General features: G+C 43.4%; 1 protein-coding gene across 2 annotated transcripts; it reads left to right on the forward strand.

Moving 5' to 3' along the window:
- The first annotated feature begins 913 nt into the window (after positions 1 to 913).
- Positions 914 to 51,943, forward strand: LOC136676698 (leucine-rich repeat-containing protein 4C-like). 2 transcript variants are annotated; one of them, XM_066653882.1, is made up of 2 exons: positions 914 to 970; positions 46,637 to 51,943. In XM_066653882.1, the coding sequence occupies exon 2, from the start codon at positions 46,691 to 46,693 to the stop codon at positions 48,584 to 48,586; it is 1,896 nt and encodes a 631-aa protein (XP_066509979.1). In that variant the 5' UTR covers positions 914 to 970; positions 46,637 to 46,690; the 3' UTR covers positions 48,587 to 51,943. The 2 variants fall into 2 exon arrangements, with proteins under 2 accessions (XP_066509979.1, XP_066509978.1); XM_066653881.1 differs by lacking the exon at positions 914 to 970 and adding an exon at positions 37,284 to 37,420.
- The last annotated feature ends 20,146 nt before the right edge of the window (positions 51,944 to 72,089 follow it).

A 72,089-nucleotide genomic window follows, 5' to 3' on the forward strand; every position in this document is an offset into this window, starting at 1 on the left:
TTGTCCAGGGTAGGGTCCTGGATGGCTCTAGGTCCAACATGACCCTGATCTGGATGAAGCTGCTACAGAATTTGAATGAATGAATGTTTCACTTATGAACCGAATGCAAATGTAAAAGGAAGAGGGCTTAAAAAGGTTACCACCAAAAATAAAAGTTTTTTTTTTTAACAAGAAACATAATTTTAAAAACATTTCAGAGATTTGAATCTCTGGAAAAGAACTGGAAGCACCCAAGTGTCGCACCTGCAGCCGATGAAATATTCCAGTATTAAAGGAGCAGGCTTGTTCTTGGACGGCGCACATAATTCTCCACATAAGCTGCAAAGTCTTGGACGAGAGGCTGAAAGCGGTGGTTGTCTTGGAGAGATATGGGCTGTGGAGCTGATTTGTAGTCTAGACTCAGCTCTGGTCTCCTCACGTGTGCGGGAGCGAGGGGGGATGTGGAGGGAGTGTGGGGGTTGGAGGATGTGGGACAGAGCACAATGCAATGCAGCACAATGTCATTTATCGGTGAGGAGGCAGCAATGGATGCTCCTTAGTGGTACATTCCTGGGCGAGCCAGAAGGCAGGAGCATGCCTCACCTCGTACAGCGAATCAGACTCTGGGAATACAGCGCTCTCTTTCTTTTTACCTATCCTTCTCTTCTCCTTTAAGCCCAGACTGGGAATACGTGAGGACGAGAGTGTGGCTCAGTGACAGGCGCTCTTGTTGTCTCCAGTTGTAAAGGCGAGTCACAAGAGGACTGCTCTTTTTTTGGGGGGAAGCATTGTTTGATTCTCTCTGCCATCTGCTATGCCTCCATTGCCTGGGGATACAGCTGATAAAAGGCAGACCGCTGCGGATGAAAGTTTCATGGGCTACTGTACCTGGATTGTTTTGAGAGAGACAGAGCGGGAGTGGGAGAGTGAGAGAGGGAGGGAGAAGGAGTGATACAGAAAGAAGTGTCCGGAGAATGATCCATGCCCTGAAGTAAGAATTTCAATGATTTATTGCACTCTATTTTAGTGGGTTGAAGGAGGCCTGCTGAGCAATTTTTTCGTTGTTGTTCTTGTATTATTATCTCTCCCCTTCAATGTAGGCAAGACTTTTCCAAGAGAAGTCACATTTATATTTCCAAAAGCATTGCATTTTTTCTTACTATGCTTCCGTCAAATGGCATCTCAGCTGCCAAGTGATGGAAGAACACCCATGAGGATTTACATCAAATTCATTTGCATGTAAATGATAATTAGTGCATGGGACTTTGGGAAGAGATTTGTATCTTCTCTTGTTCTTGTTTACTATCTTTAATCTTGGTTGCGTTGGTATAAAGGGATACAGACATTATCAGATCATCATTCGGATGCTTGAAATAATGGCTAATTGTGATTTAATGAAATAGTTCGTCTGGTTGAAATAATGAGGTCTGTCTAAGCCCCCCCAAAAATCCAATCTTCAGGGGCATTCACCTTCATCAGAATGACTCAATAGGGAATGAATGTCATAATCAAGCTAATCAACTCATCTACTTCACAATTCGGAGATGGTTAGTAATTAGAGTGGGCCACTAACAGGACCACCACTTGAAAATCTAACATCGGGGAGAGCAAAAATCAGAGAGCACAGATCTGAGAGAGATCTGCAGTGGGGCTTAATAAGAAAAATGTTGGCTTATGGAGAACAGATGGTGCACATTGGAGCTTAAGGATGTGCTTTCATTTACATATGTTCCCTTTGCTTTTATGAGCAGGACCTATAGACGGTGTGGTTAGTGCTAGGACCCCCACGGGGCCACCATAGAGCAGATAGGATTTGGGTGATGAATGATTATCTAGTGTGTGTTGTGCTGGTAGAAGTGGATCAGAGACAGCAGTGCTGCTGGAGTTTTAAACCACTCACGGTCACTGATGGAATGAGAATAGTCCACCAACCAAAAGTATCCAGCTAACTCCTGAATTAATTCAATTCCTGAGAGTGAATGGGCACAATTTCCAGTAGTAACAAACTCCAGTAGCACTGCTGTGTCTGATCCACTTGTCCTGCAGCAATACATCACTGTTGAGTCAGCATCTCTGCAGCGATAAGAATGACCCACCCAAATCATTCCTGCTCTGTGGTGGTCCTAAGCATTGGGGAACATGTGAAAAACCTGGATGGACATGCCCCCACTTGTCACTGAGCGTGGAGACCTACATCTTATAATTATCTTAATAGGTACTCGACATAGCCCCACCTTCCCCAATCATCGTGACATGGCTCTCCAACACAGTTGTAACCAAACCTGTTTTCCCTCTGTGATCTCTCCCTCTTCTAAACTAATAACAGCAAAAAATAACCAAGCAAGCAAAACAGCCAGCAGTCCATCTCTGCCAGTCTGTCGTTATTTATCTGTTTGTTTGTCTGTTCGTTAAACCAGACATTAATATTCAATGTTTCTGCAATCCCTGAAACATCCAACAGCAAAGTGAATAAGAGTGATGTATTCTAAAGCAACATAAAATCTGGAGAACAGTTTTCAAGGGTTTTCAACCAATTGTACACAGTGGGCTTTGAAAAGCACAACAATGGCAGCGGTAACGTTAAGTAATGTTTACTCATTGTGTATTCATGCGTTGTTTTCATTGTTGTCTGGGACTGAACACAACTCTCTGCATCAGTTCACACAGATCAGTAGGGTTTCTTCATTCCTGTTAGCACCATCTAGCTCCTGCTGGATTCTTTCATCAGCCACTGAGCCAATGAACATTTGAACCTCTTCAAAAGACGTTGTCGTCATTTTACGAGCTGCAGTTGTGAGTTGAAAAATAACAAATGGGATCTCTGCTGTAGCTTGGAGATTACACAGATGGCGAGTTTGTGCTGGTCGTCTGCATTGCGTCGCATAGGGTGACCACTTTCTCTGGCCAGTCAGTGCTCTACAAGGTATACACATCATGGTTTAGTCCCTACTCTGCTAGCTTGGAACTATGAGTGAGCAGGTAGTTAAAAATTACCCAGTCCCAGGTACCAGATTTGCCTAATAGAAACAGAAAAGAATAACTTGGAAGCCAGAAGTCACCACAGTGGTAGACTGAGGCACATTGGGATAACACTCCTTCTCTTTTCGAGGAATTGCCCAGGAATATTGTTGACCTTAGAGAGTCATTAAAGATTGAAAAGTCCATTGAAAGGTTCTCTTAATGTACTTATGCATTCTTCAATATGATATAATGACTCAGTGTGCTCAGAGTCAATGGATCCTTTGGGTATTTTTATTTTTAGGAGTGTATGTTTAGGTTTAGCCACAGTTTAGTTCCAAAAAAACAAAGCTAATTCCATCATCTTCAACAGGTTCTTCTTGATTTCATTACGCCTCTAGCCCTGTCTTGCCCACACTTCGGCTAATAGTGTGAACTGATATGCTAATGTGTATGTTGTGCCTCACACCTTTGAGCGAGTCTAGCATACAGAATAGCGTTCATTTTCACCTTCCATTGTTGTAATCTCACTCTGACCAAGGATGCTTAATATTTTCTTTCAAAGGGATGTTCAGGCTCGGTGCAAAGAAAGCCAATGTGTGAAGATAGTATAGACAAAGTAAATTCCATCTGTTTCTCCGGGTTCCTCTTGATTTCATTTGGCCTCTATCCCCCTCGTCCCCACGCTACATGGGAAAGGTCAGGGGGCTGGGCGGCTGTAATGAAAGCTGACAGATAAGACAAGGCAAAGAGAGATCTCAAGGGGCAGCCGAGGGACCGCGCCTCAGGAAGTGTCAAGCGTGATTGAGACCTGCCCAGATGCTGTCGGCCGTGCAACAAAACCAACAGAGAGGCCACAGTTTACCCTTCAGTTGTCTCTTCCTCATCACACACTTCGTCTTTCTTCAGAGGCCTCTAAATCCTTTAGAAGAAATTCATATCCTGCCACAATGCCATTGTGCACTCTGAGCAATCCAGCAGGGCCTTTGTCCTGCTATAGACCTCCAAAGTCACACTCTGCACAAAATAAACTCCAGACATTTACATTTATGGCTGTTGGCAGACCTGTCAAGACTTACTTCCGATAAAGAAGCAGGGTGCTAGACTTAATCTTATGGGTAGGTTCCTGCCTGAGAACTGTGGGGGAGAAGTAGAAACAAGCTAGAATGGTACAGTCCAGGGAGGGACCATGATACAAATTCAGTAACTACTGTCTGTAAATATGGAACCTCTGCTCATTAGGCACTCATTCGTTTGGAAGGCATGCTAACATTATTTCAGCTAACCCTATCTTTCTACTTTCTAGCAAGTGTTTACAGTACACAGTGAAACGAAATAGCGTTCCTCCAGGACCAAAGTGCTACATAAGACAATACATACATCCATTATCTGCAACCGCTTATCCAACCGCGGGGGGTCCAGAGCCTACCTGGAATCATCGGGCGCAAGGCGGGAATACACCCTGGAGGGGGCGCCAGTCCTTCACAGGGTAACACAGACATATTCACTCATACACATGGACACTTTCGAGTCACCAATCCACCTGCAACGTGTGTTTTTGGACTGTGGGAGGAAACCGGAGCACCCGGAGGAAACCCAGGCGGACACGGGGAGAACACACCAACTCCTCACAGACAGTCACCCGGAGCAGGAATCGAACCCACAACCTCCAGGCCCCTGTGTGACTGTGACACTACCTGCTGCGCCACCGTGCCGCCCTAAGACAATACAACATAACAATAACAATAACCTTAAACTGACATATATAAGTATGAACTAAAATGAAAACAGCAGCTTAATTTGCTTTAAAACTGACAGTTTTATTAAAACAAAGAGCTCGCTACGGAAATTCTTGGACGCAACCGTGACGTCACTGGTGGACAACAGCTGCGGTAAAACACCGTTATGACTGACTGTTATGACAGTATCTAGCTAAATAACCAACATTATTCATGACAATAGCCTAGCAATAAGCTAAACTCATATTTAGAGGTACCGTTATTCTTGTAAATGTGATCGAAGTCAAACTCGAATTCATCCAACACTATAAACCTCCGTAATGCAGCTACGTAGCCGAGTATAATCTGAGCCACCGAGTTTAGCGAGTCAAGCTAACGTTAACTAACACCAACTAAAACAGCCGAAGTGAGTGTCCTTACCCTGTTTACCTCTTGAACACCTTTCGTTGGTGTCCTTACATGCCCATATTGTTGGAAAAGCGCCAGAGAAATGAGCTACAGATAACGGAGTGAGCGGATGGTCCTTTCCAAAGTGCCTGTTTGATCTTTGATCTTTGGGCCATTTGTTCACAGATGTCCCACTGTACATTGAATGATTGCAGACAAAAACAACACACCTTTTCGTCATTTTGCATTAAATTAAGTGCAGCTTCTAGAGTTGTTGTCCACCATCTACGTCACAGACAAGACGCCTATTGGAGTTTCCCAACACTGTTTGGGGGGGGGGACCAACGGTCTTTTAAACCTTATTCCTTCAATTAGTAAGAAATAACATGTCTTCTGACTATCAATAAACACAAGTTAGGAACTCAAATTCCACTGTATTTATTTGTTTGACACTTTCATATCGCTGGTGCTTAGCCTTTAACTAGTGGCAAGTTCATTTTTTTCTCCAATTCTCCAAATCTTAATTTAAAATCATTAGAAGGTCTCCTACAAACTGTGAAGGGAATTCTATCCAACTTCATAGCATCTCCAAACTACGGCATTGATTATGCTGCGCATGTAGCACATATGCAAAAGTTTAAAGACATCAATTCAGCAAATTGAACTCCATGCACAGGCCCTCTGGGGCCTGCAGTCTGTTTCATCCACTATACCGTGAGGATATGTTTGGAGGAAGCTGCTCTGTATTTAATATTCCATACTGGTTTTGCTTTGAACGTTCTTTTGGTTTTTAATCAGGCTGCTAAATATTTGCAATGTTACGATAGAGCCGCAGCGCACCAGGTTTTTGGCAGCTTTTTTTTTCCCTCTAGCATTGAAGTTTATCCTGAACTTCTTCAGGATGATATGTTCTCCCTTAAAATGAATTATAGATGAGTTGTTTAGCTCTTTTGATTTACTTCATCCCTCTGTGCTAATCTGTTGGATGTGGGCACTGGTTTAATGTGTTTCACGGTCTTCGCCTGCTTAACCTCCTGTGTAAGAGAAATGTAATTTCATTGTGGTCCTCCACAAGTCTTTAATCTGTCTTCTAGACAAGTCAGCGAAACCTCTGAGGCCAAGAGTAACTTCCAGCTGAATGATTTCTAGTAGTGTTTACTACCGGTGCCAAGAAATAGCCACACGGTTCATGTTGGACCCAGTTTAATAAACCACTCTGAAGAACAATTAACTAAAGATGCAGAGATTCATGAAGTGTTCGTGAAACTTACGTAAGCAGCTGATGTAGACCTTTAAATGCTAGTTCCAGTATGTGCAATTTTTTATAAGGGTTGTTTTTGCTCTGGACCCCTCTGACGTCCACTTGTCTTACCGTTTCTTTAAGGTGACAGTGACTTTTTTTTCTGACATTAGGTTGTCATTCATCTTCGGAAATGATACGACACACACTTTAACTCAGTGTCTCACTGTGACAGAATGCTGATACTACAACATGGCTTCCCAGACTGACTTGAGCATTTTCTCTGGCCCTGAGGTACACCGAGTTTCAGTTTACCTTTTATACGGATAAAGTTGTGTCACATCTTCTCCAGTGTGTCACAGTGTTCAACACAAAGCCAGTTGGTCATCTGTTATAATATGCTGCATCATTCAGACACCTGCCTTACAATAAAGTGTTAACCATGCACCAAATTGACGTTTCAGAGTAGAGGAATCTTTCTCTATTTGGCACTGGTCATGCCCTTAGTACTCAGTGCATGGAGGGCAGAGTAATCCCCAAAACAATTGGCTGGATCAGTGACTGGCTTTAATGCAGGAGTGAAAGGCCACATAATGAGAAAATGATCTTAAACAGAAAAAGCATGAAGCAGGGGAGGAAAGAGAGGCTTCCTCTTCACTGAAAATCCTTCCGGTTCTTGCAAAGGGATGTAATTAATTCTAAGCGGTTCCACTTCAGCAGAAAATAAGTTCAGACAGGGACTGCGTTTAACTCAATCTGCCTCTAGTTTTTAAAAGTTTACGAAGGAGGCGTGGCTCATTCCTTAAATGTTATACGGAACTAGACGACAAGACTCTGTAGACCTTTCATTAATTCAGCTCCTTCAAGGTGCTTCGGTTGTGTTCACCTGTATAATCGCCAAAGACAAGTATGGCTAATGAAATGGGACACTGGAAAAGTCACGTATGAACATAAAAATATCCTTGTTCACCCCAGCATCAGGGTTTTATGGAACAATGGAGCTCAATCCTCAAGCTTTCTACTCCAGAACTAATCATCCAAGATCAGAACATGATTTCACTAAGGTTCCCATGGCTTACTGTTAGCAAATCCTCACAGGTATGTTGCAAAATCTAATCTAAACCATTCTCAGAAGAGTAGAAGCTACTTCAGCAGGTTCCACAAACTTTGCTGCGCTGAATGACTGGATAACTGTAGTGTTACAGCTGTCAATGTTTAGTCTCAGTGTTAAAACTCTGCTGAAACATGATGAAACATAATGGCAGCCAAGGCCCATCGGCCTTTCCAGAAGTCTGAGCATATGAAAGATATTTTTGACAAATCACAGCGTGTGCGCAGACGGCCGTACAACATAAACAAGGCGTGTCAGCTAGCTTACACCAGCCAACCAATGTATTTTGTGAGTAGCACATTAGGTTGAATGCGCACTGGTTCATTCAGCAAAAACTAGGCCATGCTGTTGAACAGCTGCAGTGGAAATATTTCCTGCAAAAAAAAAGAAAAGCTGACCATGCCTTTTCCACCGTTTCCTGAAGGAACTTTCTCCAGCAGGTTGAATTTGGATATGCAAGCGGTGAGAATGCAAAAGTAAATATAAGTTGCATAATTGGACATTCCCCTGCTGATGTAAACGAAGGGCTGAAGGAGCCAGGTGGCCTGGCTCATCAGAAACCACAGAGGATGATCGTTCAATAACAATCTACTCAGGGGATTCTGGTGCTTCTAAATATAGCCTAGTGGTAAAAGACTTGATCCTCACAGTTCAGGGTGTGCTGGAAGGCATTGTGCTCTCTGTGGGATCACCAGGCATTGAGGAGTTCAGTGGAAGCTACTCAGCCTTTGCTCTCTGCGTGGGCTTTATCATATGGATTTTTCTTCTTCTTGGGATTGGATGAACACTGAAGTATATGAGACCAAAAAAAACAAGAGCAGTGGGACAGCATTAATTATTGAATGTCAGTCTAAGTAGCTGTGGAGAAACAATCCGCTCAGCCTTATTGAAGTTCCCAGGAATTTCCTCCAAGGCCAGATGCTAGCTGCCGGCTCAGACCGGTGGACAAGGTGAAATGTGTTGTGACCGGTGGAGGTGGGCTGCGTATGGAGCTTTGTAACACCGCATTCTCACCAGTCACATTCAGAAAGGCCTGTTCCTCTGAGACCTGAGAGCTTCTGGAGATCAAGACTAGATTCACACATCACCACCACATCACAATCAACTCAGTCAGGCCCTCCAGAGACTCAGGGCTTTACGTATTGTCCATCCATCCATCAGGTGAGTCAGCCAGTCGCCAAGCCATTCATCCTGAAGGTCCAGTATTTTATTCGCTGCTCTCACTGCTGCTTTACTTTTGAAGCATAATTCATTTGAATCTTCATTCGTAGAAATATAAAATTCTTGCCAAAATATATCCCCAATGTTTGAAGATAAAAGTGTTATCAGTTTCATAACCATTACCCCTACCGATAATTACCTTCCAGCTTCAGAGCTTTTGTGCCTTCCTTCTGAATGGTCTGGTCCCCCTCCTGCTTGTGGTTGTAAGCCTATGATTTCTTTATTCTAGCTTTGCTGAGTTAGACGTAGATCTGGATCCAGTACACTTTCACTGTCCAACTCATTCCAACCAATTGTGCAATAGACCTGTCATCACTGTGTCATGTAACACACGTCACAAAACTGGCAACTTCACCAAAATACCTGGGACAAGCCAGCAAGCGCTGACAAGTGTGGCAGTTAAGTGGGTTTGGCAGCAGTGGCCTGCAATTGGACTTCCCCGTGTTGTTGTATAATGTGGAGGTGTACAATTTTTTATGTAGCTGAGCGATGGCGACGGCAGCTGAAAACAGCTCTCAGTTTTCCTTAAAATACAGAGTGTCAGATTTTCAAAGACGTCTAGACGTCTTGGAAAGTTCGGTCCTAGAAGTTGCATTTTCTGGTTTTTGACAATCCAAGAAATCCCATAATGCATTCAGGGATGTTGAGGGTTGGGTTTCTGTGACGGCCAGTTCATTGTCGTGAGATCTTTGGCTGATTCTTTGTTTGATTCATTCATTCATTATCTGTAAGCACTTATCCAGTTCAGGGTCGCGGTGGGTCCAGAGCCTACCTGGAATCATTGGGCGCGAGGTGGGAATACACCCTGGAGGGGGCGCCAGTTCTTCACAGGGCAACACACACACACACATTCACTCACACCTACGAACACTTTCGAGTCGCCAATCCACCTACCAACGTGTGTTTTTGGACTGTGGGAGGAAACCAGAGCTGCTTGATTTACAATTTTTTTTTTGTCTATTTCCTTTTTTCTCAGCAGTGGTTTCTTAACAATCTTGCATGAATGTATATTTATATGATTTATTATACTTCTCATTGGAAATGTAGTTTCTTATGCAGCCTGGGCCCACCCTGAATCAAACTGATATCAATATAATTGAATTTAACCTGATGCCTGATTTATTATGATTTTTTTGGGTGATTTCTGCTGCCCAGCTCCACCTAGCAACAGTACGTTTTGAGATCCATGTTGCAATCTGTTCAGCCGAGGAGAGAAAATTGCACTAATCTGAGTCAATGTGGGCTGCTTTACTCTGGGCTCACCATCAAAAACCTGAGAAAAGTCTGAGCAAATGATGTCAAGGGGAAATGAGGGGAAAAAACCTTTACAACTAGGCGTCTGATTCGAGACCAAAGGGAGTTGAAACCTACAGTCGGTTAATGTGGTCAAAGAGAAAAGCGTATAATGGAAGGCACCATGAGTCAGAGAGTATGTCCTCACCTGCTGTCCAGATACATCCGACTACGCGGCGGTCTCCGGCAGACAATGACAGAAAGGAGTTATGAGAGGTGAGTCTGAGGCACTGTTTGTACTTTTAAAGTGTTGGAGAGATGATTTGTAGTGACATAACAGGGTTATTCTGTTGTTCTGTAAACACTTCAGGTATGAGAGTGGCATCAGCACAGGGACGACTAAAGGAGACACGGCCAGAGAAATCAACTCACGAGAAATACATTCATTATCTATGAATCGGCCTGTGATTGGAATTGAATATAGGTAGATCCCCTCTGGATGTACTGCAGCCTGTGGCCAGTATATGATGCTTTTTCCTCTTGAAAGGGAAGGGGAGTGCTGACGAAAAGGATGAACAGGAGTCTTTGTAATGAAAGGGAGCAAAGAGCTGCTCTGTGAAGAAAGCACATCAGTGTGTGTCTTGTGTATCTCACCATTTCTGTGTTTTCTTCTGTTCTGTAGTGACTGGACAGGGGCTAGTTTTCTTGAGGCTGTAGCTAGAAATACTAATCACACAACACTGACACACACACACACACAAAATAAATACACTTTAAAAAACGAAGACTACAAGAAGAAGAATACAATTTGCAGGTAGGTGTCGCAGTCACACAGCTCCAGGGACCTGGAGGTTGTGGGTTCGATTTCCGCTCCGGGTGACTGTCTGTGAGGAGTGTGGTGTGTTCTCTCTGTGTCTGTGTGGGTTTCCTCCGGGTGACTGTCTGTGAGGAGTGTGGTGTGTTCTCCCTGTGTCTGCGTGGGTTTCCTCCGGGTGACTGTCTGTAGGTGTGACTGTGTGTGTTGCCCTGTGAAGGACTGGCGCCCCCTCCAGGGTGTATTCCTGCCTTGCACCCAATGATTGAAGGGAAACTCTGGCCTATGTAAAGATAATCAGTTTGGGCCCCACCACCCAATGTTCTTTTTTAGGGACGCTGTCAGTGACAGGCCATTAGAATTGTCTTAACTTTGCCCTTCATTTGGCGTCCCTCAGTGGACTGAACAAATAAATTTGTTATTAATTGCATTGTGTCTTTTGGGTGTGAGGTGTGAGAAAATATCTCTTTAGATTATTTATTCTGTTGTATGTATATTTCTCTGCTTCTCATGAAACTGAAAGCATGAAAAGAGAAGTGGAGGTTGCATAGGTGGGTAACAACGTAGTCTCAGCCACAGGTGCTCCACTACACTACACACAGTGTCTGATACTTTCAGTGAGTTTAGCTGGCCTCACTGTCAGGATTCTGCCAGCTGCATTCTGATTGGTTGCCTGTACCTTTGTGTATATGCTCTACCGTTTATGGTTTTGTACAGGCTCCAGAATCACCTACACTGCCTTTAACTGACATTCAAATTAAATAAATGAACGGTCTGTATCTCTTCCCCCGCCCCCCCCCCCCCCCCCACCCCCAATCTTTCCTCTCTCTTTCTTCAAACATTAGTCAAACCCCTCCACAGTAATAAGTAATGTTGTGCAGTAATAAAGTCTGCAGTGTTTTTGTGCTGAGAGAGAAATGAAATGTTGAATCTCGTGGTGATTCAGGCATTCACTTGCAGAATACTGAGTGAGTTGAGCCATGCCAGTAGGTGGCAATCCTACATCATTGTGCCCACTTTAGTCAGACATGGGCACACACACACACACACACACACACACTCACACACACAAACACACACACACCACCTGACATTATTATTAAATGTTGTCTTTTATGTATATTGTGGCATTCACAATAGTTCCCATCCATCATTAGAGAGAAGCAAAGGGGGTGGTGCCATTGCAAATGACTCCATAAAAGCCTTGCGTTCACCCCAATTAGTGAGACATTATTCTTGTTACTTGTCATCGCTGGAGTATTGTTGAATTGTCGGTAGTTTGTTTGTGTTTTGTGGAATCCACTTCCCTTGTACATCTCACCCTGCGGTGTCCCTCTCTGCTGTGTCTTTGTAAAGGCTGTATGTGCAGTTTGCTGTTATTTCAGTTACTCTGCAAGTTTATACATAACACATGAAGGCAAAAGCTTGCCATCCTCCCCCTGGTAAAATAAAAAGACGTGTTGATTTTACGAGGACACACCTCTGGACTTGGACACACAGTAAAAGAGGAAATACAAAAGCTGTGGAACATCTTATGCTTAATATAGTTTAGTGTTAACCACATTCTCATGTCCGTTCGCCCAGGGGGTGTCCAAACTTTTGCAAACGACTGTAAATCGCTGGCAGTTTAGCGCATGCGCAGTGGCCGAGAGAAGCTACTGAAAGCCAGGAGCTTGAGCAACTGCAGCAGATGTGAAGGAGGCTGAAGGAAAGCGGTGTTTCTCTGAGGACGGAGGCGATTCATACGCGTTTTAAAGATCGTTTTCAGGCCATTTTCTTTTATATTTCTATGGTTTACACAGAGCACTGCATAAGGCAGAGAGGGAGAGAGAGAGAGGGAGAGGGAGAGAGAGAGCGCTGCAGTTTGAATCAAAAACCACTGACTGACAGGAAATGATTGAGTGACTCTCAAGAGTTGGACGTCGTGGGCTTCATACGGACGGAAACGGCGCGGAAACGTGCGTAATTCCGTGCGTAAACCGGAGCGTCTTCTGTTGTAGCTTAATGAACGAGTCTGAGCCTGATTCCAGTCTGTTTAAATGGAGGAGGAGAGACACTGCAGTTCAGGCATGAGCTGAAGTGTGTGCCTCAGTCTGTGAGTGTGTGTGTGGAAGCAGCGCTGTGTAAACTCAGCACACACACACGCACACACACACACACGTTTGGGTTTGATCTGAGGATAGCGCTGAGCTCTAATTCACTGGGACCTTTCTAATAACTGCTGGATTTCTCCTTCTTCCCGTTGGAATACAGCAGCAGGGAGGCTGTTTAACCCCCGTGGGGTTTTTTTTCCCCTCTCTTTGCTCTCTTTCTTTTCTTTTCTCCATCCATCTCTCCCTCTGTTTTCTCCCTTTCCTCCCTCTCTCTCTGGCTGTGGATTGGAGGCTGCGTTGCGTTTTCAGGACCCCGCACACATTCTGCTGAAATTCTGCGCTTGGATGTTTTTGGGAAGAGTGAGATAAAAACGCAGAGTGCGCGTGTGCCCGCTCTCGGGATCGTGCGTGGATTTTACATGAACTTGAGGCTGCAGTGGACCCTCCATATTCCACAGCCATCGCTCTCCGCTCGCTTCAGAGGAAAGAAACAGAATGTGTAAGTAGCTGATCAGGATCAGGATCAGATCTTCCCCCACTTCATTACGACTTTCATGCAACAGTGTCCATGCAGCATCCATCTATCTATCTATCTATCTATCTATCTATCTATCTATCTATCTATCTATCTATCTATCTATCTATCAAGTGTGTGTGTGTGTGTGTGTGTGTGTGTGTGTGTGGAGCTGAGGTTTGGTTGCTGTTGCTCTGGTTGAATTGAGAGCCCCCCTCCCCCTCTGCTGCTCCACTTAACGTTACTTTTTGCTAGAATATGGCGTTGGGTCATTCATATTCTGTTCACATGTGGAGGCTTTCGCAAAGACGAGAGAGCGAGAGAGAGAGAGAGAGAGCCTATCGTCTCCGGCGTCTCCTCTCCACTGCCTCTAATAAAGCAGAGGATGTGAGAGGTGTCCAGAGAGCAGCTGGCATTGAGTTTGTTTCTCGCTGAAAGAACTGCACTGTGGGTCGCATCCCCGGACATGTTATCCCACCTCTTACACAGGGTTTTGGACTGTAACTCTGAGAAGCATAGCACAGGGTGGCAGCTCATACAGGGCCAAGCAGTGTGTCTTTAATATTTCACCTCCCAGAGCCCAAGGGAAAAGGTTATGGCTCAAACGTTGCTCTTTAACAGCTCAGGAGACAAAATCCTCTTACGATCCCTGAGGAGAAATGGCACCAGAGCAATAGGACACACGAGACACAGGAGAGAGTAAGGAGAAACAAGGGTTGAGTCCATAATGTGAAACTTGACCGATATCTCAATTAAAACTCAGACTGCAATTGAGCCGTCTTAAGAAAAGTGTCCTTTCATTTCCTTTCCTTTCCAGCTGAGTACGGTGTTGTCTGGGAGATTTTTTCTTTCCTGTATCCATATATGGGTGGTCCTTGAGTCAGGCCATAGCATCCGCTGCTTGGACACTGTGGCTGCGCTCAAGGATCTCCCATAGGAAAGTAAAAAAAAAAGCATCTTCTTCAAATCTCTGTTTTTTTCATCTGATCTCACTGTAGGAGAAACTACTGAGACCTGAAGGAGGTCTCTTTTCTGTTTTTTCTTTTCCCTTGGGAGGTCATTGAGCCTGGCCATAGTGTCAGCCACCTGGACACTATGCCCATTCTTGTCGACCCCCTGAAGAAAAGGCTAAATAAATAATAAATAAATAAATAAAATATGAGTTTCATGTTTGTCTTTCCATCTAAGAACCTATAGAGACAATAAGGCGATCTCTTTTGGATTCTTCTTCCTTATGGAATGTCCTTACATCCAGGTTGTGGTGTGAGTTCTAGCTGATATTTGCATTCCCCACACACACACACACACTGGTTCTACATTGGCAGTTAAGGAACATTACGTAATTTCAGTGGATGATTCATGGTGGTGGGCTGATGCTTCCCTAATTCTGTTTGGGCATGAACGCTTTGACATGTCTAATATTTTTTTTTCTTGAAAAAGGTCCTGAAAAGCTGCAGGTTAGACCACAGTAGCAGCTCAGGTGTTTTTCTAGGGACATGTTTAAGCCAATGCCTGGACTACAATGCACTCCCTCTGCAGGGATTCTGCTTTGAAAGTCCATCTGAGCCATGAACCTGGGCTAGAAAGCAGGTCTGGAACACACGGCTGTAGCGTCTCTCTTCAAACGAAGAGAATCAGCTGAGATAATTGCTTTAATTGGTTCTGTTCTATCTGTTCCAGCTCCTGAAGTGTTGCAGTAAATATAGATGTCATCGCCCCTGGTCTTGCAGAGGGATCTCTTACTAGCATGATCTGGAAGTGACAGAGCATTCGCAAACACTTCAACCAGCTAACACAAATGTTTACAGCTCATTCCAAGTGGCATTTTGTTTTATTCACTGGAGCTGGAAAATTGCGTATGTTTTTATTCACGTCATGGCTTTGGCCAGGTCTGGGGTCCAAGCAAAGAGATGCAGTTTATGGATAGATCCAAAACCCAAGGCTTCCTCTCAAACATCTGACATTTGAAAGATTAGCTTCATTTTTCCAGATCTCGGACAGAAATATCATCTCCTATTATACATTTTTAAAACTGAACACACTGCCAAACTCTTAATGGTTTTCATAGAAATTGCTTGACAGCTGCTCTATTTAGTTCAATGCATTCCACACCATAATCATCTTATCCAGCTTAAATGAATGGAGCAAATATCCCAGTTCCGATAAGGGAAAGTAAATCTGCAAAAAATTAAAAGCATAATCACATTTCCACAATACTGTTACCAACTCAGATCAGTTGTGTGCTCCTGGTAAGAAGCCGTGGGGATTCACGGTTTAAATTACAGCGGAGTGTAATATCGTAGAACAGATTGAGGTGTGGGGTCCAGATTCTCCCTCTCGGAGGAGTGTATCGCTGTGTACACTGGTCACAAAATGTTTCTGTGTGTGAAAGAACCCAATCCTGAGTTCATATTTGCTGTAAGACTTTCATCAACATGTTCATAGCTACACTGTGCTACTATGCTTGCTCCTCTTGCATACCCTTTGAAAGGAACTGAGCTAACAGGGGGCTTGTGTTCTTTGCTGCAGTCTCTAGTCTTGTGGGAAGAGTACACTGGAGGTTGCAGTGCGGCTTTCATTGCATTCAGCCATGAGAACATTAGTGAGCTGAGGTACTGAGGTTGGATGATTAGTTCTGGATCGCATTCACAGCTCCGCAGTCCAATGGTGGGGACGTTATACCCCTCTAGCCCATGCTTGGCATGGAGCATGGTGACCTTAAGCTTGTTTGACTTCTCCAAATCGCCCCAGTTCATGTCATGTTTTTCTATGGAGAGATGCACAACCGAATGTCTACATTGGGTGCACCTTAAATTAGCGGAATTCTGTGATTATAAGGGGTGCCCACGGATTTGAGGAGATAAAACGTACGTCATAAATGAAGTCTTTAAAGGATTACACCATCGGTAAATTTGCGACTGAGTTCTGGTCATGCGGAATGTGATTGCAATGATCTTCATTAGTCACAGTTTAATTAATGCAATCTCAACCATCCAAATATCATCATCTTGTTTGGATCTGGACAGAATTAAACAGTGCATGCTCATTCTACACTGACAACCTCGTTCAGTTCCATCGCCTCCTTAACCAACATGGAGCTGTCACTATGGACTGTATTGGTAATCATGGGATATAAAGATTACTCCACAATGGAATCAGTGGTTTCTGTAAATATTCATTCATTCATTCATTCATTATCTGTAACCCTTATCCAGTTCAGGGTCGCAGTGGGTCCAGAGCCTACCTGGAATCATTGGGCGCAAGGCGGGAATACACCCTGGAGGGGGCGCCAGTTCTTCACAGGGCAACACAGACACAAACAAACACATTCACTCACACATACGGACACTTTTTTGAGTCGCCAATCCACCTACCAACTTGTGTTTTTGTTCTGTAAATATATTATATAAAAAATAATAAACCATGCATATTATTTCAAAGATTTAAGGAAGCCTTTAAGGGTCGATGTCCTACATTTGTGTACTGTATCAAACATGCATCTCTAAGGTCTCATGAACCAAAAGCATTTGGTTGATCATGTGCTTTTAAGAGTGATACAGGTAAATGAGGTCTGTCCTGATTGAATACCCTGCAATGTACTGTTCATGGCTGAAACAATGCAGCGTGAACAGGTGGAGCAAATTGCTGTAGTCTGAATAGACAGATATATGTTTATCTGTTTGTGACGTCATAAAAACTGAATTGCAGCTTATTGGCATAAACACTTTGTGGACTTAAAATTCTGAAACGTTAATTGTCAGTTTACTGAAATCTTTCAAATATTTATAAAGCAATAACATTATTATAGAATTGAATTAGATGAAAAATAATAACATGTGAGGAGTTGGTGTGTTCTCCCCGTGTCTGCATGGGTTTCCTCCGGGTGCTCCGGTTTCCTCCCACAGTCCAAAAACACGTTGGTAGGTGGATTGGCGACTCAAAAATGTCCGTAGGTGTGAGTGTGTGAGTGAATGTGTGTGTTTGTCTGTGTTGCCCTGTGAAGGACTGGCGCCCCCTCCAGGGTGTATTCCCGCCTTGCGTCCAATGATTCCAGGTAGGCTCTGGACCCACCGTGACCCTGAACTGGATAAGCGCTTACAGATAATGAGTGAATGAATGAATGAATAATAACATGTTTATAGTGATATAAATATTAATAAACGAACATCTCTATCTCATTTTAAGACCAGTATTTACCATATGAATATCACTATGCAAATTGACAACTACCCACTGCCAATTCATTGAGAAGGTCAGGTTTATTTGATTGGGTTAGGTTTATTCAAGTTATTGTTATTCCATTCCAAAGCATCTCTATAAATAATACAATGGGCACATTAGGCTGGGTTAATTTACAGCAGGTCTTAAAGATTGCAGAAGCAGCATCACTGCTCTTTTCCAGAGGGTGATGACCTGAATTTAGCCTGCACTTGTGGGCTGCAGATTACAAAGCCTTACAGTCCATTTTTTGATTGATGGTGTATCCTCACAAGCCGCTCAGAGATACAAGGTTCAACGGGAAGTCTATGGACTCTGGGTTTACGGTGAGGATGTACACTAATGTGTTCAATGTGTTGGGTAAAAGAGGTAAAAAGAGAGAGAGGGGAATGCCAGATAGTGATTCTTTTTCCTACAGCGAAGCAAGGGCGTGTCTTGAAATGAGAGCATTTAGCCAATATTGCACCCATTAACCTCGCTAATCCCTGCCATTTAAATGAAAGTGGAGCAGCGAGACACTTGAGCTCAACCTGACGCTTTCCCAAACCTGGTTCTAATGTGGGTCAGGTAGGAGTTCATCTCTCACAGTGGAAAGACATTATAACGTTTAATAAGAGACTCCTGAGCTTGTATGTAACACCTTATTTGGGAATGCAAGAAGAGGTCAACGGCAACAAACCCGTGAATTTAATTTCCTGCTAGAATCTGCCAGCAGAGATGCATTCAGACGCCATGTTCCTCTGCTCAGCGACAGGTTGAGCCCAAAGACTGAGACAGAAAAGCCCAGGCAGCAGTGATCCAACCTTCTGCCGATTGTCCAGCCACGATCCCCTTTCATTTCATTAAAAAAAAAAAAAAAAAAAAAAAAAAAAAGGCATGGTCTTTTATTAATCTTGTACTTTCCATATCCCTCCCTCCACCAGAATATAAAGCAACAACAGCACGCTGCCTGAATCTTAAGCAGCACAAGATGCCCATGTCCCTCGTTTTTTAAAAATGTTAGAGTAGACCATTGCTGTGGAATCACACCGGTGTCCAGGGATTGTCTGACATGGTCATGCTTATGTCAGCCATTGTGAAGGATAATGAAACACTTCATGCTGGACTCTAGTGGTTATTGATCAGCGTGTGTTTGAGACAATGTGAAATCCCAACCACAGTGATTTTTACAGCATTGATGTGCAGCTATATCCCTGCTGAGTCTGTCATGAGCATCTAGGGGTGGGTTATAGAAATGCAGAAATATAAATTCGGTACTTGAAGACATTTTCTCAATACACATTATCATCAGATGTGTTACTGTTTTGAAGCAGTGCAATGCATTTCAGAATAAATGATTGTAAACACAGTACTGGTAAAATAAGAATGCTTTTAAACAGTGTCTAAAATACAGTTATTAAATTGGATGTATTTAAATGGTATATTTCTGTATTATTCTGGATTATTCAGTATGGATAATCTATACAAGGGCGGCACGGTGGTGCAGCAGGTAGGTGTCGCAGTCACACAGCTCCAGGGTCCTGGAGGTTGTGGATTCGATTCCCGCTCCGGGTGACTGTCTGTGAGGAGTTGGTGTGTTCTCTCTGTGTCTGCGTGGGTTTCCTCCGGGTGACTGTCTGTGAGGAGTTGGTGTGTTCTCTCTGTGTCTGCGTGGGTTTTCTCCGGGTGACTGTCTGTGAGGAGTTGGTGTGTTCTCTCTGTGTCTGCGTGGGTTTCCTCCGGATGACTGTCTGTGAGGAGTGTGGTGTGTTCTCTCTGTGTCTGCGTGGGTTTCCTCCGGGTGCTCTGATTTCTTCCCACAGTCCAAAACACACGTTGGTAGGTGGATTGGTGGCTCAAAAGAGTCCATAGGTGTGAGTGAATGTGGGTGTGTGTGTGTTGCCCTGTGAAGGACTGGCGCCCCCTCCAGGGTGTATTCCCGCCTTTGCTCCCAATGATTCCAGGTAGGCTCTGCACCCACCGCGACCCAGAACTGGATAAGGTTTACAAATAATGAATGAATGAATGCATGAATGAATAATCTATACAGAATAATTTATATTGTATGTATAGATTATCCATGCCTGTCCTTGAATGTAATTTGGATGTGCTACATGTGCCAACTGACTGCATGGTTTTGTAAATGTCTATAAAAAGTGCAGTAATCAATCAGTGGCAGCAACTAATCATACTAATATAAAGCAGACGGCTAGGCATCTGTATCCTCCTTGTAGCCATACTTAGTTTTAATTTAGAAACAGCGATATAGCCATTATACAATTGATTCCCTTCATATATATATATAGACAGTTACGTATATAGAAAGGGAATTACCAATGCTCAGTAACCTGTTTCAGTATTTCAGCTTTATTGTGCAAGTTCATTCATCCAGCCGTTTTAAAAAAGAGCCTTGAATGACAAAAGCCTTCTTTAAAAATATCTCTCCAGAACCATCTGCACATAAAAGGGTCTGTTTTTAGCCAAAATGTGTCACGCTAATAGCTGATATTTGCAGGGATGTTTTATCAAGGGAACGCAGTAGGATGACACATGAGACGGTGCGTTGGTTTGGGCTTGTCTCTGATGCTCAGCCCACCGTCAACTCTGATATACTGCCCGCCACCATTCAGTCACAATTGCACAGGCCCTCCCCTGTGCATCTGCTTTATTTAAGCGTGCTTTATGTCTGTGTGATGCGCATGCTTAACAAGGCCTCTAGTGGCAAGTTGGTGAAGATGTTAATTCTCAAATTACCAGAAGCTGTTGCTGGAGCGTGTGGCCTCTGTGGCTGTGTTTACACTCTCTCTCTGTTTCTCTCTCTCTCTTTCTTTCTATCTCTCTCGTTAATATGATGGTGCCTAATTTTACTAATGACGCTCGCTAGTAATTAACTAATAAAGCCAAAGGACATGTCCAACTTGTCTGTTTTGCAGATAGCAATTTAGCAATGGCATCGCTCCATATCTTGATGTCCCCTCAAATGCCGGTTTCTCCTTCTTTACATCATATGCTTGTATTCCACTGCATCTCTCCTAGGGTTAATTAGAGGGATTGATGCTGTAAACCCCTCCCAATGCTTATTTCTTAATGAAATTTCATGGCGGCTATCACCTCGTGTAAAAGGTATTAGCAAATGGTGACCTGCGCAGATCGAGCATTGACTTTGAGCTTTGGCAGAATGGGACGGATCCCAAGCTCTAGCAGATGAGCATGAGCCTGTGCAGGCTGCAGGAGTTTAAGTCCCGCAGCAGATGTCTGATGCCATGCGTGGATGCTCTGGAAAACCCTGTCTGAGGGGCATATGGTGCACTGGAGGCGGTCCAAAGCGATTTCACAGACAAGCCCAGGCACGCAGGCTCACGCAGGTGAAAGTTCGTCTGTTTAAAAGGCTGCAGAATCCAGGCAGATGCCCTTCAAGCAAACGTGTCATTTCAGCAACAAATGGACATTGGCTATCCTGCCCCCAGAGGCCTCTCTAACTGTATCTGTGGTTTCGGAAAGCATTGCCCTTGAGATTTAAATCAAAGCTGCGGCCTCTCTCATCTGCTTCTTCTGAGATTCTAGCCTGTCTGCTGATTGTTAATTTAGAAAGCTTCAATCACCGCCACATTCGCTAATGACACAAACAGTGTAAATTGTGATATTCGTCACGATTAGTCAGCGCACAGTGGTTCATGTCTAAGCTAAAAATGGTGGATATAATTTTGCCACAATGATGCCTTGTATTTGTCATCACCAGAGCTGTGTGCACTGAACAAATTTGGGTTGCTCATTATTTTGGTTCCTCTCCCTATCCCTCCAATCCCAGCCCTCCACCCCCTCACCCCACACTTCCTCCAGAAAGTCTTCCCTTCTCTCTCAGCATATTTCTCAGATTGGAGAGAGAAACTGGAGGGCAGGTGGCTTTTTCAAGCTTCTCGGTTATGTTGGCCTGGATTCTTGAACAGAAGTGTGTCAAAGCGAACCATGTTTTTAGAGGCTTTTATACCAGAGGGTGTCTCGGATACATGCTGCTGCAGACAATGATCAGGGTTGAATTTGTTCCACAATAAAGACATAAGCCAGCTGGCATGCTTTCTAGCATCTGAAAAATGCAGGATGTAAACAATGGAAACATCTCTGGTGTGATATATATATATATGCGCCATGAGAGGTACTCCATGGAGAGCTGAAGAAAGGAAAAAGCTTCCTGATGAGGCTTTTGTTTATTTGCCAAGTAATGGCACTTTCTTCTCATTTCCTTGTATTAAGTTAATGCTGCAAGAGTTGTGATTAGAAACTGTTCCGGTAGTTTACCTTCCGCTGTCTGTAGTAGTACCACAGCTTGTAATCTCCTTGTATTTTCAGATGGAACACCAGAACATGCCAATCCATAAAGCCAAGCAGGTATAGGCATGTCCGATACTTGCAAACCTCCAAGAAACTCTTTGGTGGCTGCTGGAAATGGGCCCAACAGTCTATCTATCGTTACACTTATATAGCGCCTTTCTAGACACCCAAGGACGCTTCACAATCCACACTGCTCAGAACGAGAAGCGGCAGCCAAACACACACAGCGTACTCTCGACCAGGAACGACCGTCCACCTGGAGGACTGCATTGAGCACTAGGATTTCACCCAGGACAGAGCGCCAATCAATATCTGGGCGCACACACATTCATTCACACACCAGGACAGTTATTAGAGAAGCCAATTCACCTACCCTCCATGTTTTTGCACTGTGGGAGGAAACCGGGCCCCCCGGAGGAAACCCACGCAGACACAGGGAGAACATGGAAACTCCACCCAGTGGGTGCTGTCCCTGTGGTTTTTGTGGAACCCAATGTCCAAGTGTAGTGATGGGGAAACTACTCTGAACGAATGGCTAGGTTCTTCAGATGAGACATAAAACAGAGGTCATAAAAGATCCTGGGCTATTTCCTTGAAAAGAGTCTGTGTCTGCCCCCAATATTCACCTCTATCTACCACTGTGGCCACCTGTGGCTTCCTGATCATTCCCGTTCTCTAATAAACTGGCACAGTCACTCCCTCTCATCTCCTCTCTACCTAATATCTGATGTGTGATGAGCATAGTGGTGCAGGTTGGCTGCTGTCGCATCATCCAGGGAGATGCTGCACAGTGGTAGTGGATCATGCGAATTCATGTTCCAAAGAATTTAAAAAGCTTAGTGGTCCTCTCCCTTTTGAGAAAAACCATGTAGTCACTGTCCAAGGAAAAACATGTTTCTCCATCTAGTTGATTTTTCAGTTATCTATTATTTGACCATAGCAGCTACTAGGCATCCGTTTTCTACTGAGAGTTAAGGCCCAGATCATTTGTACTAACTGCATCATCATTTATTCATTCATTATCTGTAAGCGCTTATCCAGTTCAGGGTCGCGGTGGGTCCAGAGCCTACCTGGAATCATTGGGCGCAAGGCGGGAATACACCCTGGAGGGGGCGCCAGTCCTTCACAGGGCAACACAGACACACACACACAATCACTCACTCACACACTCCGGACAATTTTGAGTTGCCAATCCACCTACCAACGTGTGTTTTTGGACTGTGGGAGGAAACCGGAGCACCCGGAGGAAACCCACGCAGACACAGGGAGAACACACCACACTCCTCACAGACAGTCATCCGGAGGAAACCCACGCGGACACAGGGAGAACACACCACACTCCTCACAGACAGTCACCCGGAGGAAACCCACGCAGACACAGGGAGAACACACCACACTCCTCACAGACAGTCACCCGGAGGAAACCCATGCAGACACAGGGAGAACACACCACACTCCTCACAGACAGTCACCAGGAGGAAACCCACACAGACACAGGGAGAACACACCAACTCCTCACAGACAGTCACCCGGAGCGGGAATCGAACCCGAAACCTCCAGGTCCCTGGAGCTGTGTGACTGCGACACCTACCTGCTGCACCAACCTGCATCAATTAGCATTTATTGTTATTTCACTAAACAATATATTGAGAAGGTTACGCTGCATTCAAAATGGTAAGTTAATATAGTTCTCAGTATAGGTTTAAAATAGAACACATGGGAAATAGATCATATTTTTATTTTTGTGTGTAATCATCTTTAGCCTCTATACAGTTGTTGGATCTAGCAATTAGCTTTTCAATTCCCTGGAGAAAAAAATATGTCTTTACCCGAAATAATCAGAAAATCACTTTCCACTGAGTTCTTTTTTCAAGTTTGCAAAAAGACATAATCCCTGTAGGTGGAGGACTGATGTCTTGGAATCCACAGTCACTCACAGCACCGTGCTCAAGTTTCCTCAGCGCACTTGTGAGAATGGCTTTATTTTCATAGCAATTGCAACAAAACTAATGACCTTTTTGGCTGATGTTTTTTTATATCTCCTCAGAATGCGTCGCTTCCTAAAACATTTTAAAATTCCCTGCTCGATTTGTAGATTTTACTGATTCTGAGATCTTTCTGAACACTCCTCATATATGCAGTGCTCATCATTTATATCTAAATATATGAAATGTATCTCATATATCCAGCCACTGCTGGAGTTTGGTAAAATGACAATGTCATTCATGCTATCGCCGGCTGAAAGCTCTGTAAAAACCACAGCATTCTCTGATGCAGAAGACTGAGGGGAGAGGGAGGGATTACATGATAGATATTCCATCCACATATTTCTGTAACATCCACGGAACAGCAAGAGATGAAGGACTTCCTTCACCTCCGTGATTCAGGCATTTAGCTTAACTTTACATTACAGGATCTGCATTTGAATGAGAACTAAAGCTTTTCCATTTCCACACAAGCTTCATTTGGTCAAAATAAAGCAGGCCAGACTCTAAGTACATCGCAGTGATTCAGCGATATGCTCTTAATATACTGCAAGGCAGATCGCAATCACGATCTGTAGCCGTATAATCGTAATACCTGTGTTGTCCACATGGTGCAGGCCTAATAGTGCATATGATTTATTACTTGGTGCTGGAACAAAAATCCAGTAGAGTGGAATATGCGGAATATGAGTGAGCAGGATGAATAGATGTGATGCTCTGGACTCCTCCGAGAGCCACTCACAGGCTCCAAACACACACTGGATTTATGTGCACCGGCCTGCTAGCAGCTGAGTGCTTCAATTGGCCCGGCTTCATGCGGAGTCAATACTAATGACTGAGGAGACTATATGGCCACAGTGAGATTATAGCTCTGAGGCCCCAACCGCTCCTATTGTCATGTCAGGCATGGAAAAGTAATGGTTGCCCTGGCCTGCCTCTTTTCATCTCTTTGCTGCATTGTCTGTGTTATACAGTCATTAAGGCTAATGACTATTCAGACGTATTTGTTTTGAGCTGCGAAGGATACCGGCAGTCCTCGGTAACGTGTAGGTGGAGGATATCAGAGCGGTGGGCGAGAGAAAACAGAGCCGATGCTTTTCCACTGTTCTGCCCACCAGAGCGGAGGAGCGAGACAGTATCAGACTCCTTCGGCGCATCGCTGTGGCACGAGTGTAAACATTCCACCGCAGAGGATCACGCTCTAATTCATGTTTTTTTGAATGTGGGCCACTGAGGCTGCGCAGTTTATTGTTTGCTTGGTTATTATTGAGATATTGTGTTTGCAAGACTGAAATTGCAGAGTCCTGCCTAAGGCCTACCCTCTAACCAATCACTAAATGACTTATTATGTGTTGTGAGTATCCTGACCAATCACAGCTCTTTGGTGTCAGAAAGGAGGAATAAGGAAGAGATATTAATCAATAAACCAAACGTGATTGTAGTAATAAAAAAAAATAATAAATCAGCAGGCCTCAGGCTTTGAAATGTATACAAAGACATGTTCAAGGGTGAATTGTAGAAGGTTTTCCCCCCAGTGGTGATAATAGGAACATAGTGAAACTATACATGTCTTTATGTAATAAAAAGGCTGGATCCTAAATGCAACGTGAATAATCGATCACTTTTCAGCGATAATTAACTTCCCTAGGGTCAAAATGACACATTTGTGAAATACTGGGATCAAGACACCACAAGGATTAAAAACACAGCAGTGATCTCCCCCTGTCTAAACAGCCTTGTTCAGAATGGCCACTTTCAGCTCCTGTTCCTTTAAAGGAGAATGAGCCATGCACAACTGAACCCAGGGCAAGTAGCAACACCTAGCCATGCTCTTAGCACTTGTTTTTGCATGTGTTTTTTTGTTTGTTTGTTTGTTTTGTTGTTGTTTTTCCAGTTCTGCTTTTGTTGTCACTGTTTTGTTTAGTTTTTTTTTAATCCTTCTCTGCTCTCATTTTTTTTTGCCATTTTTGCTCTGTTCTCTTTTTCCTCAGCTGTTTTTTTTTTTTTTGCTTGTTTCTCAAATCATTTCCTTTTTTATTATCTGGTTTACTTGGTTCAGCCTCTTGGATGAACATAGGTTTGGAGCAGTGATTGGTGATGCTCAGATGTGGGAGCAATAGAGTTCCAAAGTCTCCCCACTTGAGGACTGAAGTGGAGCAAAGTCAGAATGGCTCATGTTATTCGACTTAGGCATTTTTAAGACTACATTGTCTGTAACTGCTTATCTGGGGTGGGTCTGATGCCTACATGGAATCATTGGGTGCAAGGCAGGAATACACCCTGGAGGGGGCGCCATTCCTTCACAGGGCAACACAGACACACATTCACACACTGACCCCTACAGACACCATGGAGTCACCAATCGACTTACCACCGTGTGTTTTTGGACAGTGGGAGGAAACTGGAGCACCCGGAGGAAACCCACGCAGACACAGAGAGAACACACCAACTCCTCACAGACAGTCACCCGGAGGAAACCCACACAGACACAGGGAGAACACACCACACTCCTCACAGACAGTCACCCGGAGAAAACCCACGCAGACACAGGGAGAACACACCACACTCCTCACAGACAGTCACCCGGAGAAAACCCACGCAGACACAGGGAGAACACACCACACTCCTCACAGACAGTCACCCGGAGGAAACCCACGCAGACACAGGGAGAACACACCACACTCCTCACAGACAGTCACCCGGAGGAAACCCACGCGGACACAGGGAGAACACACCAACTCTTCACAGTGGGACTAGAACCCACAACCTCCAGGTCGCTGGAGCTGTGTGACTTCGACGCTACCTGCTTCGCCACCGGGCTGTCCTGGAACAATGTATTTTTTCATAACTTGCCCTCTTTAATGATTGGCTGTATTACTTTGACTATATTTTATTTGTTGATCACAGATTTGTGGTCACCACTGGTCAAATGGTGTTGTGTTGATCTTCTCAGTGAATACAAGTGCCTGCATTTTACAAAGAACATGTCATATATGAACTGCTTTGTATGAACAAAATGCCCACAGAAGCTCATCTGGACCATCTGAGAGTTGGTTAAAAAGCACAAAGCTCTCAGTAAAAAGCTCTGGGATTCGTTAAAGGGCTCATTTGCATAATGCAGCCTATTGCAATATCTGTATTTTCAAGGCAGGCGTTATGTTAATGATCAAACTACACATCAGCATACTGTGCAGTACCTGTCTCCCAGCCTTTATGTGATGGATAACCAGGTTCATCCAGTTCCATCTCACTTCCACAAATCCAGGCTGAGCATCCGGTCAGATAATCTCTCCTCTGTCCATTCGCTTTCCGTGCCATTAATCAGGTGGATTGTCACCACCAGGGAGCCAATCATTTTGGAAAGCTCCAGCCCAAGCTTAGGTGTGCCATCAGAGACTCGGTATGCAGAAGCTTGGTCCAGATCGCACCACATCTCCACAGGAATGGTCAATACATGACAAGTTCGTAGGTGTGCTAATGACAACAAATGGCATCTTTGCCGATGCAGGCCTCCGTTGATATAGAGCGCTGTAGCTGATGAGTAAAGTAGTCTTTCCTGTATTAATTGCTCTTAAGGGGCCACTCGGCTGGACGCGAGGCCGGTTGCCTCCACACACCGGAGCATGGCAGTGCGTTTTCAACAGCAAAGGCTCTTTCAGAGGATTGGCTGTGTAATGCAATCTGTATGCAAGGGATGAGCACCATGCAAGCTGTGGCTCCCTCATTTGTGCCCATGCAGGAGGGTCAAGCCATCCCTCTTTTCTCCCTTCTCCTTTCTCCTTCCTGCTTTCTCCCTTCTCTTCTCCTCTCGTCTGCTAGCCCTCCGCTCGCCATTATCTCCACATAAAGCAGATGAAAAACTGCAACATGAAGTTCTCATGGTAACCCAGATTCCTGTAGCTGCGTCTACTGTACGACACTTTTGGCTTAATTCCCTTTCTTTAGATTCTTACTGCGGGTATTTTATGCCTTGTGCAAATTCACACGTCGTCTTTGTGAATCTAATGAGAAAATTTACTATGGGGGTTCAGTGAGGAGTCATCTACAAAAGCAATTTCTGTTTTAGATTTTGTGTTTAATTACTATGCACGGTGACTTAGCTAATGAATAATGAATGGGGCTCCACGCTCTATGTGCTCTGACTTTTAATGCTGTGCTCTCGCTCTTCCTCCTGTCGTTCCTTCTTTCCTGTCTTACTTTTACACATGCACCTTGAATGAAGTATAATAGCATCTATGTGTAACCGATGTCTTTAAATTGTTCTACGGTGAAGTGGTATTGAGCTTGAACGACGTCCACATCATAACAATATTGACAAATGCCTATATACAATTTCTGACGTATATTATACATTTTCACCAAAATGTAAAATATATATTAAAGGTTAGGGCGGCACGGTGGTGCAGCAGGTAGGTGTCGCAGTCACACAGCTCCAGGGACCTGGAGGTTGTGGGTTCGATTCCCGCTCCGGGTGACTGTCTGTGAGGTGTGTGGTGTGTTCTCCCTGTGTCTGTGTGGGTTTCCTCCGGGTGACTGTCTGTGAGGAGTGTGGTGTGTTCTCCCTGTGTCTGTGTGGGTTTCCTCCGGGTGACTGTCTGTGAGGAGTGTGGTGTGTTCTCCCTGTGTCTGCATGGGTTTCCTCCGGGTGCTCCGGTTTCCTCCCTCAACACACGTTGGTAGGTGGATTGGCAACTTAAAAGTGTCCGTAGGTGCGAGTGTGTGTTGCCCTGTGAAGGACTGGCACCCCCTCCAGGGTGTATTCCTGCCATGCACCCAATGATTCCACCGTGACCCTGAACTGGATAAGCGTTTACAGATAATGAATGAATGAATATTAAAGGGGGTGTGTCATAGCCAATTTCCACACATTTGAGCATGAGTTCCCGGAATGAAAAATCTGTGAAACATACTTGGACCAAAATATCCACAAGGATCAAACACCCCAGCAGCTTTCTCCACCTGTCTGAACATCCATGTGCAGAATGACAGGTTAAACAACTGTTCCTTTAACTGATAAGGAGCTAGGGCTCAGTTCAGAGCCACAGCCCAGGAGTGAGTCACAAAGGCTATGGTGTGCATCAGATGTTGACAGCCTGCAGAAAACAGACTAGGTGGACTTTCTTTCACAGTTTGTCAGTTGTTATGCTTCAGATCCCCAAATGAATGTGTTCATGAACTTAACGAGTCTTCTTTTTCATAACATGCCCTCGTTAATGTATTTATGTCACTCTTATAGTGCAGGATATTTATGCAACACTGGGTTGCTACTGCACTGTATTCATTTTATTGTATAGTTTTACCCTCGGTATAATTTTCTATAAACATAATTCAGGTGGATTTAGCACACAATGACTATCATCATCATCATCATCATCTTTGAGGCTTAATCCATTTCAGAGGCGCAGTAAAAATGACTATTATTTCAATTAAAATTAATATCAATAGACATCACTTTCAAAATTAGGTGTGTTTTAAAAATCAAACAACAGCTTTTTAAATATTGAGTGACTGCAGTGTTTATTACTTCCTTTTTTTGGTTTTAAGAAAAATGATTTTGGGGTGGGGTTCGATTCCCGCTCCGGGTGACTGTCTGTGAGGAGTGTGGTGTGTTCTCCCCGTGTCTGCGTGGGTTTCCTCCGGGTGCTCCGGTTTCCTCCCACAGTCCAAAAACACACGTTGCAGGTGGATTGGCGACTCCAAAGTGTCCGTAGGTGTGAATGTGTGTGTGTCTGTGTTGCCCTGTGAAGGACTGGCGCCCCCTCCAGGGTGTATTCCCACCTTGCGCCCGATGATTCCAGGTAGGCTCTGGACCCCCCGCGACCCTAAAATTGGATAAGCGCTTACAGATAATGGATGGATGGATGATTTTGGGGTGGATTTGCCTCCATTTTGTTGAAATGTACAGGAACCCACGAGCGTGACCTAGAAGTCTTTTGGAGTGTAAAGAGTCTCCAAAAATGATGGATAACAAATAACGAATTTAACAAACAAATATTCCGCTTGTTCTAGGCCAGTCCTAATAGTGCTGAGACTTACTGATTGGGGAAAAAACAGGTGAAATAAAGCGTTTACACTGGAGCACTGTTGAGTTTGACCTGGTGAAGCAGTCAGAGCAGGAGGTCAGATGGTTGAATGTATCCACTATGTGTGGTGTGTAGAGGGAGTGAGGGCCATGTGCTTTACCACACTAGTAAAAAAAAATGCTCTGTCCTCTTGTTGCAGTGAGGAAGGACTCTTGACGCAGGTTCGCTATAATTCTATATTGTGGTTGCCGGAGCAACCTACGTCTGCCTTTCTCTGGAATGTTCTAAAAGCGGCATCGTCCAGTAATTTAACCAGGGATCCAGCTTGATTGTGCCTTGCTGTTACTAAAATACATTCCTGTTTTGAAGGCAGAGCCTCTAAATGCTGTGAAAGACTCTATCAATTTGCTATTGCAAGCGTTTAAAAGTGACTGCAGTGGCTCTAATGCAAAAGCATGAATTATTCCTAAGCAAGCTGTCTGTGAGGGGGGGGGGGGTTATATAGAGCACTGAGTCACCACTGCTGTGCAACAGTCTGGACACAATATGGGGTCCAATCGCTGAATTAGAAACACAGCAACTTGAAAGAGGAAGGCCTCCATTTTCACAGCAGCGGCCCACGGCACTTTTTATGAAAAACCATAATACTTTAAAGCTCCACTCACTTTCCCGTGTCCCTCACCATCCTGTCAACCAGATGCCAGACATAATGACGGAGGTACCCATATGTTTTCATTTTTTTCAGACTACCTTTCGGATATTTCATCCTCGCCATCTTGCTGCGGCTCTGAAGAGACAGAGTGGGTAGTAGCAGTAGGGAGGAAAATGCATTCCCACTGATCAATGATCCAGTCCTCAAGAGATCCTATTGAGAATTCAGTAAAGGAATATAGATTCCTCTGGTTCTGATTAAATCAACATTCATGAGTGTTTTGACTTGGCAGGCTGGAAAAAGCACGTCGAAGATCCTTACAGTTCTGTGCAGAATAACGTAGTCGGATGGATTAGAGCTTTAAGATGCTATATTTCATCTCAGATATTATGTGCTCACGGTGTCTACTCTAGGGATGGGACACTTATCGTACATCAGTTAAATACATAATGTATAAAATTCAATATTTATGTCATTTCCCATTTTAATAGTTCGGTTAATGCTCTATGGTTTAATAATAACAGAATGCCTTAGAACGTAACTCGCATCCTATCGTTTTACAGTGATATACAGTGATAATAGCATTCATTCATTCATTCGTTCATTCATTCATCCGTACATCGTCTGTATCTGCTTCTTCCTGATCTGGGCTGAGGTGGATCCAGACTGCAATCAGGAATGCACCCTGGACAGAATACCACTCCATCACACACTCACCCAATTACTCACTCACACACATCTGAGGACAATTTCACACCCTCACTGAGTCACTCACACATTCACACACTCATTCAGTCAGTGACAGACACACCTGTGGACAGTTTCACACACTCACCCAGTCACTTACACACTCACACCTGTGGACAGTGTCACACACACACCCAGTCACTCACACACTCACACCTGTGGACAGTTTCACACACTCACCCATTCACTTACACTGCTGGACAGTGTCACACACACTCCGAGTCACTCACACACTCACACCTGTGGCCAGTTTCACACACTCACCCAGTCACTCACACACTCACACCTGTGGACAGTGTCACACACTCACACCTGTGGACAGTTTCACACACTCACCCAGTCACTCACACACTCACCCAGTCACTCACACACTCCCACCTGTGGGCAATTTCACACACTCACCCAGTCACTCACACACTCACCCAGTCACTCACACTCTCACACCTGTGGACAGTGTCACACCCAGTCACTCACACACTCACCCAGTCACTCACACACTCACACCTGTGGGCAATTTCACACACTCACCCAGTCACTCACACACTCACCCAGTCACTCACACCTTCACACCTGTGAACAGTTTCACACACTCACCCAGTCACTCACACACACCTGCAGACAGTGTCACACCCAGTCACTCAGTTTCACACTCACTCAGAGCACCCAGAGGAAACCCATGCAGATATGGGGAGAACGCACTAAACGCCTCCGAGGCAGTGAGGATTGAACCCAGGACCCTGAGGCCCTGCAGCCATGTGGCAGCGACTCTGCCTTCATAAATACTGGAACGCCATTACTGTGTGGATTTGATTGAACTCAGCCATGAATACTTTAGTGGGGTCAGGTCTTGGTGCTAGTGGATTAGACATGAACACTCACTTTAACTCATTCCAAAGACTCTGTAGCTCCTTTACTATAGAGAACAAGTTCCACTGGTCCACATCCACCTTTTTTTTATATTTGAACAGTGACCTTAACCTGCACTGGACTGTCCAGTTTTAAACTGCAAACAGCTGCAATATGCAAATAAGCATTGTGAAGAGTTTCTGCTGGTGTTGAGATGAATCATTTCAGTGAGACAGCAAACATCAATGTTTTTGGTCAGAATAATGCACGCCAAAATATACATTTCACATCATAACAACTTCTCAATTATTACCACAGCATTGAAGTTTATACATATTGTAGAGCCTTAATTAATATTGTTAATACTGAAAACTTTGGCCACTGAAATCCCGATTTTCCTATGGAATTAGAACATCACACATCCTTAGTTGTCTCCCTCTGAAGCTGTTGATTATGGATTAGCAGTGTACGGAGAGAGGGAGGTTTGGGTGGCGAGGAGAGCTGTAATAAATCCAGACCGAGCTGTAAGATGGCTGAGCCGAGGCGGCTGTTTTCGCCTGGTCAGCGCTCTGCCGCTGCGATTCTCCATCTGAACGCTGAGGTAAAGTGAAGTGAAGGGCTCAGGCCAGTGATCACTCTTTACTCAGATAGTCCAGATGAGGAGCCTATCTCGCTCTGCCACTCCTGGAGATTAGATGTGCCTTGGCTCATGACTGTTTCCAGGGGGAGAAGAACAGAAAAGAAACAATAAGTGTTTTAACCGTTTTGTGCTTGTTTTTTTTCCCCTTCTTTTTTGCTCCATCTCTGATTTTTTTTTTTTTTTTTTTGTGCAGTGGAATAATGCTTTTGGGCCCCTTTGTGTCGGCTCGCGCGGCAAATAACAGGCAGTGTGAATGCCTTGCTAAAAATTCCGCTGCTATACAATGAGGAACATGCAAGATTCCCTTCCCTCAAGCTGTGTATTTTCAGCAAGGAAAGCTGCTGCTGCCAAAGCAGCCACTGAAGCGCTTTTGTCTAGTAATTGTATTCTTCCGCAACACCTTTTCCCATTACACTATAGATTTTCTCCCTCGGATGGGCTAGAAGAGCCGCACATGGGTCTGCCCAACACTTCCCCATGGAGAGATTATCCGCTACAATGGTGTTAAGGTCCATTGTTATGAAGATGACTAATAGCATTATATGAGCCGCAAATCTGATGAAGTCAATTCATTCCCCCACGTACTGTGCTCAGAATAACTTGATGGAAATATCAGTGTGAAGCACCAGCGCCTGCTTTAATTTGCTGAGAGGAGATTTTAATAGCTGTGAATATACTAGGTCCAGCATGCTATAAATATTTATAAATAAACAGATGTATGAATAGATGGATGCATGAAGTGCATGAATCCCCATGGTGAAATGGATGGATAAAGTATATTGATCTCCAAGGAGATTTCTGGAGTCAATAACAAGGCATTACTTACATGGATTTACATGGCGTGCTTAATATTTCATTCTAATTTGTATGCAAAATTTGGCCAGATGATATATTTGTTGGTTTTCTAATTGAAAACAAGTACACATCATCGACAGGGAGTGCTAGAACACAAACAGATTTTGATAAGATTTAAAGTTCAAGCCTTTCCTGAAAATCAATTACGAACTGTCTGACCTGAGTGTCTGTTTCAAACAGGGGTCTGTGCACAACGTCCATATACAGCTACTATAGCGCTCCCATTATCTTGGCACTAACATACTCTCCCATAAGGGCATTAACATAAATGAGCTTCACCACAGCGATGGTAATCAACTAAACACAGGCTTCTTATGAAGCAAATTAAAATACTCCTGCATTGAACATAATACCAAATAGGCCGTGTGAATTAAAAGCTTGGGCTAGATGTAAATCAGCTTCATATTTTCCAATATTTCTTATGACCTTCCAGTAGTGCTTTAGTTCCTTGGTGCACAGCAAGGAAAATAAGAGACTCCCAATCAATTATCAAAGCAAGGAAAACAATGTAGATGCCAGACATTTATATGATTCTGTCTCGTTGAAAAATATTCATTCATTCATTCATTATCTGTAACCCTTATCCAATTCATGGTCGCGGTGGGTCCAGAGCCTACCTGGAATCATTGGGCGCAAGGCGGGAATACACCCTGGAGGGGGCGCCAGTCCTTCACAGGGCAACACAGACATACACACATTCACAGCTACGGACACTTTGGAGTCACCAATCGACCTACCAACGTGTGTTTTTGGACTGTGGGAGGAAACCGAAAGCACCCGGAGGAAACCCACGCAGACACAGGGAGAACACACCACACTCCTCACAGACAGTCACTCGGAGGAAACCCACGCAGACACAGGGAGAACACACCACACTCCTCACAGACAGTCACCCGGAGGAAACCCACGCAGACACAGAGAGAACACACCACACTCCTCACAGACAGTTACCTGGAGCGGGAATCGAACCCACAACCTCCAGGTCCCTGGAGCTGTGTGACTGCGACACCTACCTGCTGTGCCATCGTGCCACCCTTTTGAAAGAATATCTATCAGAAAAAAATGTCATGTAGACATATAGTCTGAAAACTAGTCTAAATTATTAGAGGTTAAAATATGTATTATGTTTACCATAGACACATTGATAGATCTATATGTAGACAGACTGATACACACACATTTTATGGTTGAAGAGCAGTAAGTACATGGGACTGTATATACATATACATATATACCTGCATGGGTTTAACTCTGTTGTCTTTAGCTTTGTGATCAGAGCTGTGTGATGAATATTGAACATGCACTAATCCACTTTTGATCTTCACCTGGAACAGCGCTGTGGGGCTGCAGCTTTGGCAGAGGTCCTGACAGTTTAAAAGTACACCAGTATTTTTGCTAACAAGGGTTTTGCACAGTCACGAAAACACGAGGGCGCACCAACCCAGAGCCAATAAATTCCCCCTGGTGTGCGGCTCCTGTATCTGTCCCCGATGTGTACGCCTGAGCTGAGATGAGAACACGGCACTGAAGTCCCCCCCTCGCTCCACATCTTACCGCATTAAATAGCTCCCGCTGAAGATTGTTGTGTGCCAGGTGTCATGGCTCAGTGACTGGTGTCTATATCGGAGGCCGCTCTGAGCCTGTAAAAGTGTCACTCAGCAGGATTTCCTCCTGATTTACACATAGCGCCTGAGAGATTTAAAGTAAGATCATTTCATTCACTTTGAGTCCATATGTTTATCTCATCTACATAGTTCCTCGCGTATCGCAGGCTTCACACCGTGAAAGTGTGACTCGTCCTGTCTTGCTGATTACATTGAGGTTACCGAATTAATTTGTCGTATGTCCACGGAGTGCAGCTAACTTTATTTTTGTAATTTAATAAACCATAGAAAAAATTATTAAACGATGAGATGTAAAAGCTCTTGGATGCCGTAAGCTGCTCTGCAGTGGGAAGGACACAGAAGCCGAGCTAATCAACATTACATGTGAAGCCTGGAGTCTTTTCTTTTATTATTATTATTATTATTTAGAGCTGAATTAATACATAGACTTTATGGACACGATTTTTTGGGCTGTTGGTGGTCAGTGACTCTTCTAAGACTGAAGCTATTAACAGAGATTTGCACATTTCCCCCACATGATAATTAGTGAGGTCAGGATGATTAGTTCTGGATCTCAAACCCCACTTCAGCTCAGCCCAAAAGTATCAGATGGATCGCTATTACCCAGAAAACACAGGTTCACTGCTCCACAGTCCAACGTCCAATGAACAGTGCATGTGTACACCTTAAAGGGCCTGAATTCACTCATTAAAGGACATGTCCGGGTACTGCTAGGACATGTACCATGTGTGTGAAATGTTATTGCCCTGACAAACAGTGCTGTCTGCACTAAGAAATAACCAAAAATAACCCTACCCTCCCTCAGATCTGATTGGTCTATCGTGTTGTGTTTTCATTAATGGTAGCTTTTATCTCATGATCACTAAATTACTAATTTGCTTTATTCTTGCAGGCTCTTATAATTAGTGGTTTTATATGCTTTAGGGTGCACCTGCTGTGGATAAAGACGCTCAGTTGTGCTTGGAGAGTTTATGTAATCTCCACAGAAAAACAGGAAACAAAGCTCATCCTGCCCTAAGACAAGCGTTGGTTGAGGAATGTAAAGCCCCTGAGCAGTGGGCTGTGGAGCAGTGGATTTGCATTCTCTAAAGTGATGAAGCTCCATCCAATGCCTTTGGAATGAGTTGGAGTGCAGTTTGTGCCTGACTTACACATGAGTGTTGTGGAGAGGGAGGGCGTGTCTACTGTCATCCCTCTAGTGGGGTGTCAGATGTGTAATTATTGTGAACCAAAATGGATGTCTAAAATACAAACTTGAGGTTAGTGTTAGTGGTGGAAGCGGCATATCCTGAGAGCAATCGTTTGTTAGAGACATAACATGCGAAAAGCCATGTTGTGATTGGGGGAAGGTCATTTTCTATAATCTGTGTGCATGGCAGGTGTGGGACACACTGACCAAACCATGCAGTATCTATATTGAGCTTATTTATAGAGATACCGACATGGCTGTACATTCAGAGAAGGATCTCTTTTCTCAGCAACATACGTCACAAGTCAGCTTCCATTAAAACTATGCACACAAATCAGATGTGGTTTTATGGATTTCTTTGTATTTTATCCATAAAGCAGCACATATTTTTAAGGGCGGCACAGTGGCACAGCAGGTAGTTTTGCAGTCACACAGCTCCAGGGGCATGGAGGTTGTGGGTTCGATTCCTGCTCCGGGTGACTGTCTGTGAGGAGTTGGTGTGTTCTCCCTGTGTCTGCGTGGGTTTCCTCCGGTTGCTAAGGTTTACTCCCACAGTCCAAAACACACGTTGGTAGGTGGATTGGTGACTCAAAAGTGCGAATGTGTGTGTTGCCCTGTGAAGGATTGACGCCCCCTCCAGGGTGTATTCCAGCCTTGCGCCCAATGATTCCAGGTAGGCTCTGGACCCACCGCAACCCTGAACTGGATAAGCGCTTACAGATAATGAATGAATGAAAATATTTTTACAGCCTATTTTGTTCATGCTAAACAAGGGTCCCTATATTTGTGAAGTGCAAAGACTTTACTGTAATAAATGATAAAATGGTCCACTTTAAATAATGAATGTATGGCACATGGGGAGTGTGAATTTGCCAATGGAATCTGAAAAACCTCCTTAAAATGACTATTAATTATTGCATTAGTGGTGCACTGAGCATGAATATTTTGGCAGATTTTGATTTGGTCACAGCCAAAGTGTTGGGAACATGTCTCATTTCTGTTGTCTGTGGTTGAGTCTGAGCAGATTGCACCTGCTATAATGAGTAAGCCCTGTGTTTGGATTTCGCAGTCACCTGAGGCTTCAGCAGAACTCTGAACAATTACAGCATATTGATAAGCGCAGGCATTAGGTGTTCAGTGGGAACATCAGGAGTGGGGGCCCAGCCTAATCCTCCCACACCACCAGAGATAGTGAAGGAGAAAAAAACAGAAAGTCATGCCTGATTGTGGCTGTTTCATCTGATTATTTATCTGTGCCATTATGATAATGGAAGCAGCATAAGTTAGTTTAGCACAATCTAATGATTATACCTCACCTACCTGGCCTCAGGCTCGCACCATTCGGGCTCCACACTGCACCAGTTTACAGAGCTCCACTCCTACTGGATGTGCACAGGGAAGTCTCTACGGAATCAGGGATTTGCATTACTCCTCCGATTTGTACCTATTTTCTCTAACTAAACAGCTTCAAGAGACCTTCTGAACAGCAAGTAAGTTATTGATTTTGGCTTCTTTCCACACAGAAAGGTCTTCTTTCCCTTCAGAAAAAAGGTCTACTTCTCTCCTTGATTTATATCTCTATATTTCAAAATAGAAAACTGTATAAAATCTTATGATCCCCATTTGTGGACCCCGGAGCTGATCACTGTGGAGAATACAGAGGAACAGTTTCATGGAACAAATGATTCTACCTTGTTCTTTCCCCTGAGCACAGACATGTATCACATTCATTCTTTAAGCTTTTCCAGTATGTTTTTTTTATTTACCACTGTTCTGTTTTATTTATTACATCTTTAAGGTGCAATATTGCGTGAGGTTTAGTAAAAATCAAAATACCAAATCTTCTAGAAGGTGTGCAATTTGGTTCTGAATGAAGAGAAAAGCTTATAAACAGGCCTCAGACATGCATCACCCAGTGAGAACCATTGGTGCAGATGTTGTTATTAGCATAGACATATTTCTGATTTACATTGTTTGTGTTCAAACTTCTATTAACTCACACAAACGTTGTATGGACAGTTCAGAACCCACTCATCTGACCAAGTTCCTCTGCGTGTTGAGATGCAGGAGAGAAGTGATTGAGACTGAATCACACCATGCTTTTGTTATCAACAACAATGCGGTTTAAAATTTTGAAATAATGATAATTAACCCTAACTCATAATCTTGACAAATAAAGAGGCAGATGTTCATTTGTATGTTTGAGAAATTGTGGTACTCCAAAAGAACACATTCACTGGGAGCTCCGACTTGCTGCAAGAGCTGCTACTTGCGTTTAAGAGTGATACACTACAAACCAGTCACGTTTCTGCCAAATCAGACATTTCCACTAAAATACGGCCATTTAAGCCCTTTGTTTAATGTTGCTGTCTACTCAAGGTGAACATAACATGTACTTACACAGAATTTGAGTCTTTGGAAATTCTAATGAGGGCTTTCCATTTGTAAAGCCTCTCCTTTGGCTGCTGCGCACCCTTCCCAGTTAGGTAAAGACCTTGGCACTCGGCCTATGAGCCAAACATCTCTGTAAGCCATTGTTTCCAGGCCCCGAGGAGCCAAAAGAACGTCTCCCGAGAACTTGCTATTGTGTGTTGTTTGTCCTTTTACAGTTCTAGGGCAAATAGTCTGAGCACTCTCCAAAAGTGTGTATTTTGTGAGTGATTTAGTGGAAGCATTACCTGTTTGTGAAATGGTTTGAGCTTTGAGGCTTCTGTCAAGGGAACAGCACAACAAATAAATTACACCCAAAATGCCATTGTTATTGGAAAAATCAAGGTTAATTTTAACACATAGGAACTGTTTACTCGCTCAATCCAGTTTCCAATTTAGAGCCGGTACCTGTTGCATCTTAATAGCTGAATATGGCGACAGATTTCAGGAAAATTATTCATATTTATTCTGTGGCATTTATCTCTTTATTTGAATGAATATGGTATCTCTGCTGGAAATGCCAAATCCCATATCTCGTGCCTTCAGATTTTAATTGTTTGGATGATCACAGTCGGAGATTGTTGGCTAATTTGAGAAACCTTATTGGGGTTCTATCAGACTTTTGGCTAAGTATTTACAAAGTTTTTGTCTTCAGTATCTTACAATACAAAGAAAAGGGCAAAAAAAAATAGCATGTTCTACTGCTATTACACACTGTATGTTCTACACATACACATTGATTAATGTAAATAAATGATTAAGCAGCCATTTAGAATGTAACAGTACTGAATAAAGTCAAATAAAATGTGTCCTGCATGTATCGGGTACTACAGATAACGCTTTTGTGCATTGAAAAAGAAATTGCACCTATTTTTCTACTTATCTGCAAAATTCAATTATGAACGTAAAGTCATTTATGTTCCCAGTGGTGGTGAAAGTAACCAGACGTCTGAAGTGTTTAACTCTATTGAATAATGAACCCCGCCAGCGATCCATCAACAGAATCCAATGATGTCTGCTTAAGCTGTTGGAGTGCTGTTAGAGAAGTTACATTATGTACTTCTGCTGCTATATTTCTATCACTCTATAAAATTGTTTGATACATTTATACTGTTTATATCTTTCCATTTTTATCATGATCAGGTTTACACAAAGCTCAGAAGTCTCACACTGCCTCACCGGTGGTGTAGGATGGTAAAAACATGTGGCTATGTGTGCTGTAGACACTGAACGACAACGTAACCTGGTGTTGACCACAATATCTGGGTTTTTAAAAACATCTTGATCTGCAGTAATATGCAAAATCAAAACTCAAAAATGCTCACACAAGCACAATTCAAAAATGTTCTTGTCACTTTTCAGCAATAATAGTTTCATTCTCAGAATTGTGCCACCAGCAGCTAATAGGACCAAGCCTTGTCCTAAGCTAGTGGTTAGCTTTGTGCCATTGGAACAGTGGATTTAACCTGACTACGTTCAGTGCCTGTTGGCCCCTCCTCACTGCAGAGTGATATACAGCTAAAGAAAAATTCAGCTGTAACAATGAAGTCTGTAAATCACAGCACAAATAGAAAATCCAGTGGCTAGCATTGTTAGCATGGTCTGTCGATGAAGACAGAAACAGACGTGATTTTTTCAAATCAAATTAAATTGACCACACCGAGACGTTTCTAAATCTCTGCAAACACTGGAAGGCGTTCTTGCAACGTTCTTCACCTGTGGAAGGGAGCTTCATAGTTCCATAGATACAACATTTTTAATATCCAGATTTATGTGGATGGGGCCTAACCTTCTCTACAATTAAACACATCACACCACAGCTCTCTGGGTGGCTCTGTTTGCATGGCCACAACTGAATTATGCAGAAAGAAAAATCAGAGCAGTGGCACAGGATAAGAGTCTTTTCAGGTTATTTTTACCTTCATACATGAGAGCCTACGTTGTCCTGGATACGTAGTACATGTTTAATGTTTCGCAGTGCCTAAGTTAGTAGGTGAGTTCTGACCTTGAATTTGCTGACCTCTTCATTTGTTACCAGATTGCTCGTTGCCCTTGCGATGTTGTCCATGTCCTCCGCAGATAGCCACGGATAAAATCACAGGCGAGATTGCAAATTACTTCACTTGGGGGCACACCATGTTGCATAAAATTACTTTCAAAGATAAATGGTGTGATACTGTGGATATTAAATGCAGGATTTACTTTGGAATATTACATCTTCCCAGAGGGGAAAGGAGTCGTGATTAATCATCAGAATCATTTTTGGAGTTGCATTTTTAGCTTGAATGGTTTTTATGAACTAAATACATAATTCCTAAAATTATCACCACAGAATGAGAGAATGACCTGAACTTGGCCTTTGTGGAGAGGGTGGGATTCACTGTCAGGTGTCCTGCTGGTGAGAACGTAGAAGTGTCGCATTGAGTCCTACTGCCTTTGCTTTTCAGTCAAAATGACATGTTCTCTGAGACCCCATCAGCCATCGATTGTGAAGTAAAATGTGGTGGATGATTGATATGGAGTTATGGCCATTCTGTTTGAGATCCTGTCCTCTGCAGCCACTCTGGCAGCAGATCAATAGGGCTTTTTAGTGTCAGATATTCTTAGGTAATTGGATGAATGAACCAGTCACAGCTTTGGTACCAGACAGTGGCCACTCTGTTTCTTTGGACATGGTCATGTCGGGCACTTTACAAAAGCTTTTTTTTATGTGGGCATAACTGAAAAACATATTTCGACAGCGTTCAAAGGGGTTTTTTATTACCTTTAAATACCCCTACCCTCTTTGCCTTGGCTGTGGTTCTTCAAAACATTATCAGCTCAAAATGACTTTCACCTTTCTTCCCTTAATTAAATTTCTCACCACTTTTTTAAACGCTGATAAGGCAGATGGGCTAGGTTATTTATTACCTGTACTATGAGTCAACTAAATGAATACAAATGAGCCTACATACTGCACCTTTTAGAGGATATGCTGCTGCCGAAGGGCCTGTGCAGTGATTGCATCAGGACTTAATTCACCACAAAGGCCTGCATGAGTAAGCATTGCCTGTGAATTTATGTGAATAGTTGATATACTGCCTGTGAATTTATGTAAATAATTGTTCTACTGCACCGCACTGGACTGAGAAAGCTGCTTAAAATTGCAAATCTTAGTGCAGGCACTGGACCGGCAACTAGAAAAAAACATCATTTAGACTGTATAAAACTTGCTGGTCCATTACATAAGCGATAGAACGGTGCACTAGTGGTGTTTGCGGTATCTGGGTTTTGTTGTAGCTCCTCTGTACAAGCGAGTGAGAGCAGCAGGAGATGTCTCACACAGTCTATATTAAGCCGGTGTGGGTGTGCTTGGAAGCTTTGCAAAAGCCCCAATCTACTTATTCCGACCATTTTTATTTGCTGTATATTCTAAGTACAAGATAGATGTGTGGATATTTACTTTTAGCAGAACATACATAAGGAAAAGAAATGAGCTCATATAAGAGAATCAAAGATTATTTTTAATTTGGACTTTTGCGAGCCATCAATGCCATTAAGAGCACTTAATTTGCAGCTTATTTTTGCTGTAAATAAACAGCTCCTGCTAGGATGTGGCCTAATTATGTCGTGTGTCCTGTTAAGAGTGTGTCCCTTGGAAGACCTCGCAGCACAGTGTCAATTACACTGCCGCTAACTAACATCCAGTGCTGAATGCAGCGATTAATCATCTAAGTCTCTCTCCATGACTAATTCAATCACATTTGTGCATTTTCACAGTTCGGGAGATGATCTCCGATTGGTGCTTGCTCCAACTTAGTGGCAAAATAAGAGGATGAAGCCACAAATCAACTCATCACATTTTTGTCAAAGGAGATCAGAGTCTGGGTCAGAACAGAGATGTGGATGAATTGGTTTGTGTTAAGGGAAAGCAGTGCTTGTTATGTGGTAGGTCTCAAAAAGGCAGTTACAGATAATGAATGAATGAGTGAGTGAATAAATGAAAGAAAATAATATACTTACAGTACAATATATTGCATTATATTGTTGTGTCGCAGTCACACAGCTCCAGGGACCTCAAGGTTGTGAGTTTGAGTCCCTCTCCGGGTGACTGTCTGTGAGGAGTTTGGTGTGTTCTCCCTGTGTCTGCATGGGTTTCCTCCGGGTGACTGTCTGTGAGGAGTGTGGTGTGTTCTCCCTGTGTCTGTGTGGGTTTTCTCCGGGTGCTCCGGTTTCCTCCCAAAGTCCAAAAACACAAGTTGGTAGGTGGAATGGTGACTCAAAAGTGTCCGTAGGTGTGAGTGTGTGTCGCCCTGTGAAGGACTGGCGCCCCCTCCAGGGTGTATTCCCAACGTACGCCCAATGATTCCAAGTAGGCTCTGGACCCACCGCGACCCTGAACTGGATAAGCTCTTACAGATAATAATAATGCATTGTGTCCTAGCTAACATATTAATTTGAGGGGCTCAGTTCCCATAGCGGAATGACCTTAATAAGACAGCCATGTGCAAAATAAATAAATAAAGATTTGTAGAAACCACTTACAATTTATTAACTCTTACTTTAAAGTGTATTCTCTTTTGATGCAGGTTTGGAGATTACACAAGTGGCTTGTGTAATCTCCAAAGAAAAACATGACATGAAATATGGGACAGTGGTGCAGCTCCACATGAACCTAAGATAACCATGCTCAATGCCATGTGCCAGCAAGAGGGGTCTAATATTCTGCAGCCATTAGTCTATGAAGCAATGAAATCATGTTCTCTAGAGTGCGGGAACCTAATTCAGTACCTCTGGGATGATTAGACCTGGCTTTTGTGGTCCAGAATGGCAGGATGTTATCAAATCCTCATAGAACTGTTCCAACGTTGAGTATAAAGACTTTCCAGAAGAGTAAAAATTCTTACTGCAGATAAAAGTGGAGCAAACACCTTACTGACCCTTTTTATTTGAGAAGAATAGTGGATAAGCAGGTGTCCTGTTGCAGAGGTGCAGTTTTAGAGGTTCTCTGTTCTTCACGTCAGTTGAGAAGCACATTGAAATGGCAGGTTTGTTTAGACTTTCCTCATTGTTGATCTCTTATTATCCTCCGGTTGTCTCTATAATGGCACAGCTCGAGCATGTCTGAGGAAACACATTTAATCTAATATGCATGAATGTAATAAATTGTGCAGTGGGAATGCGGTCCAAATTACGCCATTGTGTTCCACGTTTCATTCAAACCGGCAATTAACATCGGAGTCTTCTCACGCAGCGGTTTTGTTGAGAGAGTTTGAGTCAATGACCAGTTAGCCAGGAGGTTTTCAGAAGTGTCCTCTCTCCTCCTTGTCAAAGTCTCTCATTCTCAAAATTTCACTGACTATCTTCCTTCTCTCTCACTCTCTTCCAATTTTACTCTCTCTCCACAGCAAGTCTTTAAATCTTCTCATCTAAGAAATACAGCACAAAGGCTAGATGCTATAGTCTGGTCAACAGGATCTTGTAACAAGAAAATACATGTAGTAAACTTGTCGATCAGTTGGTGCTGGAAATCTGCTGCTATCAAACATTTATCTCCTTTAAATCCCACTCTCAAATTTCTGCTGTGAATATGAGAACACCGATAAGCTAAGCGGAGATGTGCTATTGCTAGCTGATAGCATTTACTCTGAGGTAGCATATATTTTTTGTGGCGTATGATATCTTTTTCATGCCCACAACACACATCTGCACAAGCTACGAGCTTGTTTGGAGTTTTTTGGGGCCATGTAAACAGTTAGCTTGATGTCTGCTGCACAGTGCTAACAAGTAGGCATTCTTTGAGCTCCGTTTTCGCAAGGCGTTGGATTGGTTTAGAAATTTCACACTCTGTTTGTTTCCACCCACATTTATCCCAGATGCTAAAAAGCTAATCCATCCAACTGTAATGCAGTTCACAGGATTACCTAAAACAGACTGCAGCTTGTTCAGAATGCTGCATCAAACAAACATAGGACTGTCACAGTTATGAAATATTAGCAGATGATTAATTACCTTAGAAATAATTGTGATAACTATTTACTTGTCTTTTTGTTGTTCATTTTGCTCACTGTATGCAAGTACAGACCTAAAGTCACAGATCTGATAGATAAGCTTTCTTGATTCCCAACTGATACTTGGTTAGTTCTCAAACAATTCAACAAACCCAGCTCCAGCTCAAATAAACAAACATCACTAAAGGTTTTCTAGCAACAAGTCAGTTATTGTTTAATATTTATTATTATATTTATCTATTACACTTTCCTGATTTCTGTATTCCTTTGATATTTTATTTTAATAACTGATATATTATTCAATGCTGCTGTTTGCTTCTCACTGTTTTACAGAGTAAAACATTCTATTAGTGTTTGTGTGGTTTGAGGCATTTTGAGATGCATTTTTATGTAAATATAATAAAAAAAAGTAATTGTAATTATGGCAGGTAATAAATTTACCCTTCCTAAAAGCACCTAGAATAGGGGTTTCTTATGTGTAAAGTCTTGCATTAGCATACATTATTTCTTGGATGTGTGTGTTGTGTTCTGTTTTTCTGACATTCTGTGAAGAGCATTGACTGCAGCCCAGAAGTAGAACACATGTGGCTTATATCCTGGAAATGTCCAGCGCAGCCCTTAGGGACTTGTCTTCCTCGTCCACATTTCTGGCAGCTTGTTGTGTTGAGATCTCCATATGTCTCATTTAGCGATGCACTTAATATTCTGTGATTTCTTTTTCTTTGATGCATTTTTACATGTTTCCCTTTTATTAATTTATGGAAGGATTTGACCTTTTCTAATTCATAAAGCTACATGACACCTACATCTGAACACTGAGGTCTGGGCACCCCCCCCCCCCCCCCTCCAAATGATGTGTTTATTTTCTAAGCAAATATTAGTACACATCTATTTATATTAGGTAGTGTCGCAGTCACACAGCTCCAGGGACCTGGAGGTTGTGGGTTCGATTTCTACTCCGGGTGACTGTCTGTGAGGAGTGTGGTGTGTTCTCCCTTTGTCCACATGGGTTTCCTCTGGGTGCTCCGGTTTCCTCCCACGGTCCAAAAACACACGTTGATAGGTAGATTGGTGATTCCAAAGTGTCCGTAGATGTGAGTGTGTGAGTGAATGTGTGAGTGTGTGTTGCCCTGTGAAGGACTGGTGCCCCCTCCAGGGTGTGTTCCTGCCTTGCGCCCAGTGATTCCGGGTAGGCTCCGGACACACTGAGACCCTGAACTGGATAAGGGTTACAGACAGTGAATGAATAAATTAATGAATGTCTAAAAAATATATATTTAGACAACTTTTTCAAGGACCCTAAGATCTATGTCATTTCTTTTCTAAAACACTGAATACCGAAATAAGCTGAACGTAAATACTCATGTTTGTTATTTTAAATGTTATACACACATACTTATGCGATGCATTATGAAGTGCCCTTGCAATAACCTTTCAGATGTAATTTTTTTACGCTTTTGTGAAACGTGTTGCTCATGTTTGTGCGCAACCTTCAAGTCTGTACTCATTTGTGTACCACATGTATAATTTCCATGAGACAACACGATTTTGAGAGTTGTCATTTAAACATTGAATTGCATACTGTTGACTTAGTGTACATGTACATACACAAACAATGACATAGAATTGCAGCTTGTGATATCCTCTGTGTGTGCGCAATCCAGTAACTTGTGACATGTCCTAGGAGGGTGTTTTTTTAAGTGCTGAGAATATTACAGACAAGCTTTTGTGCTTTTATGTGTAATTGACCCTAATCACAGCATGAAACAATTTCAGAAAAAAAGACACATTTGACGAGACTTCCTAAAGCTGACAGATACCTCTGTTCCTCTTTTTCAGGCCACTTCATTATAACACTTTGGAGAGAGAGGACCAGCAGACGATAAATTATGAATGTTGAACACGATGACCTCTTACCATCCGCACCAGATGATGAGAGGTCCTAGATGGAAAGGGGCTTGGTTCGACCCCTTCTTTCTCCTGCTGTTGGCTCTGCAGTTACTCGTGGTGGCAGGACTGGTAAGGGCCCAAACCTGCCCCTCAGTGTGTTCCTGCAGCAACCAATTCAGCAAAGTTATCTGTACCCGCAGAGGGCTGAGAGAAGTCCCTGATGGCATCTCCACCAACACTCGTTATCTGAACCTTCAGGACAATCTTATCCAGGTCATCAAAGTGGACAGCTTCAAGCATCTAAGACATTTAGAGATCCTCCAGCTTAGCAAAAACCACATCCGCAACATTGAGATAGGGGCCTTCAATGGGCTAACAAGCCTTAACACCCTGGAGCTCTTTGACAATCGTCTCACAACCATCCCCAATGGAGCTTTTGAATATCTTTCCAAGCTCAAGGAGCTGTGGCTTAGGAATAACCCCATTGAGAGCATACCATCCTATGCTTTTAACCGCTTACCCTCCTTGCGGAGGCTAGACTTAGGCGAGCTTAAGCGACTCTCCTACATCTCTGACGGAGCGTTTGAGGGCTTGGGTAACTTGCGCTACCTGAACCTGGGTATGTGTAACCTCAAGGAGGTCCCCAACATTCAGCCCTTGGTTCGCTTGGATGAGCTGGAGATGTCAGGGAACCAGCTGACGGTCATCCGGCCCGGGTGCTTCAAGGGGCTGGTCCACCTCCAGAAGCTGTGGATGATGCATTCCCAGATCCAAACCATTGAGAGGAACTCTTTTGATGACCTACAGTCATTGGGTGAGCTTAACTTGGCTCACAACAACCTCACCTTTGTGCCCCATGATCTTTTTACCCCTTTGCGCCATCTGCAGAGGGTGCACCTGCACCACAATCCCTGGAACTGCAACTGTGACATCCTATGGTTAAGCTGGTGGCTTAGAGAGACTGTGCCAACCAACACCAGCTGCTGTGCTCGCTGTTACTCTCCCCCAAGCCTTAAGGGGCGCTACATTGGTGAGCTGGACCAGAGCTACTTTCAGTGTTATGCACCTGTTATCGTTGAGCCTCCGGTAGACCTCAATGTCACTGAGGGAATGGCAACGGATCTCAAATGTCGGACAAACTCCCTGACCTCCGTCAGCTGGCTAACACCAAATGGCTCCATTATAACGCATGGGGTGTCCAGGGCGCGCACCTCGGTGCAAAATGACGGAACCTTGAACTTCTCCCGCGTCACCATGCAGGACACGGGGACCTACACCTGCAAGGTCAGCAACATGCTGGGCAACGTTTCTGCTTCTGCCTTCCTCAATGTGACCTCCATAGACAACAGTGGTGTCAGTTACTTCACCACGGTCACCGTGGAGACCATAGAATCTCCAAACGATGGGGAAAGTAGGACCCCGGCGCAGCCTTCCTTCGGCTGGGTGTCCTCCTCAACTACGAGGGGGACTCCTATCTCCACAGAGAAGGCCTACACCATCCCTGTGACGGACATAGACGTGGAGGGGGAGCTCAACGGCCTGGAGGAAGTGATGAAGACCACCAAGATCATCATCGGCTGCTTTGTGGCCATCACGCTCATGGCCGCTGTCATGTTGATCATATTCTACAAGATGAGAAAGCAGCACCACCAGCAGGATCATGATGGGCCCACCAGAACCATTGAAATCATCAATGTAGATGAGGAGCTGACGGGTGTTCCGGCGATGGAGAGCCACCTGACTCTTCCTCCACTGGAGCACGAGCACTACAACCACTACAACTCATACAAGAGCGCTTACAACCACGCCTCCACACTCAGCTCACTGCATAGCTCTGCGCATGAACCTTTACTAATCCAAGCCAGCTCTAAAGACAATGTGCAAGAGACACAAATTTGAATTCCTTGCTTTGAACAGGAAAAGAAAAATCGATCTGTACTAACAAAGTTCTAGGTGTCGGTTGGGGACAAGACAGTGATGGAGACGTCACTGAGAACCAGGATGTATGTATTATTTCAACAAGTGTCTTTACAAGCAAAGATTATTTATTAAAAAGATATGTGTAGTGGGTGAATCAACAAAAAAGAAAAAGAAAAAAAGAAAAGTCCTTTTCCCGCCCGTATTCATTTTTCTTTGATTTTTCAGATTATGAATGGTTTACTCAAAAAACAATGTGCTTGTGAATTTTAACGTGAACATGCTTATGACAGCCTCATGCCAACCGACCACCACTATTACATTCCTCATGAATACTGACATATTTGTTGCATCTGTGGGCATGCTGCAACATTTCAAATCTCCATATTTTTCACATTTTAGTGAAACCAGAGCAAAATATATAAATAAATAAATAATAAAGCGGGCCATTGAGGACGTAAGACTGTAAATAACGTAATGTAAGTAGACATGATAAACTGGTGGAAGCGGGAAGTTCTGGGAGAGAATCAATAGATACAATTCCCAATAAGAGGGTGTGATATCGTCAGAAAGAAAAGGTTTTCGGTGCCTGGAGCTTGATTACACTGCCATGGAGGCAAACAGTGCAGATAAGGTTTGTTCATTTTTTTAAGTACCCACTTCCCTCATCATACAACGTTTGACTGTAATATTTGGACAAATGTGCAAAAATGACTTTATTTTGATATACATATTGAAATCTATGGGCTGTCCTGATTTGGGTGACTAAATTCCCCTTCAGTATTTTTCAAATGGCATGGGCTGTGTTGGCATTATTTTCCCCAGCTCTGTGTATAGTGCTGAGATTGTTTCCCATACCAAAGGATTTTAGATTTTAGGTTTGATTTTAGTAACTACCCTTGATGCTGGTGCTAAATTAACAAAACACAGCACCTTTGGTCATGGTCATTGATACTAATACGGAGTAACATTTTTCTTTAGGGCAGGATTCATAAGACTACATAATACTTACATAAGCGCACCATGACAACAGACACATGGTAAATTCAAGCTTATTTTACCTTCTGGACACAGAAAATTCCCAGCCAGCCATAGAATCACTCCTAAAATTGAAACAGAACTTCACCCGACACTGGCAAATGATACCTTTAAGACAAATGAGTGTTTACAGATGTTACTGTAGGTCTATGTCCGTTTCCAAGAAGGGCTTATGTAGAATGGAACATGTAGGTGTTATGTAGCCTTATTAACATGGCCATAAAAAAATATAACACGTGTTTGAACAACTTGCAAAACACGTAGGTGCCATTATTCAATGCCGTGACACCATCTGCAAACAGAAGCACAATTCCACTTTAATCCTGTGTGTTGCTCCCATTTATGTTACTATGGAAACCCTTACCTTGCAAATATGCTGTTGGGTTGCTGCCCACTGCTCTTGAACTTTACTATTTACTAAGTGCTACATATGGCACAGGACACAAGAAAGTTATCAGTGTAGCTCACATTTGGATGGGGAGGAAGTCCAATTACTTATCATCTAAAGACCATTAATTAACGACCATTCAATTAATAACTCCACCATCACACACTACATCATTTTAATTCATGTGCTCTGCTGCTTCAGCCCAATTCCTTTTTGTCTAAATGATTGATTCCAGGGACATTGGAACTGTGTGTGTGTGTGTGCGTGTGCCTGTTTGTGTGTTAGCTTTGTCTTTAACCTTGCTCCATTCATCTCCATTTTCAATCATCTTTTTCCCAATATATCATTCACAGTTGGTTATTAAAAACAGTATCATTTTCATAATTTGTTCACTTTGCACAGTTCAATATTAGTCTTGAAATGAGACGTCACATTAGTCTCAGTTGCAGTTTTATTAAGAATGGAACGGAAGATAATTCAAGTAAATGCTGCTCTAATTTGTCCAACTATGAAAACTGGTATTTGTTCAGTTGAGAGTGGGCTGGGTATCGTTAATAATACAGAGTAAATACATTATTCAGAACAGTTGAAAGTTCAGAGACCAACCTCTTTTATTTAAATTAAGGTCAAATTATTAATATTTTCAGTGGCAAGAAAAAAAAATCATAAAATTACTCTGAAATCACAACAACAAAACAACAGCAAAAAATTGGATACATTAAATGCTAAAAACGTAAAGCACAGTCTTAGAAGCTTGCAGCATTACTAGGTCTTGTGGTTGTTACAAGTCCCATTTTCTGATATTGTTTCCGGATTTACCTTTGAATTTCTAAACTGTCTTATACCTAATGCTCTCAGAAAAGTCTTCTGGGGGAAACAGTAGCCTATTAATTATATAAAGTGTGGTCTCTGACTTTGATGGAAAATCTACAGTTAAACTATGGAAAGAGACAGATGTTAGTCTTTCCAGTCCATCAGTAAAACCAAGCATAAAGAGAACAGTTAAAGTCTAGGGTAAATAATGGTCTGCCGTCTACCGTGGACCCAACATCAAAAGAAATTTGAGAGTATTGAGATTTCATTTCTTATTTTCCATTTAAAAAATGAAAGGTTTGGCTTCCATCTACTGCCAGTGCTCACTGACTCAGTGTGAAGAGAAGTTTCTGGAGTCTCCTGTATGTTCAGTGCTGTTGAGTTTGATTTATTCCCTTTTGAGTTTCTCACTCCTCATCCCACTGGAGTCTCAATTGTTCAGAGGACTCTTAATGATTCATTCAGTGTTGAATATTGAGGTAAAACATCGCTTCCCTGTCCGTCAAACTCTTTTGTTTGGTTTTTCAGACGATGGTGAAGTTGATTGGCTGGATTTATATGTGGTACTGTACAGAAAAGGTGGGGCTTCAGCAAAACTTTAGTCTAATGGTGCTGGGCAAACTGGTAGAGTGACTACCCGTCCTAATGTGGTGAAAGCTACTAGCTCACTCTCAGATCTGCTCCAAACCCTCATGAGAATCTCCAGCATTTGCAGCAGCTACTGTGGCTAAACCATCAGAAAAAAAAAATACATGACTTTCACCACGTATCTGTGACGTTTTGGCATTGGGCAAAACCTTTCTTTTGCATTAGTTTTTCTCGTTGTGATTCGTTTGTTATTGGTAACTCATTTTAGATTTCTATGATGAACTGAAGTGTGATGAATCCTGGTAATTTGTTTCCTTTTCTTTTGTGTGTGTCAAAAGAGAGAAAGTGCTTCTCTAGAGGAACATTTCTACACGAACTCTTTGAGCATTAACTTCAACATCTCTGAGTCCAACACCGCAGATGCTGATCAGTTCATATATTGAGGTACGCTTATTTGAGGGGTTAACCATTAAAAAAAAAACATTTATTAATACTGGAGATTGTAGTTCATACAGTACATGCTGTAAATGTAAATAAAATGTTGTTTTTGCTAAAGCATTGGGTCTTTGATCATTGATCTGGTCAAATCTTATACGTGCGGGTTCTAGAAACGTGAGTGGGCCATTGAATCCATTGAACACTGGGTGATTTCTGATTAGTGAAATGGTGGGTTCTGAGAACTTCCTTCCACTCCAACAAGGCGTCTTTTCCAGGGACTTGACTAGTGTCCTCTCAATGGCCAGCAGAGCTAGGCTGCTTAAACGGCCTTGGCCCATGTGAAGTGTGTCCGCCTGTGCTCCCACGGATCTTTACACCAAAGGATCGCTGATTCGCTCATTTCGCTGTCAATCAAAAAGGGATTCAGCCTCAGACAGATCATCCAATCATCATGCAGAAGCTGAGCGTCCGGGCCAGCCGAGGCAAGCCCACTGCCCCATAGACCCCCAGAGACGCTGAGCGTCCGATGGGCGGGACAAAGCCCAGCATTTATCCAATGACTCGTCTCGTTTCGCTGCACTTCGCTGCTTCGCTATTGAACTCTGTAGACGCTCAGCGTCCTCACTGTTTAAAGCACTGTGAAGCTGCGGGAATGATTGAGAGGAAAGCCATGTCTTTACCAGTGATAAGAAGCTGATTCTGAACAAAAGTTGAGCGCGTTGTAGTGCATATTTATTCAATGACATGTACACACAACAGTATATATATGATCACTTATTTTTTTACATTTTAGGGGAAGCTGAGCTTCCCTTGCAGTCTTAGAGCAATCGCCTCTGCTGGAGTGGGAGTTGCTAACCTCACCCCACCTTGAACTGTATTTACAAGGTGTGTAATAAGCTTCTCCAGAATCAGTGTAATATTTTATGTAAAGTGAATATTTCAGATTCCATCTCGAGGGAATCCCCCGAGGGTTTGCTCAGCGTTGCAGGAAGAAAGTATGACCTAGATGTGAAGGCTCATAGTAGTCCTAGTGTCACTCGTGTGCTGATATTTCACCCAGAACCAGATAGAAGACAATACCCTACAACAAACTTACTCGAAAACAATTCTGGCAACACACACAAAATAAGAGGCATAATTTGTGATTCATGGCTATGATTCAATTGAACCAATTAACTGCTGTAATCAGAGGATGAGACAGTTTAAGCAGAGACACACATAATCTGCTTTATGAACCAAATAGTAACATGACTCATGATTCTTTATGCGAATCAAAGGTAATTCCGGGGGAGCAATTAACCCCAGGGGGATGAGGCGGGACCATTCAGCATCTGTTCCCTGATTGTTTTTTTTTTCTTCTTGTGTGCTCATTTTAGTCCAAGCACCTCCAGGAGTTGTGGCCTGGGGAGGGGGGGAGAGGTGGATTTACAGACCCCCAGAAGACCTTGATGTGTCTCTAAATGGCTTGGGGAAGGGCGTCAGAGTGCATCGGTTTCTCGCAAACCCTGCCATATGCGCATAGCTTTTATTATACACAGCTAGTAAAACTCAGCAAATATAAAACGTAATGTGTCGACGTGGGGCGGCTGCGCATCAAAAGTTTGGGGACGTCTCGTTTTATGAGGCAATTTGATTTTTACAAGTCACTTTTAAATTCCAGTGACCTAAACGTGCGCTGTGGGTTTTGTGTCCAGTTAAAACCATGTATCTCCATTTTTTGTCGATTATTTTTTTGTTTACCACATCCTTTGATAGCAGCAGCTCTGTGTAAATGCAGGATGAATGAACCAATGTAAATGCTCCACAGTTACTTGGGATCAAATCTTTTTACATTCATCTTCATTGAAAGCTTTTTCTTTCTCCTGTGAAGATACTATTTTGTTGTGATACATGTCTGAAATTGGGGCGGCACGGTGGAGCAGCAGGTAGTGTCGCAGTCACACAGCTCCAGGGACCTGGAGGTTGTGGGTTCGTTTCCCACTCCGGGTGACTGTCTGTGAGGAGTGTGGTGTGTTCTCTCTGTGTCTGAGTGGGTTTCCTCCGGGTGACTGTCTGTGAGGAGTTGGTGTGTTCTCCCTGTGTCTGCGTGGGTTTCCTCCAGGTGACTGTCTGTGAGGAGTTGGTGTGTTCTCCCTTTGTCTGCGTGGGTTTCCTCCGGGTGACTGTCTGTGAGGAGTGTGGTGTGTTCTCCCTGTGTCTACGTGGGTTTCCTCCAGGTGCTCCGGTTTGCTCCCACAGTCCAAAAACACACGTTGGTAGGTGGATTGGCGACTCAAAAGTGTCCATAGGTGTGAGTGTGTGAGTGAATGTGTGTGTGTCTGTGTTGCGCCTGTGTAGCGCCCCCTCCAGGGTGTATTCCTGCCTTGCGCCCAATGATTCCAGGTAGGCTCTGGACCCACCGCGACCCTGGACTGGATAAGGGTTACAGATAATGAATGAATGAATGTTTGAAATTGGACAGTGATGGTATTTGATTCCAATGTTTGGGAAATTCTTTGACAATTTTAGGTACATATTGAAACTCTTGTCCCAAAGAGTGGTTTAATAAACAGCTGAAAGGTTTGAGAGCTGATGAATGGGACAGAATGTGTGGACTTTACTGTGCCATTAAGTACATTTTGTCAGCTGTTCATTTAGTACAATATTATAGGACCAAGAGCATCGGACCAATAAACTGAGCCAGAATTACATTTCTTTAATTAAGTGGAACCTATTCTGATGTGGAATGGATAAAGTCATCCAGAGTGATCCAAACAATGGATGAGCAATGTATACTATTTTGATTATGCAGCAATAAAAGCAGTCAGAAAGCACCTCCCATTTCTCAGCAGCTTTCATAAAGCCATTACTGAGCAAAGAAAAGAAAAACTGCAAATACAACAAAGGAGCTGCTTGTGTTCCCAGAACTATGGACTGACCGCCCCAGCACCCAGAACATCACCCACCAACATCTAAAACAAATCAGTAATGGTGCGGGAGGCTTTATTTTGGTCACTTTCTGTTAAATCTGATTTCTGCTTTTTGTCCTGGAAAAAAAAAGAAAAATACTACCTAATAGTGGGTTTTAGTGTACTGTACTGTGTGTAGAGAACAGATACAGGTTGTGATCTATGAGTGCGATAAAGATTTGATGCATGGGCCCATTTGTACCTTCAGCTTCTCCATCAGCTCCAGGAGTCTGCTTCTCTTTTCCGTGACAAAAACAAGCCATCAGGACGTTTTATTTCACCTGGATGGGGAAGAAATGTGCCGAGTGCGAACACTTGGCCCCATCGTTCATTCTGGACACCCCCATTGCACTGATGTCAGGCTAGAGACGAGTGACCTCTAGACACGGGCGGCCACATCTTAGTCTAAGATGGACTTGATTTTACAACACCTTCTGCTGAGTTATGAGCTGCTTGACATCTAATCCATAGGGCCTTAGCCCAAGTCTCTGTGGAAGCAGACACTTGTGAATAGAATTTATAGACGCTCTGCATTGTCTCATTCTCTCGCTGATTAATTGTGTGGAGGCCCTGACAGGCGGAAGTACATCAGTTAATTAATTTTGCCTGGACAATGCCATTAGCCACACCAAGCAGAGCTGCAGTGGAGAGAGAGAGAGAGAGAGAGAGAGAGAGAGAGAGACAGAGAGAGAGAACACAGCAGAAAGAGATAGAAATGAGGAGGGAGAAAGAGAAGAGATTGATAGAGCGAGAGAGAGAGAGGGCAAGAAAGAAGAAATGAAAGAGTGTTGCACCATCAGATTGTCTACGTATGCTAGCACTAGCACTCGCCAGCAATAATAAATCTATTCAGTGATTCACGCAAGCTGTCACTGTCACCCAGACACATTTACAGGTGACTCTATCTGCTGCCACAGAAATGAGCGGATTATGAGAGGATCAATCAGGACCAGGGTTGATCTGAAAAACAGCCCCAGAAGGTGCTGTTTGGTTGTGTCGGTTACATGTGGTCATTTCCAGAGTAGCCCTGATTTAGTTGCGTACAATTATCATCTGTTCCGCCTCTCGCTTTTGGCAGAGGAGGAGGATGAAATACAGTGAGAGGATTCTGGCAGGACATCCACACATTCTCTCTCATGGCTCAGGCATTTGGGTGTCACATCAATTCACCTCCTCCTCCTCCTCTTCCTTCTTCCCCTCCCCCTCTACTTTCATGACAAACAGAGTGAGAAAGTCTTCAGGTGGAGGAGCCACTTCAAGGGAGAAGACATATTAGGAGGAGGAGCCACTTCATGTGGAAGGCCCACTGCAGGAGGAGGGACCAGTTCAGATTTGGAGTAGGGAGAGTAGGAGAGTGGGGGGGGGGACCATTCCAAGAGGAGGAGCCTCTATTAGATGTAGGAGTAGTGTCTTCATGAGGAGGTGGCACATAAAGTTGAGTTATTTCATAGGAGGAGCTACATTAGGGGGAGGAGCCCCTCCAGGAGGAGAAAAAAGGTTTACTTCAGGAGGAGGGGCCACTTCAGAAGGAGAAGTTTATCCAGTGTGGCCTTTTTCCGGACTATGGGTAGTCATTATTATATAAAAAAATCCATCCATCCATCCATCCATTATCTGTAAGCGCTTATCCAATTCAGGGTCGCGGTGGGTCCAGAGCCTACCTGGAATCATTGGGCGCAAAGCGTGAATACACCCTGGAGGGGCGCCAGTCCTTCACAGGGCAACACACACACACACACACCTACACTCACGGACACTTTTGAGTCGCCAGTCCACCTACCAACGTGTGTTTTTGGACTGTGGGAAGAAACCGGAGCACCCGGAGGAAACCCACGCAGACACAGGGAGAACACACCACACTCCTCACAGACAGTCACCCGGAGCGGGAATCAAACCCACAACCTCCAGGTCCTTGGAGCTGTGTGACTGCGACACCTACCTGCTGCACCACCGTGCCGCAAATCCACATACACATCACCCTTAAATATTCATACCCTTCTTTGCTCTGCCCTTGATCATTTGCATACATCTGTGAGGCATGCTGTGATTATACACAATAATATATAAATAAACAGGAATAAAATTTAGCTAATAAGCTAATAATTGCTATACCTACTTTATCTGCAGGAGCACACCAGCACCTGGTGTTTCAAGCCACCTCCACCATTTCCAACATTCTCAATGCATATATTTACACATAGGCCTACGTATTTCATCATTTAACAAGAACAAATCTCCATTTTAGCACAGACCTAAGCAACAGTCACAAAAAGTCTCTAGTGTTGGGTATCTGTGAAAAAAAAAACAATTCAAAAATCAAAGACGTGCTTATCATTGCCTTTGAGTATGTGACTGGCAATTTGCGACGGCAATTTGATATGGATAATTTGTGCAGGTCCCTTGCTGAGCTTGTGTGCTTGGGCTGTTTGTAGTTTGAAGGCAGGGGTCACCCTGAAACATCCACAGAGATCGCTCTTCCACCCAGGGGGCAGCCATCTTGGGCAACTGATGTTCCGTGCACACTCTGAAGTCGCAACATCCTCTTTTTTTTTTTTTTTTTTTTTTGTTGTTGTTTCCACATAACCCCCCCTCCCCCCCTCAACCCCCCAAACGGCAGGCCATGATTGTAATGCTTATCTCAAGTCTCTTCATCTTTGGCAAAGAGTAATTAACAGCTAGCATGAGGAGTGTGTCTGCTGCTAAACTGTAATTACAAGTCCCATTACTCCAAGGGGGCGTTCAGAGCAATTAGCATTCCTCGCACAGCCATCTAAAAAAAAATGTAAGATGAAAGCATTTTGTTGGCATTTTTCTGATGCTACGTCTTCAAGAATACCCAATAAAAATAAATGTTTGCGTGGAGATTTCCTCCCTTTCAAGTTTACCAGTTCTGATACAAACTCGAGTACTTACCCTTACTGCTTCTATTCATGCGAGTGAAGAGGGATATCAAGCCGTATTATGCATGCTAACGGGAAGCGTCTTCCGACAGCCTCATAGCCCAGAGATCAGCGTAAGAAGCTAGAGAGCAACACTCAGAAAGCCATCTCAAAGCATTCAGATGATCTTAAGGCTGATAGGCTTTTGGGAAAGTCACCCCAGACCTGGCCTCACTGAGAGTCAGTAGCTTATATTTAGCCTGTTGGCTATTTGGAGCACAGTGTGTCACCATGAGGATGCTGCAATGCTCCAGTATTAGCGCTAATAGAGCTAGACTCACTTACGCAACATCACTTAGACCTTCCTAGCTGAGTAACCTGCCAGGGTTACCCTCGCTATGCTTGCTAATTTGCTGGTGTCCTCGGGGGATGCACGTAGTAAAATCAGCAATGAAAACATGGGGTCGCTTATACCATGAGGGAAATCACTTAGCTCAGCCAAACTAACTCTGTCACTCCCTCCCTCTTTCCTCGTTCCCTTATTCCCTCATTGTCCACATTATTACAAACACCTGCCCTGTATTTCCACGCACTGCCCAATACATTTACCAGATAGGTCCATTATACAGAGTACTGTGAGAAGGTCAGAGACCAGCCTTCATTCTTTTTGTAGAAACTGTGCAATCAATAATCAATAATCAATTTAATTTCTTTCATGTAGTGCTTTTTTACAGCGGGTGTAAAATGCAGAGTTATAGGCGTTAAGATCCTACCTCCAATTGACCATCCTAGAGGGCACTGTGGCAAGGAAAACCCTTTTTGAGGAACCAAGGCTACCCATCCTCCTCTGGTCAACATCACACCAAACAATATAACTGTTTGTGTTCAGCTCTGGTCACTTTTCCCCCATGGGACTTCCTGTTGCCCAGATATTATTTGTGCAGCAGATCACTGTCAACACTGAGATAGTGCACAGGTATCTGGTATCAAGCACAGCGGTGTTCCAGGGGATTTAACACTTTGCTACTGTCACGGCTATGGTCAGAGTGGTCTGCCACCTAAAAATATCCAGCCATGTGCAGTCCCCGTGGTCATGAAGTGACCATTCGATAAAGGGCTGGAGGATGGCTACTACAACAGATGGCACACATTCTCCAACCAAGGATATGATAAAACCGGCATTTCGTTTATCTTTATGAAACACAATCAAACGTTCACAATTTGGAAACAACTTCCTCTTGGGGGCTATATTCACCAGGCAACTGCAGTCTATCTCCACGTCCACATAGAGAGAGAGTCAGGGGCGGCTTTGCAGCTCTCATTAAATGTGTTCATGCAGATCCACTGTGCTATTCTCCCTCAGCTCTGCTCACAAATCTCCCTCCATTTGAATCTCATCTCCTGCCAAACCGGATCACCCAATTTGAACTAAGCATCCTGGTGCTGCATATGGCCATCGCTGACTTGCTGTGGGCCAGGCCAAGAGAGAGCTTCTGTATACACTCCACCGGTATTGTATGAGTGACATGCTTTATGTCTCTCTCTCTCTCTCTCTCTCTCTCTCTCTCTCTCTCTCTCTCTCTCTCTCTGTTTGATTTGGCCATGCTGCTATTTTCCAGCTGTGCGTTCTGCTCAGACCTTTGTGTCCTTGTTTGTCATCATTTCACCCGCTCTAATCACATTTTAATTACTTTTCCTCTGTCACAGATGGCAAACATCAGCATAAAGCCACGGTTGGGTTTACGTGGCTGAATCCTCCCGTGGATGAATGTTGCTGCATGGCACTGGCACAGGATTGATGCATATAATTTTGCACCATCGTCATTTTGGCACTCCAGGGCAGCTCGCTGAAATTAGCAGCCTGTGGCTGCTGGAGGAACAGAGTTGATGCAACGAGGCTCCTTAGACTTAATGGCGTACATTTAGAAATCATTCTGGCTTCTTGATGATGTGCTGGCACTCAAATTGGTATTCTCTGGGATTTGTGTGTGTGTGTGTGTGTGTGTGCGCCTGCATGCTTGTGAGTGTGTGTGTGTGTGTGTTCTGGGCCAAAAGAGGGAAATATGTGAGAGAGTTCTATCTGCAGAGGTAGAAACACCTGCTGTGCTTTTCACATTATAGTGGGACTTTTGCATTTATCTCCATTTGTAAATGTCAGGTTTGAATAAGACGTAATTTAAGTTCTCATTTACCCGCCTGATTACCTTGTCGTCTTTGTTAGGAAAATTACACAGCAACCTTATCGCTATTGTATGCATCGCAGACCCGTCTGCAAAACTCATTTAATAACGGGCCGTACAGCATGTACCACTTTCTCTGCCAATAAGAGAGCGGATTAGTTATTTATTTGAATCACAATTACAGTACAGCAGGTTAAAGGAAGTGCAGAAGTGTGTTGCCTGATATCTCTCAGCACGAGCACTGATACTGAGGCAAACTAGATAGGATGCTATGAATACTGGAAGGAGCAATGGAGAAAAAAAAACCCTACGGAATGTAGTTATAGCTGAATGTTGCTGTGTCCAAAAATATAAAGAATAACTCTCAATACATAACGGCTCATAAACCTTCATTATTTCATTGTTTGTGTGGGTGTGTATTCTAAAAACACAAACTGTCATTTCTTTCTGCCATTGATGGTAAATGTAAATGACCTCTGTTCTGATTGGCTGCCCTGTATTATGCCTCATTCAAAAACATTCTGAGTTAAAGCACTCCTTATATGTGAAAATGTGGGGCTAAATGTTCTAGGCTGTATCTAAAAAGCTGTATTAAACAGGGCCAATTTAGGAGTAAATCCTGGTTAGTTAGTTTAAAAGTGACATATTATGAAACAGTCACAGGGCACGTGTGCATATTAATTTGAGGATCTGGAGAAAAAGGACCACTAAGTCGGTGTTTTGTGGGTGGCCTACACCAGAGATCATGGCATAAAACAAGCATTTCTTTGTGCTGCTTCTTATGTCAAGTGCAGATACTTCAGAATGGTTCTGTCCCCTTATCAGTGTCTCCAGTCACAGTGCTGGGCATGTTTATGTGTGGAAGGTGAGGTTAAACTGAGAGAAGTAAAGACAATGAGCCTGAAGAAACAAGATCACTGAGCAAAAATGGCAAAGACTAGAACAGAGAAGAAAGACCTCAAAACCAGAGCTTCTGCTTGTTAATTTTTTTACTGCTGGTCACTGGTGGTCAGTGTGAACATTCATTCATTCATCTGTAAGTGTTTATCCAGTTCAGGGTCACGGTGGGTCCAGAGCCTACCTGGAAACATTGGGCGCAAGGCGGAAATACACCCTGGAGGGGGCGCCAGTCCTTCACAAGGCAACACACACACATTCACTCACACCTATGGACACTTTTGAGTCACCAATCCACCTACCAACCTGTGTTTTTGAACCGTGGGAGGAAACCGGAGCACCCGGAGGAAACCCACGCAGACACAGGGATAACACACCACACTCCTCACAGTCATCTGGAGGAAACCCATGCGGACACAGGGAGAACACACCACACTCCTCACAGACAGTCACCTGGAGGAAACCCACGCAGACACAGAGAGAACACACCACACTCCTCACAGTCATCTGGAGGAAACCCATGCGGACACAGGGAGAACACACCACACTCCTCACAGACAGTCACCTGGAGGAAACACATGCGGACACAGGGAGAACACACCACACTCCTCACAGACATTCACCCGGAGGAAACCCACGTGGACACAGGGAGAACACACCACACTCCTCACAGTCACCCGGAGGAAACCCACGCGGACACAGAGAGAACACACCACACTCCTAACAGTCACCCGAAGGAACCTCACGCGGACACAGGGAGAACACAGCACACTCCTCACAGACAGTCACCCGGAGGAAACCCACGCAGACACAGGGAGAACACACCACACTCCTCACAGACAGTCACCCGGAGGAAACCAACGCAGACACAGAGAGAACACACCACACTCCTCACAGACAGTCACCCGGCGCGGGAATCGAACCCACAACCTCCAGGCCCCTGGAGCTTTGTGACTGCGACACCTACCTGCAGCGCCACCGTGCCAATTAATTATTATTTAAAGGAAGAGATGGTGAAGACTGTCATTCTGAATAGGGCTGTTTAGACACGGGCAGAACGCAGACGTGGTGCCTGATCTTTATGGTGTTTTGAACCAAGCATCTTACAGATGTTTCCTCAAGACCACAGAGCTGTGTTCAATCTTGGAAAGAGGATACCACATATTCACACAGAGAGTTTTCTGTGCTCGTTTATCGACTCATTCCAGCCAATACTGTGGCAAGCCTAACAGCACTATGCTGGAAAATGAGCTCATTTTGATTCCTTGGGTTTCAGTCAGGCTTTCTGTTATTTCAAACAATATTAGATAATGGCCTTCGCTAACAGCAAATAAAAATCCGTTCTAAATTGGAGCAGCCATTGTTGTTTTAGGATGCCAGGCTTATACTGAAAAGCAGCCTGATGAAAATTCAGTGTACCAGACTAATGCAGCAGCTTTAATAACTGAAACCACTGTAAATTCCTCTGAACACTCCCATATTAAGTTGATTGTATCGTGATTATATTAGCGCACCTGTAGAAGTGTTTGCACTGGCTGTAATTATAAAGTCGCCTTCTCAACAAAACAGCATCTTAGGCGTGTTTTTCTCGAGCTCATAACTGCAGCAACAAGGTAATAAGGGTCCTTTGAATTTTAATGGCTTTGTACAAAAAAAAAATACAGAACAAGTTTTGTAATGCTTTGGCATGGTAATTTGTTTTCATTTACTGTCACTTACTTATTTATGTATTCATCCCTTTTAAAGTGCATTTTGCATAAGAGCTTTTCTGCAAATAAGGCAAATAAGGCTGAGAAACAATATGCCACATCAAATGTGCCACTGTGAATGTGCCCTGTGGCCTATCATGCAGCCTTTGAAGCGCTGAGCATGGCGATAAGAGGCCAAAAGAAAAAAAAAAAAAAACAAGGCAATGAAAAAAGATTTCACAATGAATCCATATCACAGATGGCAGGGAGAAAGACCCGCAGTGACAGCGACATTATTTCAGCTGCGATCCCAACACCTGACAAGCCACTGGGCCTAAAATAGGCCAGAAAGTGGGGTGGAGAAATCCAATTTGAAGCAGTGACTTGTGGGACAGGTCCAGCTCAGCGCCGCTGCCCGGTTCAAAGGGAAGTGTCGGACACGGACACAATGAGGCCGGCGTCACGCTGCCATTTCTCCAGGTGAGAGTGTGTGACGACGGAGGAGATGGATATGTGATACGGCCCTGAGTAATGGAGGCTTTCTCCGCCGCTGCATTAGTCACCTGCGCTTGTCCGCAGCCCATGAGCGCTCGGATTGAGGAGGATATCACACACTGCATGTCATTAATCTCTGTACAAACAACAATGCGCACATATTCCAGCAGCGCCCAGACACTGGCACCTGCTCCTGGCATTTAGATTTATGTTGAGTGTCGTGATGAATCACTGATAACACTAAGCTTATGGAAATATCTCTGACATCCACTGCATCCACCGTGGCCCACATCCCTAATCATAACATTTAGCTTTGATTCACCAGAAAATAGCATGGACTCCAATGTATTATTCTGGAGATGGCATGTTTTGCCATATTATATATATATAAGCACTCCACATCTCACGTCCAGTTTTAGCATTCTAATGCAAAGGTTCTTCTTTTGTCTCTCTTCCCTTTTCTCAGAAAGAACTACTTGACAGCTTTATGTTGAGTGTTGAGTTCTTTTCACAGCAGAAAAATGGACAGGAACACTTGAGTGGAGCTTGGTTTCTTTCCCAGAAAAGAATAGAAAGCTTTAAGTGCTGTTTATCTGGTGTTGACAGGTTTGGTGGTCTACCTGGCCTTGGACAGTTGTTAGGAGCCGAGCTGTACATATCGGAATATTAGCATATTTACATATGGCATTGTTATTTCATTGATTTTCATTGATTCCAGCCTTTTGAACGAGTCAGAACTGAGCAGGATTGTAAAACTGAGCCAGAACTGGACAGTGGTTAAATTAGACCCTGAGAGCTGTCCTTTGTGTTGTTGGCTATTGCAGTTCATGCTGAAATATACCCTTGGTGGACCCAAAGCAACGGACAAGCTATGCCTATGATAAAACATGCATTATGTATCCACCGCATTGAACCGGCACCTCTTGTTCTAGTCTCGCTGAACATGAACCGTCCAAGAATCGCCCAACAGCTGCCAAAAAACAAACTGGATATTCTGTAATGGTAATTGCAACCACTGCTAGCAAAACAAACATCTCCACAAATATATCACCATACCTCAGTGTAATTGCCAAATTACCAAGGCTAATGAGCAATGGCTAAGGTTAGCACTGGAGGGCCTGGAAGAAGCAGCATAGCCACTGGCTACAGGTGGGTAACAGGCAATATTTTCTTTAAAGTTCCAGAGAAAAGCAGTCTTCCCTTCAGTGAAATAAATCATTCATGCTTCCAGCCCACAGCAAGTGGCTCCTTGCAGCAGCTCTGTGAGCTGAGCTTCCTCTGTAGCTGCACACGCTTTAACCACCTGCCAGCAAAGCACACGGCTACATAATAATACAGAACAATAGAGAAACTCAGCCACCAGTATTGAATCATTACACTTTCATGGCTTTCACAGCATGTACACAACAAATGCTTATTGATCTTATTGATCAATATAAGCACACAGATGTTGACATCAGGGCTGCACAATACATCGCTGATTATTCATCATCGCAAGGTCAGGCTTCTTATGATTGATATCCAGTGGCCAGCCGTGACTATTAGCCTTGAGTTCAGGCCATATGTGTCAAAGCCAGCTTAAAACAAGAAATAATAACCCAATAGAGACATGCCAACTTTATTCTAGCACCCCTTAGGGATTCCTGTAGCATGCTAGCACTAAGCTGACACAATTTAGCATTAAGCTAACACAACTCACATTAGTCTTTGTTTTTGGTCCTAATCATGGGCATTTGAAGGTTGTAGGAGGTATATTAACATCAGAATGTAGTATATTTGTTACTCTAAATACTTGTTAAGCCCACTTCACCCTGCTCTTCAATGGTCAGGACCCACACAGGTATGACATGGGTGGTGGATAGTTCCCAGCGAGAAGTGACACTGACGTGGGGGTATGTTAGTCTTAACCGCAATGTTACAGGAGTGTCCACTCACTGTCCACTTTATTGGATACACCTACCTTGTTGGTCCATCTTGTAGATGCAAATTCAGAGACATTAACTCATTTACTGTGGCACAGTTCAGTTCATTTCTAGCAAAGAATGTTTGTCATGTAGTCCTTCACCACTGGTCAAAGAATGCTGCCCATAAGACACTGGTGGCTGGATATTTCTGGTTGGTGGACTATTCTTTGTACAGCAGTTAAAAACTCCAGCAGCACTGCTGTGTCTGATCCACTTGTACAGGCCCAGCACACACTAACACACCACCGTCAGTGTCAATGCTGTGCTGAGAATGATCCACAACCCAAATCATAGCTACTCAGCTAATTTTTCTATGCTAATTCCTAAAGTATCTGAATAAAAATCTCCCATTGCACATTTCTTTTTGTTCTGGCCTCGTGGCTTGAGCAAAGAAGTGTAGGGGCAGATTGACAAATGGTGTGGCACATTGCTAAATGGGGGAAGCACACTTATCAAACTGGACCTTTAAAGGCTAGGCGCTGTTTGCTGTGCTACGATCAATCGCTAACGCTTGCTTTTCACTTCAGTGGTGGACCTTTGATGATCAAACAGTGGGGAGTGGGGGCTGGCGCAACATAATTAGAAGTTTGCTGTGTCTCAGATGCTGCGATGGGATAATAGGAAAGATCTGCCTCCCTCCAAGGTCTCATTACTCCGTTTAGACACATCTCCAGGAAACGTACGGAAAGAGACAGATGCTAACCAGTTTAGAGCACACACTCGCTCAGCGTAAACTGTATAAAAACAACCTCAGGGTATTATGAGGCACAGTGTAAATGCCAGCACTATGTTCATATCAGTAGTCTAGAGTCATTGTTATAGTTTTTTTTCCATTTTCTGGATTATGATCAAATCAAAACTAATCAGAATTTATTTATATAATGTTTTTTCAACTGATGTTGTCACAAAGCAGCTTTACAGAACTGGTATGTCAATGACAGTGTACTGTGATGACAATGATACGAAGAAGAAATAAATAACCTCTGCACTCAGTATTGATACGATCTTAATCTTAGATCTGGCCAAAATCTAAAAGATACATTAAAGAAAATGCATTAGGATTGAAAAAAGCCAAGTGAATTCAAGTGAAAATGTATGTTGTTGAAAGATGAGTAAAAAAAATACAGAGGATGTAGCACATCAAAACATCCATAGGTAAGATGTGGGCTTTCTGCTCCTGGGGCTCCACAGCGTAATTTATTTTAACTTCACTGTTCTGATATTGGGAGGCACGGTGGTGCAGCAGGTAGGTGTCGCAGTCACACAGCTCCAGGGACCTGGAGGTTGTGGATTCGATTCCCACTCCGGGTGACTGTCTGTGAGGAGTGTGGTGTGTTCTCCCTGTGTCTGTGTGGGTTTCCTCCGGGTGACTGTCTGTGAGGAGTGTGGTGTGTTCTCCCTGTGTCTGTGTGGGTTTCCTCCGGGTGACTGTCTGTGAGGAGTGTGGTGTGTTCTCTCTGTGTCTGTGTGGGTTTCCTCCGGGTGACTGTCTGTGAGGAGTTGGTGTGTTCTCCCTGTGTCTGCGTGGGTTTCCTCCGGGTGACTGTCTGTGAGGAGTGTGGTGTGTTCTCCCTGTGTCTGCGTGGGTTTCCTCCAGGTGCTCCGGTTTCCTCCCACAGTTCAAAAACACACGTTGGTAAGTGGACTGGCGACTCAAAAGTGACCGTAGGTGTGAGTGTGTGAGTGAATGTGTGTGTGTGTCTGTGTTGCCCTGTGAAGGACTGGCGCCCCCTCCAGGGTGTATTCCCGCCTTGTGCCCAATGATTCCAGGTAGGCTCTGGACCCACCGCAACCCTGAACTGGATAAGCGGTTACAGATAATGAATGAATGAATGAATGTTCTGATATTTATGAGGAGGGCGAGGAATGGGAGGTTTCCTATCCTCCTTCTGAAGTTACAAAGTGCAGTTTCTGCAGTGCTGAGCCCAGAGTAGCAACAACAGAAGCTCTCTTCTCCCTGTTACAGCTTTGTGAAGAATCACAAAGATGTCATCTTTGAGAGACATTCAAATAGCTTCACTCTCGCATCAGATCTGAAAACATCCATGAGTGTTATTCTACATGAGGTTCCTCTTTTTCTCATATCAAAAAGATAACAAAACTGCTCATTGGGATGCATCCTATGCTGTTACAAATGCAAATACCTGCTCATTTGTGTACATTAGGAACTGTAAATATGCCCAGTATGATATTTGGACCTGTGGCTGTGTTGTGCTGGCTGTAATTACTCACACACTGTTAAAAAGGCCAGCTCTGCCGGCCAGCCACGTGAAACACTGTTTAACAGACAGCTCCTGGAGAACAGCCCTCCCAAAGCTTTCAGGATGAAACAGATTCTCAGAAGCGCTGGCACCTCTCTATAGATAAACAGCCATTTACTTCATAGGAAGCCTTTGGCACTTTGAGGAGGTCCCTCTCCGACCTCTCGGGGGCTTTTGGCCTCGATGTGTGAACATCCACAAAGATAGCCCGGCTCCCCAGGCAGAGTTCCACACTCAGGCGGACATACGGAGGTACGGAGTTAGAAAGTCTTGTCGTCACTAGGAGAATCAACCGGTTCCTGCTGCTCCACACTCTGCCTGTCACACCAGCGTATCTGGGACATGTCAGGAGGTGTCACTGATGCTTTCATTTCATCTGAAGCAAAAAAAAAAAGTGAGGAGGGGGAGAAAAAAACATCATGAAAGAGGAATATTAATGCGATGTCTATTCACATTTCGTCTGAATGCCGAGGCCCAGGAGGCCCACAGGCAGCGTGTACAAATAAATGCCTGTTTATTCATGCACTTTCAATCTCTTAAAAACTAATGCTCTCAGAGAATCAACCACCATTCCGAGGAGTTGATTAAATTTCAAAAAAAGAAAACACTATCCTTTCATCCTTACTGCCTTTTCTTCTCCTCCAAGTGAATTCTTAAAAAAGATTAGCGATGGGACTTTCCCCTCCTCTAAAATCCCTAAGCTCAAAAAAAAAGATGATGAAACGGCCGAGAGATTGAACAAAGTGTTTAGTGGGGTGGGGGGAGACCATCCAAGAGATACAGTATAGTTTATTCAGTCGAGTAAAGGCATCCAAGTCTACAGCCATTTACGGAATCTGTGTCCCGCGCTGTCCTTGTGTTTGTCTTTGACGCTGAGATCCACTCATTATGTTTGTGGGGCTTTGTTTATTTAAAAAATGTGCCTGAGTGTTTACCTGACCCCTTTTCAGACATGTAACATCACACAGCTCACAAAGCACAGCTATACTGCATAGAACAGTGGTCCCTGAGGACCCCCAGATGGTCAAGTGCTTTTGCTCCAATCCAACTCATAATGTACATAAATAGAGCAAAAATATGAACCATCTGGAATGGACACATTGTATATCTGGATATATCTTGTTAACTTGGACACGGATTGGGAATGGAACGTTCATTTACAGTGAAAAATATTCCCTGTATTATTGACTAGGACTTGGGTTTTCCATGATAAGGTTTTAAAAGAGTATGGCAGACTCCAATGTAGGTGGATGACAGGAACGTGAGCTTCACCTTGGTGCTGTGTGAGAAGGAAAAGCAAGAAAATTGTTTATGATCTTCGCCTCATAAAATATTATCACTGAGGGTTATGATGGCCAGTCGACCGTGACACTTGCTGGTACGATTCTAACGGCTTCTTTTAAAGGCAGGTCAGGAGCAGGCCTGCGGAAAACAAAGGCTCTGTGATGGACGGTCCGAGGAAAGGAGCTTCTCCTGAAGCGTTAATCATTTTCTCCCTCCACTGCCTTCCAGAGGCAGGGGAGAAATTAAAGAGACCTGCAGCGCGCCATGTTGTCATTTGAAATGGATACCTCAATTCTGAATTTCTGCATTCTCATCGCTTACAGACTGTGTGTACCAGCAGAATAAGTGAATGAGCAAAGATGAGTTCAGAGGCAGGTGCCTTGGTGATTCATAATCAATTTATGAATAACAGTGCGCAGTCCTTATTTCACTATTTTAGGCCAGTCTGACAGGCTTCCAATACAAATCCAAGCTAAACTATTTTTTAGTTTTCTTTTAGCATTCATACAAGCCTTCTGTTACCACAAACAAAACCCAAAAATGTAGACTTTTTTACTAAATACATCCTGGTTTGAAATATAATCTCAGAATTTAAAGGGAGTGTACAGCAAGAACATCTGTCTCAAGTACTGCTGGGCACCAGTTACAGCACCTCATGAGGACATGTTGTACTAGGACAGAGAATTGAGGGGAAAGGCTGCACCACTCTCCTTTGTGCATTACACTGCCATGGACGATAAATGAAGAATAAATGAACACGATAGAAAATTTTAATGCCATTCATTCTGCGCAATTTTAGGTGAATTTTCGTAAATAAATAAAAAAAATTGGAACAATATAAATCTCCTTAGTTTTGCACCACTTGTCAAAACTGCATCTGTTTCCAGACATATGTGGTTCATTTAAAATGTGACAGAGTTATGTTACTAATATTCTGCCCCCACCCCTAATTTAATATTGTCTAGAATTTAACAATTCAGAAATGACCGTCTTTAATATGACCATGTTCATGAGAAGTTATGTTGGGTGGTGTTACATGCTTACACAGATTATTTCCTCAGGGCAGGGAATGTAGCTAACTGTTAGCTTTATTGGTGTATTACGTATTTTTCGTACATTATAAGGTTATATCCGCCTAAAAACACAATATAACGCTATGAGCGAAAATTACATAGTCTGTTGCGTAGCTAGCTTTTTTAAAAATACGTACGAATGTCCAAAACCGAATTAAACGGGCTCCAACAGAAAGAAAGCGTTAGCTACTCAACCTTTTGAAAAAGACGCTAGAGCATTATGGGAAATGTAGTTCCAGTAGTGAATTAATTAGATAGATAGATAGATAGATAGATAGATAGATAGATAGATAGATAGATAGATAGATAGATAGATAGATAGATAGATATTTTTTTAAAAATACGTACAAATGCCCAAAACCGAATTAAATGGGCTCCAACGGAAAGAAAGCGTTAGCTACTCAAGCTTTTAAAAAAGACGCTAGAGCATTATGGGAAATGTAGTTCCAGTAGTGAATTAGATAGATAGATAGATAGATAGATAGATAGATAGATAGATAGAGATCTATCTATATAATTTTTTAAAAATACGTACGAATGTCCAAAACCGAATTAAACGGGCTCCAACGGAAAGAAAGCGTTAGCTACTCAAGCTTTTGAAAAAGACGCTACAGCATTATGGGAAATGTAGTTCCTGTAGTGAATTAGCGTGAAGTGTTTCGTAGTTCTGCTCAGCAATCCATGACACAATTGACATTTTATCGCTGTGAATTTTGTGAGATACAGCAACATTTTACTGGGGTATATGTCCAGGTGATTAGGTCTAGAGACGTATAGTTATATTCCATTCTCCCCTCCATTTATCCTACAGCGCAATAAATAGGTGAATATTTTAGGGTACTGGGGAAAACCCTTTGGCCTTTTTTTTATGGGGAGGGGCAAAGTGAAGAACATCAAAAGGATCCATTTATTTATTTCTCCTGCAGTCAAAGCTTCCCTTAAAATCTTCACCAGCACCAGAGTTCAAAGAGCATCAATATTTTATAAGTCCCACTTTTCTATTGTCCAGCCTTCACATACATAAACAATCACAGGAAAAAACATGGCCTGAACAATTCTTATCCTTCTCTGCAGGGGCATAGAGACATCTGAAGCACCTTCTTTCAAGCTCCTTCATCCATCTTGCACCAGTGTGTGAAGGATCTTTTTAACCGTTGGAATCTATGTTGTCAATAATGGATTCACGCAGGCAAAAGGTTTCCAACATTTCTGTGTCTACACTATCAGCGGTTTGTGAGGTTTTCTCTGTTTTCATAACCTTTATTTTCAGCCTATCCACCACTATTTTGTTGCTATATTATTTAACCTAAATGCATTCAGGCTGCTCTGAACCCTTCTGACGTGGCTAGAGTATGAAGCTACAGAACTGCCCTCAGCTGGGATGTCAATAATGTCAATATTGAAGGTCACTCTTCATAATAAATATTATAATAACATTTTTGCTGTCTGTAAAAACTGCTTTACCAAAAAAGAGTCCAGCTTTAAACAGGCATCTGGCAGCAGTCAGTCTTGAAAAGAATGTTCTGAAAACAGCAGCTGAACCATTGGCAAGGGCCTGAGACAGCAAATGGCTGTTAAAACTGCAGCAGAACTGTATGATATTCCATAGGAGGCTCCTTAAAAACATCAACAAGTGACATGACACTCTCCAAATGACATTACTGTGCGATTTGAGCTCACAGGCAAATTGACTATTTCACTATCTCTGCTAACACACTCTCCAATGCAACGCACATCAAACTCGGCAGACATGGAAATGGAGAGGTTTCATTACGATACACCCACAAAGATGAAATCCCTGAGGGGGAAGAAATGATGGGGGGAAATCCCCATGAGAAAATAGTCTTTGGAGTTATTTATAAATGAATATATCCATGAAACTGTTACCATGTCTGTTATTCAAGATATATATTCATGCGTTTCGTCATGCCCCAATCCCCTCCAGTGGAAATCCGGAAATCCAGAGCTGTGTTTGTGTGCAACTTTCCATTTAGTTTACTTTATTTCTATAGTAAAACAGCAGAACTGCATTTTCCTCTCATGCAGCAAGCTCAATCTTGATGAGTGTGACGTTTCACGGAAAAGACATTGGCATTATTAGTATTATTCCAGCTTCTACAAACCTGTGAGAAATGGGGCACCATAGGTATGAAAAGTTTTCTTTTAAAAGTCATATTAATAACCTTGCCTTGAGTGCGAATATAAATTACACCGCCGTGGCTTACAGACCCGTGGCCCTTCTGCCGAAATGTGTAACAAGGTGTTTTATGTGATTAGCCAATGGTCTATTTCAGATTAGACCTTTAAGGCTTCACATTTAGCATGATAATGACAGCCATAAATGGCATTCCATACTTTTATCAGTTAGCAAACCAGCCTTGCAATAATTACTCGCCCATTTGGCGGATTGCAGTTTAGTTTCCAGGTGAAATGAACTCAGGCCTGATGCGTGTGAACCGTTCAGGCCTGTGACCTCATGTGCTGTTTGATCTCCTTAATTTCACACCGGAATGAAGTCATGAAACATGTGGCAGTGTCTTAGTTCATAAAG

The sequence above is a fragment of the Hoplias malabaricus genome, chromosome X2 (genome assembly GCF_029633855.1).
Source record: "Hoplias malabaricus isolate fHopMal1 chromosome X2, fHopMal1.hap1, whole genome shotgun sequence".
NCBI classification, from domain to species: Eukaryota; Metazoa; Chordata; class Actinopteri; order Characiformes; family Erythrinidae; genus Hoplias; species Hoplias malabaricus.

Bases quoted from the DNA above. Each gene is read 5' to 3' on its own strand.
- LOC136676698 (XM_066653882.1), top strand. From the start codon at position 46,691: ATGTTGAACACGATGACCTCTTACCATCCGCACCAGATGATGAGAGGT.